At 39.7% G+C, this 72089-nt stretch overlaps 2 protein-coding genes across 6 annotated transcripts; both read right to left on the minus strand.

Moving 5' to 3' along the window:
* Positions 1–27104: 27104 nt before the first annotated feature.
* Positions 27105–29650, minus strand: LOC112803574 (protein FAR1-RELATED SEQUENCE 5-like). Its single transcript, XM_025847058.1, has 3 exons — positions 29619–29650; positions 28551–29556; positions 27105–28499 (listed from the first exon to the last, which is right to left on the minus strand). The coding sequence occupies exons 1-3, from the start codon at positions 29648–29650 to the stop codon at positions 27105–27107; spliced, it is 2433 nt and encodes an 810-aa protein (XP_025702843.1).
* Positions 29651–32229: 2579 nt separating this feature from the next.
* Positions 32230–36033, minus strand: LOC112801626 (uncharacterized). 5 transcript variants are annotated; one of them, XM_025844474.3, is made up of 6 exons: positions 35961–36033; positions 35811–35885; positions 33610–33756; positions 33358–33446; positions 32738–32887; positions 32230–32600 (listed from the first exon to the last, which is right to left on the minus strand). In XM_025844474.3, the coding sequence occupies exons 3-6, from the start codon at positions 33719–33721 to the stop codon at positions 32445–32447; spliced, it is 507 nt and encodes a 168-aa protein (XP_025700259.1). In that variant the 5' UTR covers positions 33722–33756; positions 35811–35885; positions 35961–36033; the 3' UTR covers positions 32230–32444. The 5 variants fall into 5 exon arrangements, with proteins under 5 accessions (XP_025700259.1, XP_025700262.1, XP_025700261.1 ...); XM_025844477.2 differs by having other exon boundaries at positions 33610–33740; positions 35961–36017; XM_025844476.3 differs by lacking the exon at positions 35961–36033 and adding an exon at positions 34980–35153 and having other exon boundaries at positions 35811–35958.
* Positions 36034–72089: the final 36056 nt, after the last annotated feature.

The raw sequence follows: 72089 nt of genomic DNA on the forward strand, positions 1-72089 counted from the left end.
AGAGGTGGAAGCTTTTGTCTTCCCTTTGAGGTTTCTCTGGCCTTAGGTGCCATTAATGGTAATGGAAAAGCAAAAAAGCTATGCTTTTACCACACCAAACTTAAAATATTGCTCGCCCTCGAGCAAGAGAAGAAAGAAGAGAGGAAGAAGAAGAAGAAGAAAATGGAGGTGAGTGAGGGGAGATGAATTCGGCTATATGGGTGGGATTGGGTGGGAAAGAGAAGTTGAATTATAAAGGTAGGTGGGGTGTATGGGGAAGAGTGGATAGATGTAGGTGGTGAATGAAAAATAGAAGGGATGACCATGAATGGAAAGAGAGAGGGCGAGGTAGGTGGGGATCCTGTGAGGTCCACAGATCTTGAGGTGAAAAGAAATACCATTCCTTCACCATATAGGCATGTAAAATGCCTTCGTGCATCATTCTGGCGTTTAAACGCCCATTGGTGCACGTTCTGGGCGTTCAACGCCCATGTGATGCATGTTTCTGGCGTTGAACGCCAGTTTCATGCTTATTACTGGCGTTCAGCGCCAGTTTTTCCTCTCTGGGCACATTCCTGGCATTCAGCGCCAGGATGTTGCTTGTTTCTGGCGTTCAGCGCAAGAATGGTGCTCTGTTCTGGCGTTGAACGCCGGCCAGATGCACCTTACTAGCGTTAAACGCCAGCCCGTGCGTCCTCCAGGGTGAAAAATTTTTTTCTTCTGTTTTTGACTTTGTTTTTAATTTTTTTGATTTTTTCGTGACTCCTCATGATCATGTACCTAATTAAACACAAAAATAACAAAGAAACAAAATAAAATAAAATTAGATAAATAAAATTGGGTTGCCTCCCAACAAGCGCTTCTTTAATGTCAATAGCTTGACAGTGGCTCTCATGGAGCCACAAGGTGATCAGGTCAATGTTAGTGTGGTCCCAACACCAAACTTAGAGTTTGGATATGGGGTTTGAACACCAAACTTAGAGTTTGGTTGTGGCCTCACAACACCAAACTTAGAGTTTGACTGTGTGGGTTCTTCTTGACTCTGAACTGAGAGAAGCTCTTCTTGCTTACTCTCCTCTGTCACAAAGGGATGGCCATGTGCCTTAAACACAAGGTAGTCCCCATTTAATTGAAGGACTAACTCACCTCTGTTGACATCTATCACAGCTCCTGTTGTGGCTAGGAAAGGTCTTCCTAGGATGATGCATTCATCATCTTCCTTCCTAGTGTCTAGGATTATGAAATCAGCAGGGATGTAAAGGCCTTCAACCTTTACTAGCACGTCCTCTACTATTCCATAAGCTTGTCTCATGGACTTGTCTGCCAATTGTAATGAGAACAAGGCAGGTTGTACCTCAATGATCCCCAGCTTCTCCATTACAGAGAGTGGCATAAGATTTATCCCTGACCCTAGATCACATAGAGCTTTGAAAAAGCTCATGGTGCCAATGGTACAAGGTATTAAGAACTTGCCAGGATCTTGTTTCTTTTGAGGTAGTGTTCTCTGAATCCAAGTATCTAGTTCACTAATGAGCAAGGGAGGTTCACTTTCCCAAGTCTCATTACCAAATAGCTTGGCATTCAGCTTCATGATAGCTCCTAAATATTGAGCAACTTGCTCTCCAGTCACATCTTCATCCTCTTCAGAGGAAGAATAGTCTTCAGAGCTCATGAATGGCAGAAGGAGATTTAATGGAATCTCTATGGTCTCTAGATGAGCCTCAGATTCCTCTAGATCCTTAATAGGAAACTCCTTCTTGCTTGAAGGACGTCCCAGGAGGTCTTCCTCACTAGGATTTTCGTCCTCCTCCTCCCTAGTGCATTCGGCCACTTTGATTAAATCAATGGCCTTGCACTCTCCTTTTGGATTCTCTTCTGTATTGCTTGGGAGAATACTGGGAGGAGTTTCAATAACTTTCTTACTCAGCTGGCCCACTTGTGCTTCCAAATTTCTAATGGAAGATCTGGTTTCATTCATGAAACTGAAAGTGGCCTTTGACAGATCAGAGACTATATTGGCTAAATTAGAGGTGTTTTGTTCAGAATTCTCTGTCTGTTGCTGAGAAGATGATGGATATGGCTTGCTATTGCCCAGCCTATTGCGTCCACCATTGTTAAAGCCTTGTTGAGGCTTTTGTTGATCCTTCCAGGAGAAATTTGGGTGATTTTTCCATGATGGGTTATAGGTGTTTCCATAAGGTTCACCCATATAATTAACTTCTGCCATGGTAGGGTTCTCAGGATCATAAGCTTCTTCAGAAGCTGCCTCTCTAGTACTGTTGGATGCATGTTGCAATCCATTCAGATTTTGAGAGATTATGTTGACCTGTTGAGTCAACATCTTGTTCTGAGCCAATATGGCATTCAGAGCATCAATTTCAAGAACTCCTTTCTTCTGAGGTATCCCACTATTCACGGAATTCCTCTCAGAGGTATACATGAACTGGTTGTTTGCAACCATGTCAATGAGTTCTTGAGCCTCTTCAGGCGTTTTCTTCAGGTGAATAGATCCACCTGCAGAATGGTCCAATGACATTTTCGAAAATTCAGAGAGACCATAATAGAATATATCTAATAGGGTCCATTCTGAAAACATGTCAGATGGACATCTTTTGGTCAGCTGCTTGTATCTTTCCCAAGCTTCATAGAGGGATTAACCATCTTTTTGTTTGAAGGTTTGAACATCCACTCTCAGCTTGCTCAGCTTTTGAGGAGGGAAGAACTTATCTAAGAAAGCAGTGACCAGCTTATCCCAGGAGTCCAGGCTATGCTTAGGTTGTGAATCCAACCATATTCTAGCTCTGTCTCTTACAGCAAAAGGGAAAAGCATGAGTCTGTAGACTTCAGGATCAACTCCATTCGTCTTTACAGTCTCACAGATCTGCAAGAACGCAGTTAAAAACTGATAAGGATCTTCAGATGGAAGTCCATAAAACTTGCAGTTTTGTTGCATTAATGCAACTAGTTGAGGCTTAAGCTCAAAGTTATTGGCTCCAATGGCAGGAATGGAGATGCTTCTTCCATCAAACTTAGACGTTGGCTTTGTGAAGTCACCAAGCATTCTCCTTGCATTATTATTATTATTATTATTTTCGGCTGCCATCTCCTTCTCCTGTTCGAAAATTTCTGAAAGGTTATTTCTGGATTGTTGTAATTTAGCTTCTCTTAATTTTCTCTTCAGAGTCCTTTCAGGTTCTGGATCAACTTCAACAAGAGTGCCCTTTTCCCTGTTCCTGCTCATATGAAAGAGAAGAAACAAGAAAAGAAAGAGGAATCCTCTATGTCACAGTATAGAGATTCCTTTATGTTAGTAGAAAGAGAAAGGGGAGAAGAATGAAAAAGAATGAATAGTCTGTATAAAGAGTAAGGATAGGGGGTGAAGAGAAGTGTTAGTAATTAATTAATTAAATAGAAGAAGAGAAGTGAGGGAGAAAAAATTCGAAAATAATTTTTGAAAAAGAGTTAGTGATTTTCGAAAATTAGAGATAAAATATAATTAAAATTAAAATTTAAAACAAAAAGAATTTTTGAAAAAGAGAGGGAGAATTTTCGAAAATTAGAGAGGGATAGGTAGTTAGTTGGTTTTGAAAAAGATAAGAAACAAACAAAGAGTTAGTTAGTTGATTGAAAAAGATTTGAAATCAAAATTTAAAAAGATAAGAAGATAAGAAGTTAGATAAGATATTTTGAAATCAAATTTTGAAAAAGATAAAATTTTTGAAAAAGATAAGATAAAAGACAAAAAGATATATTTGAAAAAGAGATTTGAAAAAGATTTAATTTTAAAAATTACTTAACTAACAAGAAACTACAAGATAAGATTCTAGAATTTAAAGATTGAACCTTTCTTAACAAGAAAGTAACAAACTTCAAATTTTTGAACCAATCACATTAATTGTTAGCTTAATTTTCGAAAATTTGATAAAAAGATAAGAAAAAGATTTTGAAAAAATTTTGAAAAATAATTTTTGAAATTTTCGAAAATTATATAAAAAATGAAAAAGATATGATTTTTGAAAAAGATTTTGAAAAGATAAGATTTTTAAAATTGAAATTTTGACTTGACTTGTAAGAAACAACTAATTTTGAAAATTTTTGACCAAGTCAACCCAAAATTTCGAAAATTTGGAGGAAAATAAGGAAAAGATATTTTTTGATTTTTTGAATATTTTAATTATGAGAAAGAAAAACAACAAAAATACTCAATGCATGAAATTTTTAGATCAAAACAATGAATGCATGCAAGAATGCTATGAATGTCAAGATGAACACCAAGAACACTTTGAAGATCATGATGAACATCAAGAACATTTTTTTAAAAAATTTTTGATGCAAAGAAAACATGCAAGACACCGAACTTAGAAATTTTTTATGCATGGAAAATATGAATGCAAAAATGCACATGAAAAACAACAAACAACACAAAACAAGAAAACATCAAGATCAAACAAGAAGACTTGTCAAGAACAACTTGAAGATCATGAAGAACACTATGAATGCATGAAATTTTCGAAAAGATGCAAGAAAAATTTTAAAAGCATGCAATTGACACCTAACTTAAAAATTAACACAAGACTCAGACAAGAAACATAAAATATTTTTTATTTTTATGATTTCAAATTTTTTTGTATTTTTATTAATTTTTTTTCGAAAATAAAGTTTAGAAAAACGAAAAATAAAAAGAAAAATTTTTGAAAAAGATTTTTGAAAAGAAAATTACCTAATCTGAGCAACAAGATGAACCGTCAGTTGTCCATACTCGAACAATCTCCGGCAACGGCGCCAAAAACTTGGTGGACGAAATTGTGATCGCTATTCTTTGTGCCTGTATAGATTTATTCAATAATTGTCTTTATTTGAATTCACAACTCCGTTCAACTAACCAGCAAGTGTACTGGGTCGTCCAAGTAATAAACCTTACGTGAGTAAGGGTCGATCCCACAGAGATTGTTGGTATGAAGCAAGCTATGGTCACCTTGTAAATCTCAGTTAGGCAGATTAAATTTGTTTATGGGTTTTCGAAAATAAAAATAAGAAAATAGATAGTAAAAAGGATAGAAGACTTATGCAGATTCATTGGTGGGAATTTCAGATAAGCGAATGGAGATGCTGCATGGCTCAAGGACGCCTGCTCTCCTACTGATTCTACTCAATCCTTCTTACTCCTTTCCATGGCAAGCTTTGTATAGGGGTTCACCATCAGCTGTGGCTACTTTCAATCCTCTCGGAAAAATGATCCTATGCGGTTGTCAGTCGCACGGCTAATCGTCTGGAGGCATCACCCATGGTTGATGGCTACATCCCATCCTCGCAGTGAAAACTAATGCTCACGCACTCTGTCACAGTACGGCTAATCACCGGTTGGTTCCCGCTCCTACTGGAATAGAATCCCTTGATTCTTTTGCGTCTGTCACTAACGCCCAGCAGGTTGCAAGTTTGAAGCACGTCACAGTCATTCATTACCGGAATCCTACTCGGAATACCACAGACAAGGTTAGACTTTCCGGATTCCCAGGATCCTACTCGGAATAACACAGACAAGGTGAGACTTTCCGGATCCTCATAAATGCCGCCATCTATCTAGCTTATACCACGAAGATTCTGTTGGGAATCTAAGAGATACACATTCAAGCTCTGTTGCATGTAGAACGGAAGTGGTTGTCAATCACGCGCGTTCATAAGTGAGAATGATAATGAAGGTTACTTATCATCACATTCATCATGTTCTTGGGTACGAATGAATATCTTGGAATAAGAATAAGAGAGATTTGAATAAAAGAAAATAGAACTTCATTAATACTTGAGGTACAGCAGAGCTCCACACCCTTAATCTATGGTGTGCAGAAACTCCACCGTTGAAAATACATAAGCAAAGGGTTCAGGCATGGCCGAATGGCCAGCCCCCTAAAACGTGATCAATGATCTCCTAAGATGAAGAATAAAACAAAACTGAGACCAAAGATGAAACGTGGTCAAAAGACATCTAATACATTAGATAAATGTTCTATTTATACTAGACTAGCTCCTAGGGTTTACATGAGTAAGTAATTGATGCATAAATTCACTTCCGGGGCCCACTTGGTGTATGCTTGGGCTGAGCTTGATTATTCCACGAGCTGAGGCTTCTCTTGGAGTTGAACTCCGAGTTATGACGTGTTTTGGGCGTTCAACTCCGGATCATGACGTTTTTCTGGCGTTTAACTCCAGACAGCAGCATGAACTTGGCGTTCAACGCCAAGTTACGTCGTCATTCTTCGAATAAAGTATGGACTATTATATATTGCTGGAAAGCTCTGGATGTCTACTTTCCAACGCCGTTGAGAGCGCACCAATTGGAGTTCTGTAGCTCCAGAAAATCCATTTCGAGTGCAGGGAGGTCAGATTCCAACAGCATCAGCAGTCCTTTTGTCAGCCTTCTTCAGAGTTTTGCTCAAGTCCCTCAATTTCAGCCAGAATTTACCTGAAATCACAGAAAAACACACAAACTCCTAGTAAAGTCCAGAAATGTGAATTTAACATAAAAACTAATGAAAACATCCCTAAAAGTAGCTTAAACTTGCTAAAAACTATATAAAAACAATGCCAAAAAGCGTATAAATTATCCGCTCATCATCCACCAATTCCAAGGACATCTGTGTTGGTTTTACCTCCTCTATGCCAAGCTTTTTCACTAAAGAATATGGGATTAGATTTATGCTTGCTCCTAAATCGCACATCCCCTTGTTAATGAATAGGTTTCCAATAGTGCATGGCAAGAAGAAACCTCCAGGGTCTTCAAGCTTGGGAGGGAGTCCCTTTTTAATGAGTGCACTGCATTCTTCACTGAGCATTACAGTCTCCTTTTCATTCCACTGTCTTTTCTTGTTAATGAGCTTCTTTAAGAACTTGGCATATAAAGGCATTTGCTCTAATGCTTCAGCTAAAGGTATGTTGATTTCCAACTTCTTGAAAGTCTCAAGAAATTTGTGGAAATGCTGATCCTTTGTCTCTTTGTGAAATCTCTGTGGATATGGCAGTGGTGGTGTTGAGCTCTTCTCCACTTGATGCTGTTTTGGAATTGCTTCTTCCAAGATTTGCTTTCCTTTCTTCAAATTTTGTGGTTGGTTATTCTCTTCTGTGAGTTCTCCTGGGACTTTCTTGGTCATCATGTCCTTGTTGATGGCTTCATCATTCTTTGTTGGCTCAGTGTCATTATGCTTGGTTGCCCCTTGGTTACCATCTGTTAATACTTTTCCACTTCTTAGTTGCACGACCTTGCATTCCTCCTTTGGGTTGGGAATAGTGTCACTAGGTAGTGAACTTGATGGCTTCTCAACAGAAATCTGTTTGGAGATTTGCCCAATTTGTCTTTCCAAGTTCTTCATTGAGGCTTCTTGGTTCTTTGTTGTTAATTCTTGGTTCTTCATCAGTTTCTCCATGAGCAGCTCTAGATTGGTAATCCTCTGAGATTCTTGTGAAATTGGTTGGTTTTGGGGTGTTGATGGATGATGATAGGTATTCTGATTTGTTGGGTGGTTGTTAGGTGGATAATGGTTAGAGTTGGGGTAGTTATTTTGTGGTTTTCTGTATGTATTTTGGTTAGTGTTTGGCTGGGGGTTGTGGTTTGTGTTTTTCCAATTGTTCTGGCCTGTGTTTCTTTGCCATGGTTGTTGGTTTTGATGGTTATCTCCCCATCTGAGGTTGGGATGATTCTTCCAAGATGGATTGTAAGTATCACCATAGACTTCATTTGTTCCAGAATTTTGGTTGTGCATATACTGGACTTGCTCTTGCTGTTGCTCCTCTTGAGTTTCTTCACCTTGCACCCAAGTAGTTGGTGGTTGGCTTGTTGCACTCACTGATGCAACTTGCAAGCCATCAATTCTTTTGGCCATTTGTTCAAACTGTTGTTGAATTTGCTGCTGCATTATCTTGTTCTGAGCCAGAATGGAATCCACTCCTTCCAACTCCATTACTTCTCTTCTTTGTGATGGTTGGCGTTGTCTTTGATGAGCAAAGAAATATTGGTTGTTGGCCACCATATCAATGAGGTTTTGAGCTTCCTCTGTGGTCTTCATGAGTTGCAAAGAGCCTCCAGCTGAGTGATCAAGTGCTTCTTGAGCTTTAAGAGTGAGTCCCTCATAGAAGTTCTGCAACTTGTCCCACTCAGTGAACATCTCTGGTGGACATTTCCTCAATAGAGCCTTATATCTTTCCCATGCTTCATATAAGTTCTCAGCCTCCAATTGAGTGAACGTTTGAACCTCAGTCTTCAACCTTAGGATTCTTTGAGGGGGATAAAATTTGGCAAGAAACTTGCTCACCAAGTCATCCCAAGTGTTGATGCTTTCTTTTGGAAAGGTCTCGAGCCATTGAGTGGCTTTATCTCTGAGAGAGAATGGAAATAGCAGCAACTTGTAGCTATCAGGGGGTACACCATTGGTTTTCACCGTGTCACAGATTCTCAAGAAGGTAGACAGATGTTGATTTGGATCCTCCAAAGGCCCTCCTCCAAAAGAGCAATTGTTTTGAACCAGAGTGATGAGTTGTGGCTTTAGTTCAAAATTGTTTGCATTGACATTAGGAGGAAGAATGCTACTTCCACAGTGTCTGGCATTTGCAAATGTGTATGAAGCCAAGACTCTTCGTTGTTGTTGATTATTGTTGGCTCCTTCTCCTGGTTGATTGGGATCTCCTTCCATTTCTTGGAATTCCTCCTCAGATTCTTCTTCTCCAATAACGTTCTTCCCTCTTTCAGCTCTTCTTATTCCCCGAAGAGTTCTTTGATCAATTTCAGAGAGAATAGGGGAAGATCTTCCTGTACCTGACATACAAACACACAACAATAAACACACAAACCCAGAAAGCCAATGAAACTTCAATCTATAGCTAGAATGAAGTTTTAGTTAGTTTAAGCAAAAATTCAAACAGTTAGTGTGTTAGTAGGAATTAGAATAACAGAAAAGAAAAAGTGCTTAATCTAGACCTCCACTTCACTTACTCATTGTCAATCTATTTCAATCCCCGGCAACGGCGCCAAAAACTTGATGGTGTTTTTGTGGAAAAACGAATTTCCAACACACAAATCCAACCGGCAAGTATACCGGGTCGCATCAAGTAGTAATAACTCACTTAGAGTGAGGTCGATCCCACAGGGATTGAAGGATTGAGCAATTTTAGTTTAGTGGTTGATTTAGTCAAGCGAATCAAATGTTGGTTGAGTGGGTTGTATTTAACAGAAGCTAAATTGCTTGAAATGTAAAGGGAGAAGGGAAATTGCAGTAAATTAAAGAACAGGAAAGTAAAATAGACTGAATCTTAAAGAATAAGAAATTAAATGACTGAAACTTAAAGTGCAAGAAATGTAAATTGCAGTAACTTAAATGGCCAGGAATGTAAATTGCTTGAATATAAAAGGGAATTGAGGACTGGGATTACAGAATCTAAACAAAGAGAAAGTAAATTGCAACAATCAATAAGAGTAGAAGATGAATTGGTATAAACTGAAATTCAACAGAAAATGAAATTAAAGTGCAGCAGGTTCACAGAAGAACCAAAAGTAAATTGTGGTCTCAGGTCTCAAGAGACTAGGTAGCAGAGCCTAGATCTCTATTTGCCTTCCCAGATCCAAGTTCACAAAGCAATTGACAAGAAATTGAAGAGGAAGCAGTAAAGAAACTGAAATTCAACTTAATTATGCAGAAAAGGAATTAAAGAGATTTTGAATGGAGATTGAGACAGAATTTCCTCAATTCTTCACACCCAAAACTCAAAACAAGGAAATTAAAAAGACTCAAGCAAGAACGAGGAAGAAGAGAGATCAATTCTCCTCCCTAATTCTTTGAAATCTCAGTGAAGACACCAAGAGAAGTTCCCAAGTGCAAAAATAAAATTCATAGCTCAAAGAAAGTGCAAAATTCAAAAGCTAAGCCAAAGGTAAGTCAAAAAAGTTTTAATTACATCAAGCTAGCTTCTATTTATACACTTTCTATTCTTGGATTTTGGGATTTGGATGGGCTTTTGATTTGGTGAAGAAATGAATTAAAATGGGGTTTTAATTTGAATTTTCGGCCCATGAGAAGTTGCTCCCAGGAGGCTGCCCTGCCCTTATGGAGGGCAGGGCAGGATTTGGAGTTTGGTGCGTTGTTGGTGCGGCATGGTGCGTCCTTGGTGCGCAGAATGCTGCCCTGCCCGCGCCAAGGGCAGGGCAAGAAAAGTTGGTGCGCCAGAATTTGCCTTGGTGCGCTGTTGGTGCTGCCAGAATTAAGAATTGGTGCGCCAGAATCAAGAATTGGTGCGCCAGAAAATTCCTTGGTGCATAGGATGCTGCCCTGCCCTCGCGGAGGGCAGGGCAGGAAAATTTGGTGCTGCCAGGATCGAGCTTGGTGCGTGCTGGTGCTGCCAGGAATGTGCCACGGTGCGCCAGACTTGAGCTTTGGTGCGCCAGATCCATGCATCAACAAAATGCTGCCCTGCCCTCGCGGAGGGCAGGGCAGTATTTCCACTTTGGTGTCCCGTGTTCGAAACACGGCTAGAACACACGCTCAATTAATTTCCTTGGTTTCTTGGCACGGCACTCAACCTTAGTTCCTTGCTTCTTCCTTGGTCCGTGTTCGATTCTTGTGGCATGCATGGGTGACATTTTTCCTTTGATTTTCTTCCTTGGTGAGCCCGATACTGCCCTTGTGGAGGGCAGGGCAAGGTTCTCTTCTTCTTGGTTCCAAGGCACACTTTTGTGCTCTGCCCTTGTAGTGGGCAGGGCAGAGTTGCCTTCCTTGTTTGGTTTCCTTATGTTGCCCTCCTAGAGGGCAGTGTGCCCTTGTGGAGGGCAATGTTTGCCTCCCCTTTGCATGCGGCACACTTCCTCTTGCTTTGACCTCACTTTCCTTTCCTTGGGCTACACTTCTTAGGCCACGCTTTTCCTTTTCTTTTCTTTTCTTCACCTATAATAAACCAAAACAACCACTCCAAGTATCACTGAATTCAAGAGGCTTATAAATCAATTAAAATGCAATTAAAATTAGCTTAAACCTCATGGATTATCATTCATTTCATGGTGGTTGCTTGATTTAGAGAAGTTATGCATTTTCACTCCAAATCACTTACTTAGGATGCAAGAAAGTGCATAAATGCTAACAAAACAAGTGAAATTAGCTTGAAAAATGGGTATATGATGACTTGTCATCAGTGTCTCATATGCATTCTCATTAGTGTCAGTAGTATACAAACTGCTAAATTTGGTGTCTTGCATGCATTGTTATTTGATTTTAGTTGTATTTTGATTATTCCTTATTATTAAAAATCCAAAAATATTTTTAATTTGTGTCTTTTCAAGTCAATAATACAGAGAATTGAAGATTCAGAACATACTGCAGAGGAATTGCACAGAAAAAGCTGGGCGTTCAAAACGCCCAGTGAAGAAGGACAGACTGGCGTTTAAACGCCAGCCAGGGTACCTGGTTGGGCGTTTAACGCCCAAAAGGGTAGCATTTTGGGCGTTAAACGCCAGAATGTGCACCATTCTGGGCGTTTAACGCCAGGATGGCACAAGAGGGAAGATTTTGTTTTCAATGCAAATTTTTTTTCAAGTTTTCAAAATTTTTCAAAATCAAATCTTTTTCAAATCATATCTTTTCAATCAAATCTTTTTCAAATTCAATTTCTTTCCATTTTCAAAGATACTTGCTATCAAATAGTGATTTGATTCAACATTTCAAGTATGTTGCCTTTTCTGTTGAGAAAGGTTTAATGTTTTGAATCTTATCTTTTCTTGATAGCCAAGTCATTAATTTTTAAAATCAAATCTTTTTAAAATGTTTTTCAAATCATATCTTCTCAATCACATCTTCTTAAAACCAATCATATCTTCTTAACCACATCTTTTTCAAAATAACTTTCAATCAAATCTTTTTAATTTCTAATTCAAAAATCTTTTTCAAAAATCACTTGATTTCTTTTCCACCCTTGGTTTTCGAAAATCAGTTAAGTTTTTTTCAAAATGTTTTCAAAATCTTTCACTTAATTTTCGAAAATTACCTCTCTTCTTCTCACATCCTTCTATTTATGGACTAACACTATTCTTTAATGCAAAATTTGAACTCCATCTTCTTTGATAAGTTCGAGTTTTCTACTTCTGTCTTCCATTTTTCTTTTCCTCTGACACCTCAAGGAATCTCTATACTGTGACATAGAGGATTCCACATTTCCTTGTTCTTTTCTCTTTCTTATGAGCAGGAGCAAAGACAAAAGCATTCTTGTTGAGGCTGATCCTGAACCTGAAAAGACCTTGAAGCGAAAGCTAAGAGAAGCTAAGGCACAATTCTCTGTAGAGGACCTAACCGAATTCTTCAAAGAAGAAGAACTCATGGCAGCCGAAAACAACAACAATGCCAACAATGCAAGGAAGGTGCTGGGTGACTTTACTGCACCTACTCCCGACTTCTATGGGAGAAGCATCTCTATCCCTGCCATTGGAGCAAACAACTTTGAGCTTAAGCTTCAATTAGTTTCTCTAATGCAACAGAATTGCAAGTTCCATGGACTTCCATTGGAAGATCCTCATCAGTTTTTAGCTGAGTTCTTGCAAATCTGTGACACTGTCAAGACTAATGGGGTTGACCCTGAGGTCTACAGACTTATGCTATTCCCTTTTGCTGTAAGAGACAGAGCTAGAACATGGTTGGACTCTCAACCTAAAGAAAGCCTGGACTCTTGGGAAAAGCTAGTCAATGCCTTCTTGGCAAAGTTCTTTCCACCTCAAAAATTGAGTAAGCTTAGAGTGGAAGTCCAAACCTTCAGACAGAAGGAAGGAGAATCCCTCTATGAAGCTTGGGAAAGATACAAACAATTAATCAGAAAGTGTCCCTCTGACATGCTTTCTGAATGGAGCATCATAGGTATTTTCTATGATGGTCTCTCTGAACTATCCAAGATGTCTTTGGATAGCTCTGCTGGAGGATCTCTTCATCTGAAGAAGACGCCTACAGAAGCTCAAGAGCTGATTGAAATGGTTGCAAATAACCAATTCATGTACACTTCTGAAAGGAATCCTGTGAACAATGGGACTAATCAGAAGAAAGGAGTTCTTGATATTGATACTCTGAATGCCATATTGGCTCAGAACAAAATATTGACTCAACAAGTCAATATGATTTCTCAAAGTCTGTCTGGAATGCAAAATGCACCAAGCAGTACTAAGGAAGCTTCATCTGAGGAAGAAGCTTATGATCCTGAGAACCCTTCAATGGAAGAGGTGAATTACATGGGAGAATCCTATGGAAACACCTATAATCCTTCATGGAGAAATCATCCAAATCTTTCATGGAAGGATCAACAGAGACCTCAACAAGGTTTCAACAATAATAATGGTGGAAGAAACAGGTTTAGCAATGGCAAGCCTTTTCCATCATCTTCTCAGCAACAGACAGAGAGTTCTAAGCAGAATAACTCTGACTTAGTAACCATGGTCTCTGATCTAATCAAAACCACTCAAAGTTTCACGACTGAAACAAGGTCCTTCATTAGAAATTTGGAGGCACAAGTGGGTCAGCTGAGCAAGAAAATTACTGAACTCCCTCCTAGTACTCTTCCAAGCAATACAGAAGAAAATCCAAAAGGAGAGTGCAAAGCCATCAACATGGCCGAATTAGGAGAGGAGGAAGAGGCAGTGAACGCCACTGAGGAAGACCTCAATGGACGTCCACTGACTTCCAATGAGTTCCCCAATGAGGAACCATGGGAATCTGAGGCTCAAAAAGAGACCATAGAGATTCCATTGGACTTACTTCTGCCATTCATGAGCTCTGATGAGTATTCTTCCTCTGAAGAGGATGAGTATGTCACTGAAGAGCAAGTTGCTAAAATCCTTGGAGCAATCATGAAGCTAAATGACAAGTTATTTGGAAATGAGACTTGGGAGGATGAACCCCCTTTGCTCACCAAAGAACTGGATGACTTGTCTAGGCAGAAATTACCTCAAAAGAGACAAGATCCTGGGAAGTTTTCATTACCTTGTACCATAGGCACCATGACCTTCAAGAAGGCCTTGTGTGACTTAGGGTCAAGTGTAAACCTCATGCCTCTCTCTGTAATGGAGAAGTTAGGGATCTTTGAGGTGCAAGCTGCAAAAATCTCACTAGAGATGGCAGACAATTCAAGAAAACAAGCCTATGGACTTGTAGAGGATGTTCTGGTAAAAGTTGAAGACCATTACATCCCTACTGATTTCATAGTCCTAAAGACTGGGAAGTGCATGGATGAATCCATCATCCTTGGCAGACCCTTCCTAGCCACAGCAAAGGCTATGATTGATGTTGATAGTGGAGAATTGATCATTCAAGTGAATGAAGAATCCTTTTGTGTTTAAGGCTCAAGGATATCCCTCTGTCACCATGGAGAGGAAGCGTGAAGAGCTTCTCTCAAAAAAGAGCCAAACAGAGCCCCCACAGTCAAACTCTAAGTTTGGTGTTGGGAGGCCACAACCAAACTCTAAGTTTGGTGTTGAACCCCCACATTCAAACTCTAAGTTTGGTGTTGGGAGGTTCCAACATAGCTCTGAGCATTTCTGAGGCTCCAAGAGAGCCCTCTGTCAAGCTAATGACATTAAAAAAGCGCTTGTTGGGAGGCAACCCAATGTTATATTTTATCTATTTTCTTTTGTTATTTTATGTCTTTTGTAGGTTGATGATCATGAGAAGTCACAAAATCAATGAAAAAAGTAAAAATAGAATGAAAAACAGAAAGAAAAACAGCACACCCTGGAGGAAGAACCCACTGGCGTTTAAACGCCAGTGAGGCTAGCAGATGGGCGTTTAACGCCCAGTCTGGCACCATTCTGGGCGTTTAACGCCAGAAAGGGGCACCAGACTGGCGTTAAACGCCAGAAAAAGGCAAGCTCTTGGCGTTAAACGCCAGAAATGGGCACCAGCCCGGCGTTTAACGCCAGAATTGGCTCAAAACGCATTTTTGCATGCCATTTGGTGCAGGGATTACTTTTCCTTGACACCTCAGGATCTGTGGACCCCACAGGATCCCCACCTACCCCACCACTCTCTCTCTCTTCTTCACCCATTCACCAATCACCTCAACACCTCTTCCCCAAAAGCCCTTCACCTATCAAATCCCATCTTTCTCTTCACCACTCACATCCATCCTTCATAAAACCCCACCTACCTCACCATTCAAATTCAAAACACTTTCCCTCCCAAACCCACCCATACATGACCGAACCATGACTCCCCCCACTCCTATATAAACCCTTCTTCACTCCTTCATTTTCACACAACCTAAACACCACTTCTCCCCCTTTTGGCCGAACACAAGCCATTCCCTTTTCCCTTCATTTCTTCTTCTTTTACTCTCTTCTTTCTTCTTTTGCTCGAGGACGAGCAAATCTTTTAAGTTTGGTGTGGAAAAAGCATTGCTTTTTGTTTTTCCATAACCATTTATGGCATCCAAGGCCGGAGAAACATCTAGAAAGAGGAAAGGGAAGGCAAAAGCTTCTACCTCCGAGTCATGGGAGATGGAGAGATTCATCTCAAGGGTGCATCAAGACCACTTCTATGAAGTTGTGGCCTTGAAGAAGGTGATCCCTGAGGTCCCTTTTTCACTCAAAAAGAGTGAATATCCGGAGATCCGACATGAGATCCGAAGAAAAGGTTGGGAAGTTCTTACCAACCCCATTCAACAAGTCGGAATCTTGATGGTTCAAGAGTTCTATGCCAATGCATGGATCACCAAGAACCATGACCAAAGTATGAACCCGGATCCAAAGAATTGGATTACTATGGTTCGGGGGAAATACTTGGTTTTTAGTCCGAAAAATGTAAGGTTGGCATTCAACTTGCCCATGATGCAAGGAGATGAACACCCTTACACTAGAAGGGTCAACTTTGATCAAAGGTTGGACCAAGTCCTCACAGTCATATGTGAAGAGGGCGCCCAATGGAAGAGAGATTCAAGAGGGAAGCCGGTTCAATTGAGAAGGCATGACCTCAAGCCCGTGGCTAGAGGATGGTTGGAGTTTATTCAACGCTCAATCATTCCCACTAGCAACCGGTCCGAAGTTACCATAGACCGGGCTATCATGATTCATAGCATCATGATTGGAGAAGAAATAGAAGTTCATGAGGTTATAGCTCAAGAACTCTATAAGGTGGCGGACAAGTCCTCTACCTTGGCAAGGTTAGCCTTTCCTCATCTCATTTGTCACCTCTGTTATTCAGTTGGAGTTGACATAGAGGGAGATATCCCTATTGATGAGGACAAGCCCATCACTAAGAAGAGGATGGAGCACACAAGAGACCCCACTCATCATGAGATTCCTGAGATTCCTCAAGGGATGCACTTTCCTCCACAAAACTATTGGGAGCAACTAAACACCTCCCTAGGAGAATTGAGTTCCAACATGGGACAACTAAGGGTGGAGCACCAAGAACACTCCATCATCCTCCATGAAATTAGAGAAGACCAAAGAATCATGAGAGAGGAGCAACAAAGACAAGGAAGAGACATTGAGGAGCTCAAGCACTCCATAGGATCTTCAAGAGGAAGAACAAGCCGCCATCACTAAGGTGGACCCGTTCTTTAATTTCCTTGTCCTTTATTTTCCTGTTTTTCGAAAATTATGCTCATGTTTATCTATGTTTGTGTCTTGTGATCATTAGTGTCTTAGTGTCTATGCCTTAAAGTTATGAATGTCCTATGAATCCATCACCTCTCTTAAATGAAAAATGTTCTTAATTGAAAAAGAAAAGAATTGCATGAATTTTGAATTTTATAACAGTTTAATTATTTTGATGTGGTGGCAATATTTTTGTCTTCTGAATGTATGCTTAAACAGTGCATATGTCTTTTGAATTTGTGGTTCATGAATGTTGGCTCTTGAAAGAATGATGAAAAAGGAGACATGTTACTGAGGATCTGAAAAATCATTAAAATGATTCTTGAAGCAAGAAAAAGCAGTGAAAAAAAAAAGAAAAAGAAAAAAAATTCGAAAAAAATAGAGAAAAGAAAGAAATAAAGTTGTGATCCAAGGTAAAAAGAGTGTGCTTAAGAACCCTGGACACCTCTAGTTGGAGACTCTAGCAAAGCTGAGTCACAATCTGAAAAGGTTCACCCAATTATGTGTCTGTGGCATGTATGTATCCGGTGGTAATACTGGAAGACAGAGTGCTTTGGGCCACGGCCAAGACTCAATAAGTAGCTATGTTCAAGAATCATCATACTTAACTAGGAGAATCAATAACACTATCTGGACTCTGAGTTCCTAAAGAAGCCAACCATTCTGAATTTCAAAGGATAGAGTGAGATGCCAAAACTGTTCAGAGGCAAAAAGCTAAAAGCCCCGCTCATCTAATTAATACTGATCTTCATAGATGTTTTTGGAATTCATTGCATATTCTATTTTTTTATCTTTTTTGATTTTCAGTTGCTTGAGGACAAGCAACAATTTAAGTTTGGTGTTGTGATGAGCGGATAATTTGTACGCTTTTTGGCATTGTTTTTAGTATGTTTTTAGTATGATCTAGTTAGTTTTTAGTATATTTTTATTATTTTTTAGTTAAAATTCACTTTTCTAGACTTTACTATGAGTTTGTGTGTTTTTCTGTGATTTCAGGTATTTTCTGGCTGAAATTGAGGGACCTGAGCAAAAATCTGATTCAGAGACTGAAAAGGACTGCAGATGCTGTTGGATTCTGACCTCCCTGCACTCGAAGTGGATTTTCTGGAGCTACAGAAGCCCAATTGGCGCGCTCTCAACGGCGTTGGAAAGTAGACATCCTGGGCTTTCCAGCAATATATGATAGTCCATACTTTGCCCAAGATTTGATGGCCCAAACCGGCGTTCAAAGTTACCCTCAGAAATCCCAGCGTTAAACGCCGGAACTGGCACCAAAATGGGAGTTAAACGCCCAAACTGGCATAAAAGCTGGCGTTTAACTCCAAGAAGAGTCTCTACACGAAAATGCTTCAATGCTCAGCCCAAGCACACACCAAGTGGGCCCGGAAGTGGATTTTTATGTCATTTACTCATCTCTGTAAACCTTAGGCTACTAGTTTTCTATAAGTAGGACCTTTTACTATTGTATTTTCATCTTGGTTCTTCTGGTTCCCTCTCTGGGGCCGAGGCCAATGATCACTCTTGTTCTTATGTATTTTAAACGGTGGAGTTTCTACACACCATAGATTAAGGTGTGGAGCTCTGCTGTACCTCGAGTATTAATGCAATTACTATTGTTCTTCTATTCAATTCCGCTTGTTCTTGTTCTAAGATATCACTTGTTCTTCAACTTGATGAATGTGATGATCCGTGACACTCATCATCATTCTCACCTATGAACGTGTGACTGACAACCACCTCCGTTCTACCTTCAATTGGGTGAATATCTCTTGGATTCCTGATACACGATGCATGGTTGATCGCCTGACAACCAAGTGCTCGCCTGACAACCGAGCCAGCCATTCCGTGAGATCAGAGTCTTCGTGGTATAGGCTAGAACTGATGGCGGCATTCAAGAGAATCCGGAAGGTCTAACCTTGTCTGTGGTATTCTGAGTAGGATTCAATGATTGAATGACTGTGACGTGCTTCAAACTCCTGAAGGCGGGGCGTTAGTGACAGACGCAAAAGAATCACTGGATTCTATTCCGGCCTGATCGAGAACCGACAGATGGATAGCCGTGCCGTGACAGGGTGCGTTGAACATTTCCACTGAGAGGATGGGAGGTAGCCACTGACAACGGTGAAACCCTTGCATAAGCTTGCCATGGAAAGGAGTAAGAAGGATTGGATGAAGACAGTAGGAAAGCAGAGAGACGGAAGGGACAGCATCTTCATACGCTTATCTGAAATTCCTACCAATGAATTACATAAGTATCTCTATCTTTATCTTTATGTTTTATTCGTATATCACCATATCCATTTGAGTTTGCCTGACTAAGATTTACAAGGTGACCATAGCTTGCTTCATACCAACAATCTCTGTGGGATCGACCCTTACTTGCGTAAGGTTTATTACTTGGACGACCCAGTACACTTGCTGGTTAGTTGTGCGAAGTTGTGTTTATGCCATGGTATTGAACACCAAGTTTTTGGATTCATTACCGGGGATTATTTGATTTGTGAAAAGTATTGATCACAATTTCGCGCTATCAGTGGCCGAGTGATATCCACCTTCAGCGCATTAAAAATGTGGGGGTGGGTTGTCTACTTCCATGATGGAGCGGCCGCTTGTGTGGTTCGGTTGCATATGCGGCAGGTAGGCTGTAACTGCGTAAATCCGTCGCGAGAACGTATGGACCAAGTGTAATCGTTGTTTGTATTTCGAGTGTGTTTAAATTATGCTTTTCAAATGGATTGATGTGTATCCTGGTTTAATATACTTAGCAGAATGAATATGTGAAATGAAAATTATCTAATTATATTGAAAACACAGTACCAGTGCAATCAAATCGACGCTACAACAAAGGCTAAACAAATCCTTTGAATTAGTTATGTTTTCCAGTCATGAACACCCAAAAAAAATTACAAATAAAAATTCTCAACAAGCGATCGTGATCGGTAAAAAAACCAACAAAATGATCACGGATATCAGCACGGTGATCAAAACATCTCGCCTCCTTGTCGTCGCAACACTCCAAGTATGTTGTCTTCCATGGCTGTAGAGGCTGAAACGGCGGCCTCCAGATCTGCCCTTGTTTCATGCAAACTCTGCTGCAAAGAACGCAGCTCGTCTAGGAGTTCCTGTCTTGTCTTCTTCAACTCCGTGTTCTCGCTTCTAATGCCCTCGTTTGTTTCCAACAACCTGCGAACGACATCGAAATAACAAGCCGGGGGCTCTAGATCGTACCACTGAAAGAACGAGCATTTCCTGCTGGTTCCGTACCCAGATCATCCATAAAACCTACTGCCTGGATAGTCACATTTCCAAGTGGTTCTGATTGGCGACCTCACGCCACAGTGACATCGAGGTGTTGGTGCATCGACGGAGGACGAGCTTATGGAAGAGGATCCCTGCATTATGTGTTCAATAGTTCACGGGGAGAGTAAAAGACTGGCTTTTGAAATAGCAGTGCGCAACGAGGGTTCATATTCACCTCTCTGCTAATGGCATCATGTTCTCGCATCCCAACGGCCTTCTTGTTGACTGACACCTGTGACGCCAACTTGGCAAGGAACGGTCGATTATAGCCCCCAACCCCGGGCCGAATGCATCTTACCCCATGTAGTTGTTAGCTGACGATCTAAACCATCAACATTAAATATGTGCCCCGTTGTCTCTGCTTGTTATAATCTTTCTCTATGAAAAATTTCAAAAAAAATAATTCATGTGTAATTATGTATATATCTTGTAAGAACCTGTTGCATCCGGGTCGGTAGGGAAATTGGGTTGGTATGCAGGATGGGTTCTTTCTGTTGTTTTTAACTGTGTCGGACTGCTTGCCCAAATAAACGTTTAAAAAATATAAAAAATGCTTTCCATGGCCATTGTTGCGGGACTCTTCCCAATGCAATCGCCGTAGGTTGCTTGAAACTGCAATAAAACAAATTTATTGTCAAGTAATCTCTTGTTATTCCTTGTTAAACGATATAAATTAATATGTTGTTTTATATATTTTTGTATTTAAGGGGCATTTACGTTTTTTGATATGACATGAGTGACATACCCATCATGATGCACAACTGCGCGTCTGAGCGCTACACTCTAGCAAAACTGAGGAAGTGTATAGCAAAACTGACCTCATGCAATGGCAGGTCACCTTTTGCTATCTTAGGAAGCACTTTGCAAAGGCTTGAATATTGGACGGCACCCGTGGTTGCCTAACCGGTGCAATTCTAAACGCATGTGATGCATCCTGCCTAGATGGAGCTGACTGTCTTTATACTCCAAGAAAGGTGTTTGCAGACCCAACTTTTTGACCGAGCAACAGCTAACCTAGTCAAATTTCTTCACAAATCAAACCATCGCAAAACACAACCATCTCCATGCACAACCAACGCGGACCAACTCATCGGACGCCGACGACCGATACTGCAACCAACAATGGCAGATAATGGGACACCCGCTGCATCCAACAACGTCAACGACGACACGGCCCAGGTACAGTTGTGGTGCATTGGCCGTTTTTTGTTTATTTATTTATTTATTTTTGGTAGTTATGATTATGCTGCTCCCGATTCTTCTGAATTAATAGTATACCCCAACGTACTAACAAGCGCCCAATGCTAGGAGGACCAGATAACACCGGGCCCAAACAACACCACTTCAAACGATGCGTTGCTGAAAATAATGAGAGAGGTGCTTGAGAACACAAAGGTTGGTAACACCCGTCTCACTTTCTGCTCTAACTGAATCGGTAAATCCAACCATCTGACAGATCTGTTACGATTTTCAATGGAAGAGCACGCAACGCTGAATGAACAGGGTCGAAGCAGAAATGGTGACGATTCGGTTGTTGGTGGGCGGTCTCAGAAAGCCTGTCACCAAGGCACTAAAGGGACCTGCGGATAAAGTCAATGCAACGTCCGATGGAAACCGGATTGAGAAACAGAGACAACCTGTCGCCGACAGGGTACACATGCACAACCCGATGTCACGCGCCTCCATTCCCAACCGTAGACAGTTGATGCTTCCAGGAACGATGAGGAAGAGACTTCATCATTCGTCGATAATAAGCAGCGGCAGAGATGTCGAAATGTCTGTTTACGATTAAAGACGACGATCCGAAATGGGCCATGTACCCAAAGATGTGCAGGTCAAATACACACGACGTCGAAAATGTGCCGAAGGGTGGCATGGCTACAAACTTCTTCAATCGATTCAAGGAAAAGGTATACGGGGGTAACCGAGGGATTATATCACCCCAACGGAGCAACAATGCAGACAACCCGACAAGACGCAATGGACTGCAGCCAACGCAAAACAGAAAAGGCATTTTTCCCTTTAACACGATGACGTCATCCGACAAGAGCTCATCGAAGCCTGAAAGTAGCCACGGACGGACAGCCGACACCTATAACCAGATTCCACGACGGCTCCCGTCAAACCTGACCAAGAAGGGAACAAACACCACCAACGCATGGCCCATCTCTCAGCATGCGATGGACATCTGTAAGTACGTCTACGACCTTGATTCCAACCCAACGTGAGTATTTTATCTGAACATCAACGGCTGAATATGCCGTGTGGCGTCAATAGTGCCGGAAGGCAGTTAAATTGCCCTAGCGGGTGTAACATCTTCCATTTGTTGACCGCAGGGAGATCGTTGTACGCATCGGGTTGCAACATGCAACTCGTTCTGACATGGGATGCCTGTTAGACGGACGGCAACCAACCCCGAAGGCACGTAGCAATCCATCGTACCCTCTTCGAATAAATAGATTTATTTCTGCTGACCCGGGTTTATTATTTCCATACGAAGTCTGATATTTTTTGCCGGATATGGCTTGCAGATAATGGAGATGATCACGATCATGGTTGCATCGGAGGGAGAAACTGATGGAGATCACCCTCGATCGGTGTGGTGCTTGCATCCGAATATTGCGGTACGACCAAAACAAACTTCCGTAATTTATTTTAATGCATAACTATGATTTAACGTTCTCTGTTTTAACACGAACCTTGTATCGTTGACATGCACGGTGACTTATTTCAACCTCTGGATACTCCCTGAGTAACCAGGACGATGTAATGGAGGGCGTCTACCCTGAAATTTTGGCACAGCGATACGGGAAAGACCACATGCACTCGACGGAAGACCTGCGCATTGTAAGCTACCGACTGATAAGATTCTTGTACGCAAGTTCTGATCATGGTCGGACTGAATTATGACCGTCTTCTGGTTTTTGGCTTTTTCTATCGATCGCATGTCTATATGCCAGCACTAGAAGAAGACTATGATAAGCACTGGTTCTTGGCCGTGGTTGACTTGTCAGAGAAGCAGGTCTATCAATTTGACACGAATGCGACTAAAGAATCAAAGGCAAGAAGGAGACGTGTCATACAATGCATAGTAGGCGACGCACAAAAGTAAATTCATCGTCCTATCCGAATACGCTAATCTATTTTATGTTGGGGAATCTGTGTTAGCTGATTGCGCTGAATGGAATTGTTGCAACTGAAGGGTATAAAAAGTTACGCTCTAAGGGCACTCCCGAGTTTGCCAGTATGGAAATCATGGCTGCACCGGGAGTGCCAAAAAATAGCAGCAGTACAGACTCTGGCATTTGGGTCATGCAGTGGATGGCAATGAGACGGAGGTTCACGTATGCGGTGTTGCCAATTGTAAGTTAATGCATGCATACAGGTAAAATGCAATTGCACTGTGTGTCTCTAATAAACGCTGTATTGACCATTGCAGCTGGACAAAGAGAAGATCAGGATAAAAATGGCAATTGCACTGCTAACGGGAAGATGCAACGAGGAAAGTGGTGCATTGCTTGCTAAGTCGGCCGCCAAGACGGGGAACCGTGACTAAGGTACATCTGAAGGGGCGGAATACAACGTTTTTTTTTGTTTAGTCATGCACTGCAAATTTTTTTTTGTTGGATGCATTGATAACGGTTATGGTATGTGACATTGTTGGGCATTCTGCAATGGACGGACAGTCTTCGTGGACTAATTATATCATGGGCCATATTTCTTATTACTTTTATTGTATATTTATGTTGGGCCCCTTTATGTTATTTAATGTTGTTTTCCAGCATGCATCTTCGTTGAGGATGATCGGCGGTGTCATCGCCACCATGCATCAAGTTTTCAGAGCTTCTGTCGGAGGTGTAGTTGACATGGGCGGAGCGAGGAGTCTTGCCTTCGATGAAGAGGAGAGGAGCTTCGATTAGGGTTGGATCGCTAGACGAGTACGGGTTCTGGGTTTTGAGTTGAGTCAGTTTCTCTGGACCAACACCAATACAAAAGAAAATGTTATCTTCCAGCATGAGTAAACAATTAAAAAAAAGAGTTTTTTTTCAAGGAAAAAAATTTAAAAACGGTAAATATACAAAAAAAAAGAGAATAATTGTGAACAACTTACCTGCTTCGATCGAATACATCAATCCATCCATCCATCGCCAAGTCAAGGCTGACAATACGAAGTCATTACTCACTAATCCACGCAATGGAATGCATGATAACACTAGATTAGGGCTAAATTTAAATCATGTGCTAATTCGGTGGTTATCGCTTTTTTTTTTTGAAATCCGGTAATTGCCCTTGGTAACTGCACATATATTAATGCCCCATTAATGTCCACTCTAATCAGGTTTAAGGGTTATTTATTAAAAAAAAACCTAAAAAGGCAGGAGTTGTTTTGCCTATTTAACGCGCGTACGTTTGTAAGTCACCAAAAAAAATCGCATACTTTTTGAAGAAGGGAAGCCATTGTTGGAGACTCAAAAGCTTCCGGCAGTAAAGAACTGAAAACCATCAAAGAAATCGCAGGCGAGGTATCACAATGCCGCCGCTCACTGATTTCCGCTTCTTCAGATTCATAATCCCCAACATGGAGAATCAAATTGTAAGTTTTCAGTTTTTCTATTCTACTCACATAACCCCAAGGCCCGCATGCAAGTCCACATCAATATCGATTTCTTACTCGTGCAGAGAATGCCGGTGGCCTTCTCCAACGTTGTACGAGATAACATGAGCAACCCCATCGAGGTAATCACCACAAATGGTCAGTTGTGGAACATCTCGTGGGTTGTCGAGGGGGAGCATCCGCATCGAATCGTATTCACCGGAGGCTGGCGAGCCTTTTACGAACACTACCACCTTCAAATCGGTGACTCAAGGCTACTATCGTATCACCAACCAAAGTTTTTCTATGTGGCCATCCACGACACAAGATTCTGCGAGATCAACTACGAAAGATAACAAGATTATTCTAGTGGGTTTTCTGTATGCACTCGGCCAAGTCGTTTGTTTTATGTTGTTTAACGTTGTACCAAAAACTTGCGAAACGGAAGTCTTCCAGCAATACCCGCATATGGCAACTATACAGTTCAGTTCTTCGCGATAATCCCGGTGAACGACCCTGATACAGTGGTATAGACGCCAATTTCAATTCCTTTACCACCTGCAATCATCAATCCATCCATGTGTGACACATTGTAACCCTTTTTTTTCCACCATCTACTACAGATTCTCCCGTTGCGGTTCTCGCGGGATTATGGCCGGTCCCTACCGCGACCCTTGACCCTAACCACGCCTACAGGACATCGTCATCGCGTGGGCTGGAATATGGAACCTAATGGCAGGATTGTACTTCATGGAGGATGGGACGCTGTCCGGGAACACTATTGCCTAAGGGATCAGTGGCTTGTGCTGTTCTGTTATCACGAAATTCAAAACACAATGTATGTCATGTTCTTTAACGGTCATACAATGGAAATCAACTACTTGGCCCATGCCGGGCCAGGGACGGACTGCACTTGTATAACCTATCCGTCGGCACCCAAGTCAAGGCACATAGCCGATGGATTCAGATCGACCAATCCGTTCTTTGTTAGTCCAATCGTGCACCGCCTGGCAACCCATTTTCTCGTAAGTGTGCCCACAATTGTTTTTAAAGGCAACTATTTCCTATCCTATTGTTCTAGTCAACTACTTTATTGCTCTCACCCTAAAAAATATGTCTTCGCTTCCAACCGAGTGTCCCCCTCTGCCTGGAGTATGCGAGGATAGCCCAATTTCGATTACCAACGAGAGGGGCGCGTGGACCGTTCAGTATACGCACTATGTTGGGAGGACGAACGGATGTTTTGGAATGGGCTGGTCTGCCTTAGCAACTGCATGCCAACTAAGACACGGCCATGTGTGTGTCTTCGAATGGTTGGCGCTGCAAGACTACCGGCTGCATATATATTGAGAACTCCTGTATCCTAAACCCCAGCTACCGCCCCCCAACCCCATCCAAGTAACTCGGTCCATAGTGTTTTCTTGCCTCAGTTTGTCAAATACAGTGGTGCAAGCTGCATGTCCATACATCTGTATCTTTAATCTATATGTTTTTTCCAGGCATACAATTCTACCTTGCCGTCATTAGCTTATGCTTTAGATGATAAACAAGATAATCGTTTCTGTTGTTAATTTGCACGTAGCATTGCAAATGGACTGATCTCCCAATATTAGAAATGTATGTTAATTAGTGCCTGTGAAGTTTGAATGTAATTTTAAGCTATGAAGCTTGAATGTAATCCGATTCACTTCACCTAGCTTTGAATTTTGAATTTTGAAACTTCACACTAATTTGTTAATACCCTAAAAATGTTAATTAGTAGTGGTTGTTTATTGATTCGAAGTTGTTGCCGTGCTTCATTTAGTGCATTTTATTCATCACTTCAGGTGTTTTAAGCGTGTGTTTTAAATTACATCCAGAAGCAATGATCCCTTACAAAGAATTTCAAAACCGCGATTGAACCACATGCATTTTCCAACGAGTTCTTTTATGAGACGTGCATCTGAATATCCACTCAACGTTACGACCAATTACATACAAAATATCCACTTACCATACATACAAAATATCCACTAAACATAGAATCACTGTAAAGATGCCCCTAACTACCATGTTCGGTTCAACAAAAGGGTGGACAACGACTAATTATTAATACATCAGGTTTGACAGTGGAGTTGCAGCTATTCGCATGACACCACTTCACACCTACACATCTTGAATCTCTATTAAAATCGGTGATATCTATAGCACATCCACATACCAAGGAAAGCTAACATAGCAAAAACTTGTTTTAACGTCGACGACCTATAGATGGTTCTGTACCCACATAAAATGCAGACAATATTCGGTGTGCGGCTACAGCCTACCGGAGAACGTGAAAGGGTTCAACCAACCTACCGTTGCAACACACGGTGGTGACGACTGTAGGCCCCCTTTACTCAATCGGCGAGAGACATGACTGGCCTGGACGTGTTGGTCCCAGCGAAGTCGCTGTTAGCAAACCCAGTCTGCGTGTCACTATCGGAGCATTAGAACGAAGGAATCTCTACGGTCGCATACAGATCGCCGGATAGGTTATCATAGAGCTGACATCAATGTAAAAAACAAATGATTAGATCCATTTAACAGAGTAGAAAACTTAACTATATCATATATAGAGCGACCAACCCCCCATGTCAGTGTCCATCGAATCTATTCATCCGCAACAACGCTGGATGATTCCATTGTGCGACGATCCGGACACGTCGTCCTGTTGTGTCCCACCTCCCGGCACAAACGACATCGCTGGGTTTTCTTTCCACCATGAGCACCATTACCGTTTGTATTGCGCCTGGGTGGATTCTGCGTCGGGGGTCTGCCACCCTCAGTAGGTGGCCCCTCGGGTGGAAAACTGGTGTCCCCTGCATCTTCGTTCTCGAAGTGCTTCAGCATCAGCACGGCAATGTCTCTTGCAAACTGGAACTTTTGGGTGCTGTGACATGCAATCTTGCACACTTTCCGGTACCAATCCATCAGACACCGGTGTTGCGTCAGTTGTATAGAATCCCAAATCACGCCCATCGACTGCACCGCCACAAGTTTTGCTTCCTTGGTCCATCTCGGTAATATCAGAGACCTCGGGATCTCATGAACATTGTTAAGAACAAGCACCATAATTATATGTTCGCAGGGGACCCCAAAACATTCCATTCTCATGCACATGCATCGGACCTCCCTCGTATCATACGTTGCAACAACACGCCAATCCTTCTCTGGAGTTCTGTATCGAGAGACGGAGTGGATAAAATAGGAACCGTTGTCTTCAGAGTCAACCACCTTCATTGCACAGGCCCTGTCAAGAATGGGAACAAACAAATAGAATATTGCACGAGTGTAGTTGTCGGCTGCACTCTGCTCCAGTTGTTTTAGGTTGGTGGTCATAACAGGGTCACCCTTTGCACACTCGAAATCAGCTTCCACCTCCTTTGCGTGCACGAACATCAAGCATCGATGGAAATGATGTAAAAACTCAGTGTAGCTGTATCCAGACTTAACATACCGTGATATCACAGCGTGCAAGCCCTCGCACCTTGATGTTGTTCGATATCCGGCAAAGAACTTTCCCCGTATGTGTGCTGTGGCCCAACTGTGCCTTCTCTCGTACATGTCCTGTACCCATCTTTTATCGGCGACGCCAAATTTCTCAACCATCTCAAACCACTTTCTCTGAAATGTTCTAACCTCGTAGTCTCCGAGCATGCAATCCCTAAACATCCTGGTGAATTTGGGCTTTCCGATGTTGCTCGTGGTGTTTCGGAGTAGATGCCAAGCATAGAGTCGATGGTGAGCCTCTGAAAAAATTTGCTCGATCGCAGAATTCATTTGCCTGTCACCGTCGGTTGTTATGGACACGGGAGACTTTCCTTTCATTGAAGTTTGCAACTGCTGAAGCAGCCAGACATAGGTCTCTTCTTTCTCGTCTGCCACCAATGCAGCGGCAAAGACAACCGTTTGGTTGTGGTGATTCACACCGGAGAATACTACAAGAGGTGAAAGGTAAACGTTTTTCTTGTACGTTGCATCAAATGCAACCACGTCTCCAAACACCTGGTAATCAATTTAGCTGGTGCCGTCACACCAAAAAAGGTGTTACAACACGCCCTCACCGTCAACAACTTCCTTGTAGTACAGTGCTGGATCATTTGCCTTGCACTCTCGGAGATACCTTAGGCACGATTCCACATCTAGGCCACCCTCCCTTCGTTGCTTCGCATTTACATTGTGCATGTCCCTTGTTGTGTACGGGACATTATGATACCTGCCGGCCAGGCTCGCCATAAAACCATAGATTCGGGAGACGCCAATGCCCCCTTTGCGCATGTCGCTCATCTGCTCGATGTCCGCTTCGCTCATCCTCCGATGGCTCAGGAGCATGGAAGAAAATTGCAACTCAAGAGCGTGGTGGTTATGCGCGTCTGAAAAGTAGGCAACATGGCAACGTCCTGATTCATCGTCCATGCGGAGTAGCATCCTTGCAGGGCATCCACACCGTGTCTCGGCCCTCGGCCTCTTTTGCCGGTTAGGCATCGTGTAGAACTTCGGGGATCGGTACCCTTGTCGGTGGCACACGAACTCCTGCCGTATCCTTACTTCACCGCGTTTTTCGCTTCTGGAACGTCTCGCGCCGAAGCCATGGTGCTTTGCATATTGCTGGTAGAACTCAAATGCAATGTCAACATCAGCAAAATTAAATCGGAGAACATCCTCCTTGCTCAAGTTCAAAAAATTAATCCAACCTATCGACTCCACGGAATCAACGGCGTAAAACTCGTCTTCTGCATAATTATCAAACATTCCTCCGGCACCATCCAAACTGTCTTCCAATTCAACCGCATCCCCATTGTCGACATCGGCTTCTGCGTGATGGTCGTGTTCTGTATCATCTTCCTGAAAGTTGTGCTCATCCGACTCCATCCCTGCAGAGCGTTCGCCCTCAACCGATCCAACTCTGTGGTTTACTCCGTCGGACATTTCTGCTTCATCGGCGACGCACACGCCCCTAGTGGTATCTTCATCCTCGGCAACCCTGTGCCAAAGAGCAACAATGCGGTAATTTAGCGAAACACGCAAAATTGGAGAATTTCCTCCAAAAACAATTGCAGTCCTATAACGAAGAAAAATGGGGATATTTGTAAATCAAGTGAAGGGTGATAATACAACAGGTACCTTCTTTCCATTGATGGAGCCGACGAAGCCATCAGCTGCCGAATACTGAGTGGGGGTGGGAGAAAAAGTTAGCTCAGCCTGGAGGTTTTCAGTCGTTGTCGGTGGTGGAGATAAGAAGAGACGGTGCGATTGGGACAGAAGGGAAGAAGAGGAAGAGGGTGTGATTGCGATGGAGCGGAAAGGGGAGGAAGAGAGTGCGACTGCGACGGATGGAAAAGAGGAGGGGAAGGGGAGGAAGAGAACCTGAGATGGAGAAGGAACTTAGCGGCAGTAATAGTTGTTAGACAAATGTTGATTGTCCAACTAATTCTAACCATTAAGTTAAATGTATTCATTTTAAAAATTATAAAAGTGTGCCTCTAACTTATATGAAATTGCGAAAAAGACCCACCAAAACAATGCATTTTTATTCTTACCTCCTTCGGCTGACCGGTGTGCCAAATAAGTAAATGGTATTTCGGTGCGCTATGTATAGCCGCGTACCGAATCCGTACCCAAGAAACACGGTTTCTTCTTTCTTCTTTTACGTTACATTCATAACAGTGATAACAAGTACACTGCATTAGAGAAAGTGAAACAGAGACAATATAATAGTAGGGTAAGCAAGCAAACAGAGAATCAATCAGAGCCTTCAATCTCAATGACCCTTATGTTGGAGGCTTGTTGTTGTTGTTGATACTTGGGAACAGTGATAAGCAGAACACCGTTGTGCATATTGGCCTTGCCTTGAGTTGCTCAAGGTTAGCGTCATCAGGTACCTTGAAATTTTAATAATAAAGTTGCTACAAATAAAATAATTTATATTTTAATTTGTTTGAGTAAATTTATCAAAAAAATCGAAATATTTTGAGTAATTTATAATTTCTTTTACTCTAGTGCCCTTTTTAACATTTTCTTTTGACATTTTTATCTTCGTTCTATTATAATAAATCTAGTTTAATTATATATATATATATATATATATATATATATATTAAAATGTGACTTTAATTTTGGATGTGTTCATAATTCAGATAGTGTACAATTATATTATTTTAGATGTGTTGTGAAAGTTTAATATAATATTTTAAATATGTTTACAATACATCTAAAATAACAAATAACAAGATTAATTTATTAACTAAATAATATCACCTCTTCTCCTTTGTATCCAACTATATTTTAGTTTCATATGTGTTTAAACATTATTTTTTCTTTCTTTCTAGGGTGATATTTTTGTGGTAGTTTTTTTATTATTTTACATATGTTCATAACACATCCAAAATAATAAAATAACACATAAAATATTTTTGATACACATAAAAAATTTATTAAATGTGTACTTATATTTTTCTTAACAAAAATAATTTTTTAACACATCCAAAATTTGTTCAAATCCATATTTATATTTTTTAATATAAATAATTTTATAACACATCTAAAATTATAAAATTGAACACTAGATAATTTCTTAACACATCTCAAACTCACCCAAAAATAATTATGTTCATTACTCTTGTTAATTAGAATTGGAAAAAGCTATATATTCCAGTCTTGAAACAAAAAAAAAACATTTGATAGTATTACTTTAATTTTAGTTTGGTTAGAGTTTGATTTTGGTTTGTTATTTTTGTTTTGTTAGGTTTAAATTTAAATTTAAATCTTTTAACTTTAAAGAGATATAATTTTAAAATTTAAATATATGAGAAAAGATTTAAGACATAATATCTAAAAATAATTATTACAATAAATAATGGCTGATTAAAGGATGAATTATGATGGATACCTAGTTGCACCAAAACTCATTTAGCTTATCTATAAAATTTGCACTCTATTTTTACTTCCAAACAAACACACCATAAGATTTTATTTAAAGTAAACTATTAAAATAGTATTCGAAAATTCACATCACTAACAAAAATAATTTTCAAAAATTCTAATAATAAATAAGCCTCCAAAAAATTTAAAAATGCGATAAAAAGAACTAAATCCTTTTAACAAAATGTTATTAAAACAAGATCCTTTTATCCTTAAATTTTAAAAATTTTATGTTAAGTAAATTTTTTTAAAACAAAATTTATTGTGAATGATCACATTGTTTTGAAAAAAAATTAGAGATCAAAATTTTTTTCGAATTTTTTATGCATTTTTTAAATATTTATTCAAATATTGTCACAAAATTTTAAATTAAATGAATAAATTATTTATTAAATATAAAAATTGTCACTTATAAAAATATAATATTTATTGATATTTTTGTGGTATTTTGAAATCTTTCATAAACTTTTTGTAAGTGTCTGAATTTTTCCAGTACTAAATTGGCAGTTAGCTCTGATATTTATAATGTTCAGTTTGGCTTAAAAAATTTGATGATCTCTAAGTCTCCCCTTTTTGTAATCCATAAGGTGCATAATGTAAGTTTTGGCAACGTCGGCTTGGTGGCCATTCGTGCTTAGTGTCTCTTTTTTTTTTTTTTTGGGTCGGTAGCTTAGTCTCTGCTTTAAGCCCTCGATTTAAAACATTGATGAGCGACATGAGCAAAGATTGAGGTCCTAGCTGAGTGTATCTTGAGGTGGTTAGTTTAAGTGTTTAACACTGAGCTATCTTGTCCAAGCGGTGGACGTGCATGACATAATGTAAAAACAATGTGATTCAGAAATGAAAATGACTTCAAGTTCCATAACAATTGGACCGCTGATTTTCTAGTTCCTTCTACTTTTCAGTAATGACTAATCACCTGATGAGATTACAACCTACTACTCTGAAAAAGTGATAATATCTACATAGAAAAGCATTGACTCCAGTGGATTGTAAATTTGACAAGAGCTCAAGCTTTCAGAGGCAGACCTATCCCGGCAAGAATCCATAACTGGAAATGGCAATCTCAAAGGCTTCCAACCTTTGTCCACGGTAAAGTCCATTGCGATCATAGGACGATATTTCATTTATGTTGAGGTCTGTACAGGCTTTGACAAGTGCCTCCCCAACACGTTTAGCAGCTTCCTGTAAGTATGTTACACCATAACAAAAGGGGGAAAAGAAACCATCCAAAGAAAGCACGGTGAGCCAAAACTCTAAGATTATTTTAGAAAGGTGGAAGCTTACCAACACATGTCGATAAGAAGTGGTGGACTACTTACAGAAGTGCTGCATGGGGGATTTCGAATCGATTTCTGCAGTGTACTTGCATAGAACAAACACTTCTTATTCTTGTCATCTACAAGCATTGCATACAATTGCTTATCTGAGCAAAATACTGAAAGCCTTGGATTTCTAGCAGTTCCATTGAACTGAGAAGGGAGAAAAATAGGATCGTATTAATAGTAAAGAAGGCAAGGGATAGCAGTCAGCTGTTAGCATTAAAGTGCCATGTGACTGAAGAAACAATGATGCAGCATTTTGTTACCTGTAACCATGCAAGTAAAACATATAAAGTATTTAAATCTATGGACAAAATGATAGTACTAATGGAAAAGGAATGGAATTTATAGTGGAAATTTACTAAAAATCTTCGACTATAAGTGGGGGAAGGAAAAAAGGAATAACAAGATTTGCCAAGAGTCTTAGTAGAATAAGGTAAAGGAAATATCAAATATACAGATCCGATGAAAATATAAAATGAGTTTACAGAAAACCTTAAAATCATGCCAAAAGGCACAAGGAGTAAACAGATAATAAGGTATAGTAAAGGGTGGAGATATTACAAACACAAAGTGCAATCAAGAAAGCTACTTTTTCTCAACATGAATATAAGTTAGACCTTTTTCTGAATCCTTCTGTTCCGAAGTTTTGGACTTTCTGTTCTAGCATTTGCTCTAGCTTCAACCACTAATGGCTTCTTAGTTAACCCTGAAAGAAAAGTCAAAGCTCACATCAGTTAATATCCAAAGTTACATGAAATATAGTATAAATGTTAAGATACCAGAGACGATTATATTGCACTGAGCAAGACACTAAAATAAGACACAACATATTTAAGAAGGAAACAAAAACTCAGTTCAGAAGAACTTACGTGAGGAATTACTTCTACTTTGTGTCTGGAAGCAAATAAACTGTGTCGTTGGATGGATTCCAAAGACAGAAGAATTCTTGAACTGTAGCACTGGCACATTCAATTGAGCCATGTTGTACAAGTCTTAGGCACTGTGAAAACCAAAACCTGTGTTACAGATACATAAGCAAGGGTGAATTTCTTAGAGGCATTTTAACAAACACTAAGTGTGCAGGTTTCATTAAATAAGAAAGTTTTTATTATTAGTATGTTTGACATTCACGATAACAGTAGACACCCCTATATTTGAATTCAAATCATCAAAGTGGCAATTAAATACAAGAAATGCTATTTCAATTCAGTCTTTAAAGTAGCAAGAGAACAAATTGTACTGTAGGCTTTGGTAGTGTAACATCCAAAACAAGGTGTTACAAGAAATTGTGCCAGAGACGTATCTCCTTATGGTTTGTACATTCAAGAAGCTCCAACAATAATTCTAATCCTACAAGATTTATCAGCAAGTTGAGTGAAAATGTTTCAAAGCACTACTAGGGGGAAAATAATTAAAAAATATCTAGATGGAAGCTAATACCATTGTTGTCTATGAAGATAGTTCCAAAATCATCAATAGAACATAAAATGAGCAAGAGCAAGAGCTATAGAACACCCTTTTCCGTTGAAATTATACATTATAAATGGAGAGAACAGAGAAATAGTTCTATCTATAAACCTTAACAAGCAACTAAAGTATCATAAAGAATTAAAGGACATTATAAATAAGTTAACAAGCAAATCAACATATTGGAGCTTTGAAATTTGTCCTAAAGTTTGTGAAAACCACCAGCTTTAAATAATGTCAGTGTCATTTGGTACAAATGATATATAAGAGAAAAGGTCACCAACACACGATGCAAAATTTTATAGTGTAACATTATTTTGATTTCGAATACAAATTTAAACTTAAGATGAATGAGCAATCAAAGCTGTACTTTGACATGAAATTCATAGTCTTTATTCGAAAAAATATGTTTCGACTGTATTAACTACCAATGCCAACCTCCCAAGAGTAAAAGCTGACATTTCCTAAAACTGTGAATCTGAAGACTTAAGCATACAACTAATTGCTGAATAGCCCCTCTTTGAAAAAGGTGAACCTTCATGAGCAATATGTATCATTTGAAACAAACAGACCCAGGAAAAAGGCTGTTTCTTTCTTACTCTCCAAAAAATTAGCATTGCCTAAATTATGTTAGCAATAAGAAAATTAATAATAATTATTATTTTAAAAATACAGATAAAGGAAGAAAGAAGAACATGTTGATCCTGGCAAGGAAGAGTATTGCATTGGTTAGGATTTAGGAAGAAAGGTCGGGATTCATTGAAGCTCCTACCGAGAGAAGTTGCGAGACGGCGCTGCGCTGTGATGTAGGCATGGGAGACTGGCTTCTCAGCTCTGTGGCTAAGATAAGTTGCGAAAGTTTTATTTGCTTAAACTTGATTATTACTCATAATTTCTTTCCTTTTTTGGTCCTTGACAGCACATAATTCCAAATTGAGAGCAATAACTACCAAAGATAAAGTTGCATAGTATGGAGATAAGTGTTCTCATATAATTTCCAAGAATAAAAACTCCAACTTCACTAATAATAAGAAGAGAAAGGACAATAGCGTTGGAAACACAACTGAGCATAATAATTAAGTAAGACACTTCCCAAACTTAAATCCCAACATTGTTTATCAATCACTAAGGAAAGCTTGAGAACTTAAAGTAGGATGCTGTAAAATACTAACTCTCATATAATTGGGGAAATATCTAAAGCTTTAATCATTGGTCAAAACAGTCACTAATTCATCACAGCATATGATTAGGCAAGCTAAGAACTTCTTTCTAGAAGAATCAACAAGCCTCTAGATTTAGTGTGTGTGTGTGTGTGAAGTTTCATTTTGAAGGAGGGGAAAGAGGAAAAGGAAACAATTTGAGGAGTGACCCATTCTTTTTGCTGATTTTTCTTTTTAACTATGCTTTTCTGAGTCAGATAAGGCATGGCACGGAATTGAATCGATCTACACACAAGCATGGCCCCATTATACCCGGAAAACTAATATCTCTTCAGCAGCATCAAGAAAGCATGCTCTTGTTATTGATCATCTTCTCTAACCATGAATAGAGATATTTTATAGTTTCTACAAACACAAATCAAATAGAAGAATAGCACTGATACCTTGTTTGGAGCTACATCCCTAACCCGATGAAATATTGGGTCTTGTATACAGGCACTCAAAGCAGACTCTGCCACCTGCAAAATTAAGTCCAAAATTAACTGTCTAAATAAGTGAAGAGTTCGATCAGTGTCCATTGTGAACTGTCTTACAAAATCCAGGCTCCTAAGCCAGAAAATAGATCCTTTCCATTTTTTTAAACACTTGATAGAATAAAGTGTTATCTAGAACTTTTAATTCTATAAGTGGGACCAAATATATAAATAGGAGAAAGAGTAATGAATGGTGAGATTAAACACTAGACAAATATATCTGATGCTGGTAGGTTCATTATTAGACTAATTTTTTTTTTGAAATGGACAAATATATTGTATTATTAATTGGTGTGAATAAGTTGAGTATTTTTTTTAATGTGGATATAAGAAATCAAAGGTCTAATTTGATAATAAAATTTGACAAATACATAAAATAAATCTGACCTTTAGATTTGTAATTTAAAAAAATAAAAAAATCATAAACACAAATCTAAAAAAATCTGATCCTTGGTTTTTAAATTTGATCCTTAGATTTCTAGTTTTTAAATTTGACCTTCCGATTTCTTTTATTTCTCTTAACAATTTTGTGATACACTTTTTATTTCCATAATACAACAAAATCCAGCTTCTTCTTCAATATTAAAATAAAAAGCGTCATTATTACATGGTGAATATGGTCAATATTCTTTTTAACATTTTTTTGAGGATATTACTTATAAGGCATCCCTTTGATGCTGCACATGATCTGACCATGGTGTTCTTAAATGATATTTAAAGGGATCGAGATGCATTCTTATATGGTTTAACCTATATATCATAGCTTTATTTTTCTATATTTGAGAGAATATTTTATCTCAATTTAATTTTTATACTTTTATACATGTAAAACTTTTTTTCTTTTTTTCTAACAAAAGGGTGCTCTCTTCATTCATGTGATGATAATGTGTCTTTGTGAAAAAAATTGGCTCACATATGTTTTTTTTTAGATGCATCTAATATTTTTACTTCTATGTTAAAACATGCTATATATTCAAGTTAAGATATTATAAGTTTATTGATGCATATATTTTAGGCACAATTTTAAAAGAGTATTAGCACACAGAAATTTCAAAAGCAATGATGCACTCAATCATGTGCAGGATCTAACATTGTGACAATAAAATGTGATATATATATATATATATATATATATATATATATATATATATATATATATATATATATATATATATATTTTAAAAAGTTTACTAAAAGATGCTACACAAATATTTTACTACACTTAACTCTTTTTTTGTAGGTACTTCATGCCCGAGCCAAAGTTCAGGAGAATGAGATCTTCTCCCTTTGGGAACAAGTTCTTGTTGCCTGTAAGAAGATATGAAATATACACAGGTATAAAAGATGTATCTAAATTTTTTTTTTTAACTCCATAAAATTAAATAAATTTATTTGGATGCAAGGGGTTGCAGATGTTGAATGAGAAATGTAATCTAAAGAGTCAAATCTCTAAACTAAGAATGGTTAGTTAAGTCTTTGTTATTTATGGTTTGATTTTAGTAGTTTGTTGAATTATAATTTCGAAAATTCACATCTTTTTGGTTTATTAGGCAGTCGATGACAAGCAAACTGAAGCCATCACAACTGCATCTAATGAGTTGGCCAAAATAAAATGCAATCTTGAGTAAAAGTTACTTTCTCATGATTTGAGAGTAAGAATAGTTTCATAACGATCTTAAGCATTCTATTTCCTATATTTGTAATTAAGGTTAAACATCAACATAATAAAAGGAGATTTAATCCCTCAATCGGTATAACGTGTGAAAAACTTTGTATATTTGTTGTGTATCTGATTTTGATTTTTGTATTATTTTTAGATACATTGGAGCTGAGCAACTTCCTGCAAAGTATAGAAAGTTAAGCAAAGATGAAAAATTCGAAAATATGAATGTTGTCACTGAAAAAACAGTAAGTCCAGTACCTAAATGGTGGGTCTCATGCGTTATTATTATCCTATCTTTCTAAAATAATGTACCATTGAAATGTGTAATTTCTCTTGATCTAGGATTCCTCTTTTCTCAATATTTTTATGTGAAACTAATACTTCTGGATTGAATTCCTCTTTAAATTAAAAAAAATGTGGTATTTAAATTGGTGTTTTATTTTAATATACAAATGAATACTTCGTTGATTCAAATAAATACCAATTAAATTATTATTACTCTTTTAAATCTTTATTGGGAGTCTGAATTTGCATTCTTAGTTCTTATATTTAAGCAACAAAGGGTTCAAACAGCAGGTCTATACTTTAGGAACAAAAAAGTGCAAAGTAATACCTCATTATTCTACACAAATAACGACGTGATGAAATAACAATCAAGAGAGAACTGGACATTACAAGATAGTACCAAATATGCCATAAAGGCGTCATCGTTAGTCCAAAAACCGTCAGATCCTGACATTAATGACTCAACTTAAAGGCACTAAATGCTGGAAAACGATAGGCCCACAAGGCAGACATAAAAGGAAAAGGCATTTAACACGTAAACTCAGAACCAAATCACACTGTCAAACACCTAGCTAATTTAAGCATCGGAGTTTCTTGCAGGTTGCCCACCCGACCTGATTCCCAGTTCATTAAAGCCAGGATTCTCGATTTTCTTACTTCTAGTTTTTAATGTTTGCATCAGGTACGAACATTTGGTGCCATCTGTGGGGATCCTGCTTCTCCTAGAATCATGGCCAAACAACGAGTTCATTCAACAATCTTGGAAACTCCGTTGAAAGAGCAACATTTTGAAGACGAACATGAAACCGATGTTACTCCTACTCATGAGGAGGCTCCCCCCGACTACAAAAACCTAGAAGTTCCTAACCACGAAGCTCACAAGGCAGAAGCCCAACACTTCGTAGGACTAGGTGACGATTATCACCATGCCATGTAGAAAATGCGGCATCGGGTACAAGAACTCGAATGCCACTGTTTGGAATTAAAACGGCGATTGGCTGAGTGCTCACAATCCAAGCAATCCCGTTTCTGAAGTCGCCCGGTCAGGGGAAGAAGAGAGCATGACCATGGAGTTCCTGAGCAACAGTAGGACCCCAATCGAAGAGACTCGCGGTCACCACGACATCAAAAGATTGAAAGGAGGTCACCTTGACATCATGAGTCAGAAAGGTGGGAAAGGCGTGAATCCCGATTTTCCCAGTCTAAAAGGCGATGGACTCCACTAAGGAGCCCAACCCATGAAAGGAACAGGAAAACCCAAGAACATGTGATAATGAGACAAATTCCGTTTTCTTCACATGTCCTCTAAGTACGCCTGCCGAAGCACTTTGACAAGCGCACCGACTTAAACTACGACAGGAAGACAGATCTCAAGAACAAGACGTTGTTAGAAGTCAACACACGAACCCTAGGTCGTATGCTTATTCTTGATTGCTAGTTTGTTGGAAGGAGACTTTTGAAGGCATCTGACTTCCAAGGATATAAAATCCATGGAAGAAATGTACCAGATCACCTTGGAATATATGCGAGATGAGGATGTATCCAAGGTAGTCTCAACAAAAAGAAAAAATCTAGCACCATCGCCTAACAAGGTTGGAAGTACAGGTCAAACTTCATCTCCGAAACCACCAAACTCCACGGGTCGGGAAGTTCTCCACATACACATCTCTGGTTACCTCGCTTCCGAAGCCAAGACAGATTCGACCAAGGGCCTCGTTAAACAAATCTTAATACTGTGCTACCACAAGTCCTATGGTCACAAGATCAAGGATTATATTGACTTAAAAGATGCCTTGGAATAAGTAATCTAGGATAGAACAAGCAATCCAGGATGGTAAGTTCCCTAAATTTGTCCAGCATGTAAGGCCGGCCCGACGGCATAATGATGATGAAGAACGAGAAACCAGGAATCCTAAGAACACAAGACCTTGGAAAAACCCAGAAAACACTACTCAAGTCGTGGTCAATGTGGTTGTAGGAAGGAATGGACTGCCCAGATCAAACAATGCAGTAAAAAAAGTTGTCAAAGCCACAAATTCGTAACTTCTTAAAGTGACCAGCGTTCCAGTAGTGCAGATCATGTTGGAAGATTTCCAGGTCGCCACATTTGAAGATGATGAGCTCCTGGTAATCACTGCTAAACTAGGTAACAGCATCGTCAAAAGAATTTTGTGTGGATCGGATCGAAATTTCGGTCATATCTGATCCGATCCAATCTACATAGGAGGAGAACCGGATGCTGAACCTTTAGCATAGATGCTCGGTGGCCACAACTCCTTGCTCAGCGGCCCCCTAGCAAATTGGATCACACGCCCAGCTTCCACATTGCATGCCCGGTGGTCATGAAGCCCTGGAGGATTATTTGAGCTAATGCCTAAATTTTGAAGATACAAGTCTCGCGTTCAACACTCTTCAACTCCCAGAATATAACATTTAAGGCCTAAATCAATTATAAAAGTAATGAAAAGCATTAATCCCATCCGAAGATTCAAGTTTCAAGAGATTGGTTAGCATTAAGTCCTTCTAGAAAGATGAAGATTTGGTTGTTAGGATTTGTTTCAAGATTAGATTTAAATTATGATTATGGTTTGAATTTGAAGTAGGTAGTTATCTATCTTATCTTTCCCAAAGATAAGATTAGATTGAGTCTTTGAATTTGAATTCTAGATAGAACTTAGGATATAAATAAGTGAACAAGGTTCACAAGAGAGGAGGATTTTCGGACCCCAATGATCCACGGATCACACACTTTTCTTATCATTAGGATTAGTTTTTTCTTTATCATGAGTCACTAAACCTCCTCCGTTGAAGGTTATGAGCTCTGTTTGGTTTTAGGGTTAATAATGTAAGTGTTTTCTTTATTTTAATTCATGCTTCTTTACTTTTTCAAAATTTTCATCACTAAAGGTTAAAACTATTAGAAAATATTCTAATTCTTCTTGGATTCTAATTTTATATTTGGGAAAATTAATTTTGAAATTAGTTTAAAACTCATCTCATAATCTTCACTTATCTTGATCTAGTTCGAATAAGTGACATATAATTTGCCTAGTGATAGTTCTTGAAGATTGTGTGGCTTCAAATCAAAATCATTCTTCACCTATTCTCTCGATTAGTTGACCAAAGGATTGGCGATTAATTGGGTTTAAAGAAATTAAATCACCAAGGAATTAAATTTTGATTATAAATTATTTGCTTTGAAAAGATTTTTGCATGAATTAAATAAGAAAGCATAAGCATTGTTCTTCCAAGAATCAAACATCTTCGAAGCCTTCAACATTCTCATCTATTGTTCTTCTTCTATTTTTTCTTTTCTTCAAGATCCACAATCCAAAATCTAAGGTTTGATTAATCTAATTAGATATTCAATTAGACGTTGCTTACCTCAATATAATAATCCTTGGGAGAACAATATCCACTCACCGTGGTATTACTTAAATGATCTGGTGCACTTATCGGTATTCATGAGCTTTAATTTTTGCTCATCACCAAGGTTATGATTGAGCTGTTGAGGCTAATCTTCTGCCTTGAGTTATAACAAAACATTCGCATTGTATCTTTAATGATTGGTGCACGGAATTGTGATTCACACTTTTCACAACTCTGGTACAACTAACCAGCAAGTGCACTGGATCGTCCAAGTAATAAAACCTTACGCGAGTAAGGGTCGATCCCACGGAGATTGCTGGCTTTAAGCAAGCTATGGTCATCCTGTAAATCTTAGTCAGACAGATTCAATTGGTTAGGAGTTTTGATAATTGAAAGATAAATAAAACATAAATTAAAATAAAGATACTTATGTAATTCATAGGTGGAAATTTCATATAAGCGTTTGGAGATGCTTTGTTGCTTCTGAACTTCTGCTTTCTTATTGTCTTCATCCAATCATGCGTGCTCCCTTCCAAGGCAAGTTGTATGATCCTCTCAGTGAAAATGGTCCAGGCTACGATTTCTGTACGGCTAATCAACTGTCAGATTTCTCGTCTCGGATGAAAAATACCAGGCACAGCTACCGCATGGCTAATCATCTGTCAGTTCTCACTTGTGTCAGAATAGGATCTCTCTATCCTTTTGCACACTGTCACTGTCCCCAACATTCGCGAGTTTGAAGCTCGTCACAGTCATCCCATCCCAGATCCTACTCGGAATACTACAGACATGATTTAGACTTTCCGGATCTCAGGAATGCTGCCAATTGGTTCTAGCCTATACCACGAAGGTTCTAACCTCATGGACTCGGTCCGTGGATCAGAGACCCAAAAGACTATACTCTGGCTGTTGTCCAATGACTACGTTGAACATTATGTAGACCACTTGTGGTTGTCAGGCACGCGGATCTTGGCTAAGCAAGTAACGAAGATAGTGGGTGATTGTCATGGATCACCGCTTCATTCTGACTTAACTGAATTAAGTATGAGAGTATATCTTGGAGAAGAAGTAAGCGTGAATTGAAAGAGAAACAATAGTAGTTGCATTAATTCATGAAGAACAGTAGAGCTCCGCACCTTAATCTATGAGGTGTAGAAACTCTACCTTTGGAAAATACATAAGAACAAATAGCTTAGGCATGGCCGAATGGCCAGCCAAGCATAAAATTGATCCAAAGATTGCCAATACAATAGTAAAGAGTGCTATTTATATTAAACTAGTTACTAGGGATTACAGAAAATAAGTAACTAAGTGCAGATAGTGCCAAAATCCATTTCCGGGGCCCACTTGGTGTGTGCTTGGGCTGAGCATTGAGTTTTACATGTGCATAGGCCTTTTCTAGAGTAAAACACCAGTTTGGATGCCAGTTTGGGCGTTTAACTCCAGTTCTGGTGCCAGTTCTGGCGTTTTATGCCAGAAAAGGGTCTCTGGTGGGCGTTTGAATGTCAGTTTGGGCCATTAAATCTCGGACAAAGTATGGACTATTATACATTTCTAGAAAGCCCAAGATATCTACTTTTCAACGCAATTGAGAGTGCACCAATTGGGCTTCTATAGCTCTAGAAAATACACTTTGAGTGCAGGAGGGTCAGAATCCAACAACATCTGCAGTCCTTTCTCAGCCTCTGAATCAGACTTTTGCTCAGGTCCCTCCATTTCAGCAAGAAAATACCTGAAATTACAGAAAAACACACAAACTCATAGTAAAATCAAGAAATGTGATTTTTGCATAAAAACTAATAAAAATATAATAAAAAGTAACTAAAACATACTAAAAACTATGTAAAAAAATGCCAAAAAGCGTATAAATTATCCGCTCATCAATGATCCGCACTTGTTCCTTGTTTGTTTTATTAAAAAGTACTAAATCATTTGCAAATAAAAGGTAAGAAATCTTAGGACCATTTCTAAATAGAGAGGTTGGTTCTCATCTTTTACTATTAACGAGTTTGTTAATGATATGAGATTATTTTTCAATACAAAATACAAAAAATAAGGAGATAAGGGATCTCCCTATTTGATGCCTCTTGATGGTGAAAAAATTTCTGACAGTGCCCATTTTATAAAAGCATGTTTGGAAATTTTTATTGGTATAGAATTGAATTGAATTCTATCAAGAATTGAATTTCAATCTGGTGGACGAAATTGTGATTCATTCTTTTCACTTCAACAATCCCAGGTAATGGCTCCAAAAAACTTAGTGTCAATGCCATGGTTCATAACTTCGCACAACTAACCAGCAAGTGCACTGGGTCGTCCAAGTAATACCTTACATGAGTAAGGGTCGATCCCACAGAGATTGTTGGTATGAAGCAAGCTATGGTCATCTTGTAAATCCCAGTCAGGAGGATAAAATTATGGAATTTAGAAAATCAAATATGATTAATAAAAATAAACAGAAAATAAAATGGATAGAGATACTTATTGGTGCACGAAATTGCAATCACACTTTTGCAACTCCGCACAACTAACCAGCAAGTGCACTGGGTCGTCCAAGTAATACCTTGCGTGAGCAAGGGTCGATCCCACGGAGATTGTCGGCTTGAAGCAAGCTATGGTTATCTTGTAAATCTTAGTCAGGATATCAGAAATTATCAGGATTGATTGTGAAAAGCAAAAGAACATGAAATGGTTACTTGTTTTGCAGTAATGGAGAATAGGTTGAGGTTTTGGAGATGCTCTGTCTTCTGAATCTCTGCTTTCCTACTGTCTTCTTCATCAAACACGCAAGGTTCCTTCCATGGCAAGCTGTATGTAGGGTTTCACCGTTGTCAATGGCTACCTCCCATCCTCTCAGTGAAAATGTTCCTATGCTCTGTCACAGCATGGCTAATCATCTGTCGGTTCTCGATCAGGCCGGAATAGAATCCAGTGATTCTTTTGCGTCTGTCACTAACGCCCCGCCTTCAGGAGTTTGAAGCTCGTCACAGTCATTCAATCATTGAATCCTACTCAGAATACCACAGACAAGGTTTAGACCTTCCGGATTCTCTTGAATGCCGCCATCAGTTCTAGCTTATACCACGAAGATTCCGGTTAAAGAATCCAAGAGATAACTACTTAATCTAAGGTAGAACGGAGGTGGTTGTCAGGCACGCGTTCATAGTTGAGAATGATGATGATTGTCACGGATCATCACATTCATCCGGGTTAAGAACAAGTATTATCTTAGAATGGAAGCAAGCATGATTGAATGCGAAACAGTAGTAATTGCATTAATCCATCAAGACACAGCAGAGCTCCTCACCCCCAACCATGGGGTTTAGAGACTCATGCCATGGAAGATACACAAAGAAACGTGTAGAGTGTCATGAGGTACAGATACAATGTCAAATGATCCTATTAATAGTAAACTAGTAGCCTAGGGTGTACAAAGATGAGTAAATGACTTAAAAATCCACTTCCGGGCCCACTTGGTGTGTGCTTAGGTTGAGCAATGAAGCATTTTCGTGTAGAGACCTTTTCTGGAGTTAAACGCCAGCTTTCATGCCAGTTTGGGCGTTTAACTCCAAGTTTCATGCCAGTTCCAGCGTTAAACGCTGGAAATATTGAGGCCAAATTGCCACGCCGGTTTGGGCCATCAAATCTTGGGCAAAGTATGGACTATCATATATTGCTGGAAAGCCTAGGATGTCTACTTTCCAACGCCGTTGAGAGCGCGCCAATTGGGCTTCTGTAGCTCCAGAAAATCCACTTCGAGTGCAGGGAGGTCAGAATCCAACAGCATCTGCAGTCCTTTTCAGTCTCTGAATCAGATTTTTGCTCAGAACACTCAATTTCAGCCAGAAAATACCTGAAATCACAGAAAAACACACAAACTCATAGTAAAGTCCAGAAAAGTGAATTTTAGCTAAAAACTAATAAAAATATACTAAAAACTAACTAAATCATACTAAAAACATACTAAAAACAATGCCAAAAAGCGTACAAATTATCCGCTCATCACAACACCAAACTTAAATTGTTGCTTGTCCCCAAGCAACTGAAAATCAAAATAGGATAAAAAGAAGAGAATATACTATAGACTCCAAAATATCAAGGAAACTTAGCCCCAATTAGATGAGCGGGACTAGTAGCTTTTTGCCTCCGAACAGTTTTGGCATCTCACTCTATCCCTTGAAGTTCAAAATGATTGGCATCTATAAGAACTCAGAACTCAGATAGTGTTATTGATTCTCTTAGTTGAGTATAATGATTCTTGAACATAGCTAGTGTATGAGTCTTGGCTGTGGCCCAAAGCACTCTGTCTTCCAGTATTACCACCGGATACATACATGCCACAGACACATAATTGGGTGAACCTTTTCAGATTGTGACTCAGCTTTGCTAAAGTCCCCAATTAGAGGTGTCCAGGGTTCTTGAGCACACTCTTGTTGCCTTGGATCACAACTTTATTTCTTTCTTATTCTTTTTCTTTTCTCTTTTTTTTTCGAAAAATATTTTTTTTTTGATTTCACTGCTTTTTCTTGCTTCAAGAATCACTTTGATGAATTTTTTTAGATACTCAATAACAGTTCTCTTTTTCCTTCATTCTTTCAAGAGCCAACAATTTTAACATTCTCAAAACAACAAATTCAAGAGACATATGCACTGTTCAAGCATTCATTCAGAAAGCAAAAAGTATTGTCACCACATCAAACTAATTCAACTAGTTTCAATGATAAATTTCGAAATCCTGTACTTCTTGTTCTTTTGTGATTAAAGCATTTTTCATTTAAGAGAGGTGATGGATTCATAGGACATTCATATCTTTAAGGCATAAAATTTCAATTTTATTAATTATGAATTAAGAACAAGACTCAAAGACAGATATAAGATGAGACTAAAAAAATAAAAATAGAAAACAAAGAAAAAGAAAAAAAACGCAAAAACATAGGCTCCTAATGATAGAGGTTTTCACAGAGTTAGGACTCAACAACCTTAATTTTGAGAAGTGGATGCTCCCTCAACTTGAGAGGAGAGCTTTTGGCGTTTCAACTCTTGGAGTTCACGCCCCTGCTTCTCTTGTTCCTTCAGCAATTTGCAGAGCATGCAGTTCTGATTCTGCTGTTCTTCCTTCAGTTGCTCCATAGTCTCTTGCAACTTGGTGATAGATGCTTCTAGGCTGGTCCAGTAGTCAATTCTTGGGAATTCAGGGAGGAATTCCTGCGCCCTCCTCTTGCTAGAGTTGTCTTGTATTTGTCCTTCCATTGACTTCTTGGTGATTGGGTGTTCAATGGGTATGAACTCATCTACTCCCATCTTCACCCCAGCCTGTTTACAGAGCAAGGAAATCAAGTTTGGGTAAGCCAATTTGGCTTCAGTGGAATTCTTATTTGCAATTGTGTATATCTCACAAGCAATCACATGATGAACCTCCACTTCTTTTCCAAGCATAATGCAATGAATCATCACTGCTCTCTTGATGGTGACCTCAGAACGGTTGCTAGTGGGCAATATGGAACGCCCAATAAAGTCTAGCCAACCTCTTGCAATTGGTTTGAGGTCTCCCCTTTTGAGTTGGTTTGGGACACCCTTTGAATTGGTTATCCACTTAGTTCCAGGGAGGCATATGTCCTCTAGAACTTGATCCAACCCTTTATCTGCTCTCACCATCCTCCTATTAAAGGATTCAGGATCATCTTGCAGTTGAGGTAGTTTGAAGATTTCTCTTATTTTGTCCAGATGGAAGTACATAACTTTCCCTCTGACCATGGTTCTGTAGGTATGGTAAGCAGTTCCAGTCATTCTCTGCTTATCTGTTAGCCACAGATTTGAGTAGAATTCCTGAACCATGTTCCTTCCAACCTTTATTTCAAGATTGGTTAGAACTTCCCATCCTCTGTTTCGAATTTGCTCTTGGATCCCCGGATATTCATCTTCTTTCAGATCAAATTTAACTTCCGGGATCACTGACCTCAAACCCATTATTTTGTGATAATGGTCTTCATGTTCTTTGGTTAAGAACTTCTCTTGATTCCAAAGATTCTTTGGATTATTCTCTTTCTTTCCTCTTAAATTGGTTTGTTTTCCCTTAGGAGCCATGATCTTGATGAATCTTGGCTTAGTGATCACGGAAAAGCACACCAAACTTAGAGGTTTACTTGTCCTCAAGCAAAAGAAAGGAAAGAAGAGAGAGAGAGGAAGAGGAAATTCGAATGGTGTGGTGGAAAGAGGGAGCCAAACGTGCATTTATAAGGTGGGGAGGGGAGATTTGAGAAGATATGGAAAGAAATTGAAAAAAAAGGTGAATTTTTTTGAACAAAATTTGGGAATGATTTGAGAGATTTGAAGAGTGATTTTAGATTTTTGAAAATTTGAAAGTGAATGATGAGAGATTGAAATGTATTTTTGTAGAAAAATATGGGTAAGAAAAGGAAAGTTTGAAAAAATTTGATTTGAAAACAAAATTGTGGTCCCCCCACCTTTCTGGCGTTAAACGCCCAGAATGGCACCCATTCTGGCATTTAACGCCCATTTGATGCCCCTTTTGGGCGTTTAACGCCCAGCCAGGTGCCCTGGCTGGCGTTAAACGCCAGAATTCCTTTATCACTGGGCGTTTTTCTGAACGCCCAGGATGCTGCACACCTGGCGTTAAACGCCCAGAATGGTGCCCATTCTGGCGTTTAACGCCCAAAATGGCACCATTCCTGGCGTTAAACGCCCAGAATGATACCATTCTGGCGTTTAACGCCCAAAATGCCCCTTACTGGCGTTTTTTCGCCAGTAAGCTCTTTTTCTCTGCTTTTTGAGCTGAATCCTTCTGTAACTCTGTGAATTCCTTCATTTTTGACACTTGCCTTTATAAAAACAAAACATATAACCTCCTAATGACTGGGTTGCCTCCCAGCAAGCGCTTCTTTACTGTCTTTAGCTGGACTTTTACTGAGAGTTACTCAAGTCTCAGTTTTGAGCATTCTTGCTCAAAATTCCCTTCAAGATAATGCTTGATTCTCTGTCCATTAACAATGAACTTTTTGTCAGAATCAATATCCTGAAGCTCAACATATCCATATGGTGACACTCCTGTAATCACATACGGACCCCTCCACCGGGATTTGAGTTTTCCTGGAAACAGTCTGAGCCTAGAGTTGAAGAGCAGAACTTTTTGTCCTGGCTCAAAGACTCTGGTTGACAACTTCTTGTCATGCCATTTCTTTGCCTTTTCCTTATAAATTTTTGCATTTTTAAAGGCATTGAATCTGAACTCCTCTAGCTCATTTAGCTGGAGTAATCTTTTTTCACCAGCTAACTGAGCATCCATGTTTAAGAATCTGGTTGCCCAGTAGGCTTTATGTTCCAGTTCCACGGGTAGATGACAGGCCTTCCCATACACCAGTTGGTATGGAGAGGTTCCTATAGGAGTCTTGAATGCTGTTCTGTATGCCCACAGAGCATCATCCAAGCTCTTTGCCCAATCCTTTCTTCCGGCTATCACAGTCCGTTCCAGGATTCTTTTTAGCTCTCTGTTAGAGACCTCAGCCTGCCCATTTGTCTGTGGATGATACGGAGTTGCCACTTTGTGGCTAATTCCATATCTAACCATAGCAGAGTATAGCTGTCTATTGCAGAAATGGGTGCCCCCGTCACTGATTAGTACTCTGGGAACACCAAACCTGCTGAAGATGTGTTTCTGGAGGAATTTTAGCACGGTCTTGGTATCATTAGTGGGTGTAGCAATTGCTTCTACCCACTTAGATACATAGTCCACTGCCACCAGAATATAAGTGTTTGAGTATGATGGTGGGAATGGCCCCATGAAGTCAATGCCCCATACATCAAACAACTCTATCTCTAATATCCCTTGTTGAGGCATGGCATATCCGTGAGGCAAGTTACCAGCTCTTTGGCAACTGTCACAGTTACGCACAAACTCTCGGGAATCTTTATAGAGAGTAGGCCAGTAGAAGCCACATTGGAGGACTTTAGTGGCTGTTCGCTCACTTCCAAAATGTCCTCCATATTGTGATCCATGGCAATGCCATAGGATCCTTTGTGCTTCTTCTCTGGGTACACATCTGCGGATCACTCCGTCAGCACATCTCTTAAAGAGATATGGTTCATCCCAGAGGTAGTACTTGGCATCTGAAAGTAATTTCTTTCTTTGCACGCTGCTGTACTCCTTGGGTATGAACCTCACAGCTTTATAATTTGCAATATCTACAAACCATGGAGCTTCCTGAATGGCAAAGAGTTGCTCATCTGGGAAAGTCTCAGAGATCTCAGTAGAAGGGAGGGACGCCCCAGCTACTGGTTCTATTCGGGACAGATGATCAGCTACTTGGTTCTCTGTCCCTTTTCTGTCTCTTATCTCTATATCAAACTCTTGCAGAAGCAACACCCATCTTATAAGTCTGGGTTTTGAATCCTGCTTTGTGAGTAAGTATTTAAGAGCAGCATGGTCAGTGTACACAACCACTTTGGATCCCACTAGATAGGATCTAAACTTGTCAATGGCATAGACCACTGCAAGTAACTCTTTTTCTGTGGTTGTGTAATTCTTCTGTGCGTCATTTAGAACATGGCTGGCATAATAAATGACGTGCAGAAGCTTGTTATGCCTCTGTCCCAACACTGCACCAATGGCATGGTCACTGGCATCACACATTAGTTCAAATGGCAATGTCCAATTTGGTGCAGAGATGACTGGTGCTGTGACCAGCTTAGCTTTCAGGGTCTCAAATGCCTGCAGACACTGTGTGTCAAACACAAATGGTGTGTCAGCAGCTAGCAGGTTACTCAAAGGTTTTGCAATTTTCGAAAAATCCTTTATGAACCTTCTGTAGAATCTTGCATGCCCCAGAAAGCTTCTGATTGCCTTAACATTGGCAGGTGGTGGTAATTTTTCAATTACCTCTACCTTTGCCTTATCCACCTCTATTCCCCTGCTTGAAATTTTGTGCCCAAGGACAATTCCTTCAGTCACCATAAAGTGACATTTCTCCCAATTTAAAACCAGGTTAGTCTCTTGGCATCTTTTCAGGACAAGTGCTAGGTGGTTAAGACAGGAGCTGAATGAGTCTCCATACACTGAGAAGTCATCCATGAAGACTTCCAGGAATTTCTCCACCATATCAGAGAAGATGGACAACATGCATCTCTGAAAGGTTGCAGGAGCATTACACAGACCAAAAGGCATCCTTCTGTAGGCAAACACGCCAGAAGGGCAAGTAAATGCTGTTTTCTCTTGGTCCTGAGGATCTACTGCAATTTGGTTGTAACTTGAATAGCCATCCAAAAAGTAGTAATAATCATGACCAGCTAGTCTTTCTAGCATTTGGTCTATGAATGGTAAAGGAAAATGATCCTTTCTGGTGGCTGTATTGAGCCTTCTATAGTCAATACACATACGCCACCCTGTGACTGTTCTTGTAGGAACCAGTTCATTTTTTTCATTATGAACCACTGTCATGCCTCCCTTTTTGGGGACAACTTGGACAGGGCTCACCCAGGGGCTATCAGAAATAGGATAAATAATCCCAGCCTCTAGTAATTTAGTGACCTCTTTCTGCACCACCTCCTTCATGGCTGGATTTAGCCTCCTTTGTGGTTGGACCACTGGTTTGGCATTATCCTCCAACAGGATCTTGTGCATGCATCTAGCTGGGCTAATGCCCTTGAGATCACTTATGGACCACCCAAGAGCTGTCTTGTGTGTCCTTAGCACTTGAATCAGTGCTTCCTCTTCCTGTGGATTTAAAGCAGAGCTTATAATCACTGGAAAAGTGTCACCCTCTCCCAGAAATGCATACTTCAGGGATGGTGGTAGTGGTTTGAGTTCAGGTTTGGGAGGCTTATCCCTCTCCTGAGGAATTTTCGAAAATTCCTTTGTTTCCACTGATTCTTCTTGATCAGGTTGAGCATCCTTGAAGATGTCTTCAAGCTCTGATTCTAGGCTTTCAGCCATATTGATCTCTTCTACCAGAGAGTCAATAATGTCAGCGCCCATGCAGTCATTTGGTGTGTCTGGATGCTGCATGGCTTTTACAGCATTTAACTTGAACTCATCCTCATTGACTCTCAAGGTTACTTCCCCTTTTTGTACATCAATGAGAGTTCATCCAGTTGCTAGGAAAGGTCTTCCTAGAATGAGAGTTGCACTCTTGTGCTCCTCTATTTCCAGCACCACAAAGTCAGTTGGAAAGGCGAATGGCCCAACCTTGACAATCATATCCTCTATTATGCCTGATGGATATTTAATGGAGCCATCAGCAAGTTGGAGGCATATCCGGGTTGGTTTGACTTCTCCAGTCAACCCAAGCTTTCTGATAGTGGATGCAGGTATTAGATTGATGCTTGCTCCAAGATCACATAGGGCTGTCTTGGTGCAAGCACCCTCTAATGTGCATGGTATCATAAAGCTTCCTGTATCTTGAAGCTTTTCTGGTAAGCTCTTTAATATGACTGCACTGCATTCTTCAGTGAGAAACACTTTTTCAGTTTCTCTCCAATCCTTCTTATGACTTAAGATTTCTTTCATGAACTTAGCATAAGAAGGTATTTGCTCAAGTGCCTCTGTAAACGGAATCTTTATTTCAAGAGTCCTGAGATAGTCTGCAAAGCGGGCAAATTGCTTATCCTGTTCCGCTTGGCGGTGTTTTTGAGGATAAGGCATCTTGGCTTTATATTCTTCAACCTTAGATGTTGCAGGTTTATTCCTTACAGAAGTGGTTGAAGAAGCCTTGTTAGAGGGATTACTGTCAGCACTCTCAGGTGTCTGATCCTCCCTTGGCGTATGAACGCCAGGATTGGGTGGAAAATGGGCGTTTAACGCCAACTTTTCCCCCTTTTCTGGCATTTGAACGCCAGAACTGGGCAAGGAATGGGCGTTTAACGCCAGCTTCCCTTCCCTTTCTGGCGTTTGAACGCCAATAACGTTCCTCTCTAGGCTCTTACTGTCCTCAGAGGGATTTTGAACAGTGGTTTGGTTATCCTCTGTCAATTGTTCCTTGTTTGGCTTTTTGCTCTTTTGAGCAGTGTTATTCAGTGTCTTCCCACTCCTCAGTTGAACTGCTTGACATTCCTCTGTTATCTGTTTGGATATTTGCTGTTTTGCTTGATTCAACTGCAGTTCTATGCTCTTGTTAGCAACTTTAGTTTCATGGAACATCTCTTTAAAGTCTGCTAACTATTCTGTCATCAGGAGCAATTATTGGTTAAGCTCAATTATCTGTTCTTGAGGATTAGGGTCAGTGACTACTGCCATGACTTCCTCTTTTGGAGAGAACGTATTGCTAGAGTACAAATATTGGTTTCTAGCAACAGTGTCTATAAGCTCTTGAGCTTCTTCAATTGTCTTCCTCATGTGTATAGATCCACCAGCTGAGTGGTCTAAAGACATCTGAGCTTTTTCTGTAAGCCCGTAGTAGAAGATGTCTAACTGTACCCACTCTGAAAATATTTCAGAGGGGCATTTTCTTAGCATACCTCTATACCTCTCCCAGGCATTATAAAGGGATTCATTATCCTCTTGTTTAAAGCCTTGGATGTCCAGCCTTAGCTGTGTCATCCTCTTTGGAGGGTAAAAGTGATTCAGGAATTTGTCTGATAACTGTTTCCATGTCTTTATGCTTGCTGTAGGTTGGTTATTCAACCACCTTTTAGCTTGATCTTTTACAGCAAATGGAAACAGTAATAGTCTGTAGACATCCTGATCCACCTCTTTATCATGTACTGTGTCAGCAATTTGTAAGAACTGTGCCAGAAACTCAGTAGGCTCTTCCTGTGGAAGACCGAAATACTGGCAATTTTGCTGCACTATGATAATGAGTTGAGGATTTAGCTCAAAGCTGCTTGCTTTGATGGGAGGTGCACAGATGCTACTCCCATATGCAGCTGTAATGGGGTTAGCATATGACCCCAGAGTCCTTCTGGACTGATCAATCCCACTTAGGTCCATAATGGATAAAGGGAAATGATATGGATTGCAAATAGATAAAATATTTTGTTTTTTTTTTTTTGAATTAAACGAAAAAAAATAAAATAAAATAAAAGGAAATTAAGATAAAAATTCGAAAATCAAAAAGAAAATAAGATCAAAGCAAATTGAGAACTGAATCAATTAGTTGATCAAATTTCGAATAAAATGGGTTCCTAACACTCACATACACTTGCATTCCATGATCTTCTGTTGCGTCGCTGAGACTAGGAATTCTTGCAGAGTTTTGTGTGATGATCTAGTGTTTTTTTATTGAAGTCCCCTTTTTCTTCTAAACTTTTCCTATTTATAGGTCCTAAGGATAGACATACTCCTGAATAATCTTGACCACAACCTTAGTTCCTCCTTTTTCTTAGGCCATGACGTTACTTTGACCCTGAAGAATCTTCATGGTGGACATTCCCACGTCCTATTCTGCCTTGCACTTCAATCCCCACGTTTTCATTGTGTCTTGTATTTAATCATGTGATTTTTATGGTTTTGACTCATTTCTCATCATTAAGACATCGACCTTGACTATCATTCTTATTGTAGTCGAAAGTGTTGTTTCCCTATATTCAAAGAACTGATCCGTCGATCTTTCCCAAATTCCAACGAATTGCAGTCGAATTACTTTATAAGTCGAAAATCGTACAAAAAATTGCCCTTTAAAACTTTTCTTTTCAAAATGCGAAATGATAAGTTTTATTCAGCTACGTGCCATCACGTGCCACTTTAAAATTTTAAAATTTTTGAAAAAGACGGTTATGAGAACATGAAACGGTTTGCGTGTTCTTGAAAATTCGAAATTGCAATCACACTTTTGCAACTCCGCACAACTAACCAGCAAGTGCACTGGGTCGTCCAAGTAATACCTTGCGTGAGCAAGGGTCGATCCCACGGAGATTGTCGGCTTGAAGCAAGCTATGGTTATCTTGTAAATCTTAGTCAGGATATCAGAAATTATCAGGATTGATTGTGAAAAGAAAAAGAACATGAAATGGTTACTTGTTTTGCAGTAATGGAGAATAGGTTGAGGTTTTGGAGATGCTCTGTCTTCTGAATCTCTGCTTTCCTACTGTCTTCTTCATCAAACACGCAAGGCTCCTTCCATGGCAAGCTGTATGTAGGGTTTCACCGTTGTCAATGGCTACCTCCCATCCTCTCAGTGAAAATGTTCCTATGCTCTGTCACAGCATGGCTAATCATCTGTCGGTTCTCGATCAGGCCGGAATAGAATCCAGTGATTCTTTTGCGTCTGTCACTAACGCCCCGCCTTCAGGAGTTTGAAGCTCGTCACAGTCATTCAATCATTGAATCCTACTCAGAATACCACAGACAAGGTTTAGACCTTCCGGATTCTCTTGAATGCCGCCATCAGTTCTAGCTTATACCACGAAGATTCCGGTTAAAGAATCCAAGAGATAACTACTTAATCTAAGGTAGAATGGAGGTGGTTGTCAGGCACGCGTTCATAGTTGAGAATGATGATGATTGTCACGGATCATCACATTCATCCGGGTTAAGAACAAGTATTATCTTAGAATGGAAGCAAGCATGATTGAATGAGAAACAGTAGTAATTGCATTAATCCATCAAGACACAGCAGAGCTCCTCACCCCCAACCATGGGGTTTAGAGACTCATGCCGTGGAAGATACACAAAGAAACGTGTAGAGTGTCATGAGGTACAGATACAATGTCAAATGATCCTATTAATAGTAAACTAGTAGCCTAGGGTGTACAAAGATGAGTAAATGACTTAAAAATCCACTTCCGGGCCCACTTGGCGTGTGCTTGGGTTGAGCAATGAAGCATTTTCGTGTAGAGACCTTTTCTGGAGTTAAACGCCAGCTTTCATGCCAGTTTGGGCGTTTAACTCCAAGTTTCATGCCAGTTCCAGCGTTAAACGCTGGAAATATTGAGGCCGAATTGCCACGCCGGTTTGGGCCATCAAATCTTGGGCAAAGTATGGACTATCATATATTGCTGGAAAGCCCAGGATGTCTACTTTCCAAGGCCGTTGAGAGCGCGCCAATTGGGCTTCTGTAGCTCCAGAAAATCCACTTCGAGTGCAGGGAGGTCAGAATCCAACAGCATCTGCAGTCCTTTTCAGTCTCTGAATCAGATTTTTGCTCAGAACCCTCAATTTCAGCCAGAAAATACCTGAAATCACAGAAAAACACACAAACTCATAGTAAAGTCCAGAAAAGTGAATTTTAGCCAAAAACTAATAAAAATATACTAAAAACTAACTAAATCATACTAAAAACATACTAAAAACAATGCCAAAAAGCGTACAAATTATCCGCTCATCACTTATGTAAATCAATAGTGGAAATTTCAGATAGGCGTATGGAGATGTTGTGCTCCTCTTGAATCTCTACTTTCTTATTACATTCATCCAATCCTTCTTACTCCTTTCCATGGCAAGTTGTATGTAGGGCATCACCGTTGTCAATGGCTACATCCCATCCTCTCAGTGAAAACGTTCCTATGCTCTGTCACAGCACGGCTAATCATCTGTCGGTTCTCAATCAGGTTGGAATAGAATCCATTGATTCTTTTGCGTTTGTCATCACGCCCAGCCTTCAGGAGTTTGAAGCTCGTCACAGTCATTCAATCCCAGAATCCTACTCGGAATACCACAGACACGGTTTAGACTTTCTGGATCCTCATGAATGCCGCCATCTATCTAGCTTATACCACGAAGATTCTGTTGAGGAATCTAAGAGATATGCGCCCGGCCAAGAGTAGAACGGAAGTGGTTGTCAGTCACGCGCGTTCATAGGTGAGAATGATGATGAGTGTCACGGATCATCACATTCATCAAAGTTAAGTGCAACGTATATCTTGGAATAAGAATAAAAGAGAATTGAATAGAAAGTCATAGTAATTGTATTGAAACTTGAGGTACAGCAGAGCTCCACACCCTTAATCTATGGTGTGCAGAAACTCCACCGTTGAAAATACATAAGTGAAAGGGTTAGGTATGGCCGAATGGCCAGTCCCCATGATCTGAGAACTAATCATCCCAAGATGTCTAATACACTAGTAAAAAGTCCTATTTATAATAAACTAGCTACTAGGGTTTACATGAGTAAGTAATTGATGCATAAATCCACTTTTGGGGCCCACTTGGTGTATGTTTGGGCTGAGCTTGATCTATCCACGAGCTGAGGCTTTTCTTGGAGTTGAACTCCAAGTTATAACGTGTTTTGGGCGTTCAACTCCGGATCATGACGTATTTCTGGCGTTTAACTCCAGACAGCAGCATGTACTTGGCGTTCAACGCCAAGTTACGTCGTCAATTCCCGAATAAAGTATGGACTATTATATATTGATGGAAATCTCTGGATGTCTACTTTCCAACGCCGTTGAGAGCGCGCCATTTGGAATTCTGTAGCTCCGGAAAATCCATTTCGAGTGCAGGGAGGTCAGATTCCAACAGCATCAGCAGTCCTTTTGTCAGCCTTTTTCAGAGTTTTGCTCAAGTCCCTCAATTTCAGCCAGAATTTACCTGAAATCACAGAAAAACACACAAACTCATAGTAAAGTCCAGAAATGTGAATTTAACATAAAAACTAATGAAAACATCCCTAAAAGTAGCTTGAACTTACTAAAAACTACCTAAAAATAATGCCAAAAAGTGTATAAATTATCCGCTCATTACAACACCAAACTTAAATTGTTGCTTGTCCCCAAGCAACTGAAAATCAAATAGAATAAAAAGAAGAGAATATACTATAAATTCCAGAATATCAATGAATATTAATTATAATTAGATGAGCGGGACTTGTAGCTTTTTGCTTCTGAACAGTTTTGGCATCTCACTTTTTCCTTTGAAGTTCAGAGTGATTGGCGTCTCTGGGAACTTAGAATTTTGGATAGTGTTATTGACTTTCCTAGTTAAGCATGTTGATTCTTGAACACAGCTACTTATGAGTCTTGGCCGTGGCCCTAAGCACTTTGTTTTCCAGTATTACCACCGGATACATAAATGCCACAGACACATAACTGGGTGAACCTTTTCAGATTGTGACTCAGCTTTGCTAGAGTCCCCAGTTAGTGGTGTCCAGAGCTCTTAAGCACACTCTTTTGCTTTGGATCCTTTTTACCCTTGCCTTTTGGTTTTAAGGGCTATTGGCTTTTTCTGCTTGCTTTTTCTCTTTTTTTTTTCAAAATATTTTTTTTCGTCAATTATTTTATTTATTTATTTATTTATTTTTTGCCATTCACTGCTTTTTCTTGCTTCAAGAATCAAATTCATGATTTTTCAGATTGTCAATAACATTTCTCCTTGTTCATCATTCTTTCGAGAGCTAACAATTTTAACATTCATAAACAACAAGATAAAAAATATGCACTGTTCAAGCATTCATTCAGAAAACAAAAAGTATTGTCACCACATCAATATAATTAAATTAAATTCAAGGATAAATTCGAAATTCATGTACTTCTTGTTCTTTTGAATTAAAACATTTTTCATTTAAGAGAGGTGAAGGATTAATGGATTTTATTCATAGCTTTAAGACATAGTTACTACATCCTAATGATCATAAAGTAGAGACACAAAACATAGATAGACATGAAGGATAAAAACCGAAAAAACAGGGAAAATAAGAACAAGGAATGAGTCCACCTGAGTGAGGGTGGCGCCTTCTTGAAGATCCAATGGTGTTTTTTGAGCTTTTTTATGTCTCTTCCTTGCTTCTGTTGCATGATCCCTAGTGATTTTGGTGTTCCTATCCTTAGTTGCTTCCAATAATTATGTGGAGGAACATGTATCCCCTGAGGTATCTCAGGGATCTCTTAATTTGCAGTCAAATGTTCTACCACTGAGCTATAAACCCTTTAGATGAGTCTTTCCATCTCCCATGACTCAGAGGTGGAAGCTTTTGTCTTTTTCCTTGTTCCTGCTCATATAGGGAAGAAGAGAACAAGAAAAGAAAGAGGAATCCTCTATGTCATAGTATAGAGATTCTTTTATGTTAGTAGAAGAAGAAAGGGAAGAAGAGTGAAGAAGAATGGGTAAGGATAGAGGTGGTGATTTGAGATGAAGAGAAGTGAAGAGAAGTGTTAGTAAATAAATAAATAAATAGAAGAAGAGGAGAGATAGAAAATTTTCGAAAATAATTTTGAAAAAGTGGTTAGTGATTTTTGAAAATTAAAGGAAGAAATAAAATCAAAATTAAAATTTGAAACAATTAGTTAATTAAAAAGAATTTTGAAAAAGAGGTGAGATATTTTCGAAAATTGAAGAGGGAAAAGTAGTTAGGTGGTTTTGAAAAAGATAAGAAACAAACAAAAGGTTAGTTGGTTGATTGAAAAAGATTTGAAGTTTTTAATTTTAAAAAGATAAGAAGATAGGAAGATAGAAAAGATATTTTAAAATCAAATTTTGAAAAAGATAAAATTTTGAAAAAGATATGATAAAAAAGATAAGATAAAAAGATATGATTAAAAAGATAAAAAAGATATTTTGAAAAAGATTTGATTTTAAAATTAAAATTAATTACTTGACTAACAAGAAACTAAAAGATAAAATTCTAGAATTTAAAGATTGAACCTTTCTTAACAAGAAAGTAACAAACTTCAAATTTTTGAATCAATCACATTACTTGTTAGCTAATTTTCGAAAATATGATGTAAAAGATAAGAAAAAGATTTTGAAAAATATTTTAAAAAAATTTCGAAAATTAATAAGAAAAAAGGAAAAGATTTAATTTTTGAAAAAGTTTTGAAAGGATAAGATTTTTTTAAAATTGAAAATTTGACTTGACTTGTAAGAAACAACTAATTTTTAAAATTTTTGACTAAGTCAACTCAAATTTTCGAAAATTAGGAGATAAAAAAGGAAAAGATATTTTTTTGATTTTTGAAATTTTTTATGATGAGAGAGAAAAACACAAAAATGACCCAAAACATGAAAATTTTGGATCAAAACATAAGATGCATGCAAGAACACTATGAATGTCAAGATGAACACCAATAACACTTTGAAGATCATGATGAACATCAAGAACATAATTTTGAAAAATTTTTGATGCAAAGAAAACATGCAAGACACCAAACTTAGAAATCTTTAATGTTTAGACTCTATGAATGCAAGAATGCATATGAAAAACACCATACAACACAAAACAAGAAAATATGAAGATCAAACAAGAAAGTTCATCAAGAACAACTTGAAGATCATGATGAATGCAATGCATGAATGCATGAATTTTTCGAAAATTTTATGCAAGAAAAAGATAAACATGCAATTGACACCAAACTTATGACTTGACACAAGACTCAAACAAGAAACACAAAATATTTTTTATTTTTATGATTTTCTAATTTTTTTGTATTTTATTTGATTTTTTTCGAAAAAACATATAAGAAAAAGAAAATAAGAAATTCAAAATTTTTAATAAGGATTCCAGGAATCTTCGCAATGTTAGTCTAAAGCTCCGGTCCAGGAATTAGACATGGCTTAATAGCCAGCCAAGCTTTCAATGAAAGGTCCAGTCCAAAACACTAGACATGGCCAATGGCCAGCCAAGCTTTAGCATCTGGGTCAGACATACAATAGCTAAGTCATCAAATTAACTTGCCTCTATGCTGATGGTTTGGAAGCCTCAGTCCAAAAGAATTTAGACATGGCTTTACAGCCAGCCAGGCTTCAATCATTTTTCATGAAACTCTAGAATTCATTCTTAAAAATTTAGAATAATTTTCGAAAATATATGAGAAAAATTTTTGAAAAAATTTTTTGAAAAGAAAATAAAAAAAGAAAAGTACCTAATCTGAGCAACAAGACGAACCGTTAGTTGTCCATACTCTAACAATCCCCGGCAACGGCGCCAAAAACTTGGTGGACGAAATTGTGATTCATTCTTTTCACTTCAACAATCCCAGGTAATGGCTCCAAAAAACTTGGTGTCAATGCCATGGTTCACAACTTCGCACAACTAACCAGCAAGTGCACTGGGTCGTCCAAGTAATACCTTACGTGAGTAAGGGTCGATCCCACGGAGATTGTTGGTATGAAGCAAGCTATGGTCATCTTGTAAATCCCAGTCAGGAGGATAAAATTATGGAATTTAGAAAATCAAATATGATTAATAAAAATAAACAAAAAATAAAATGGATAGAGATACTTATGTAAATCAATAGTGGAAATTTCAAATAGGCGTATGGAGATTTGTGCTCCTCTTGAATCTCTACTTTCTTATTACATTCATCCAATCCTTCTTACTCCTTTCCATGGCAAGCTGTATGTAAGGCATCACCGTTGTCAATGGCTACATCCCATCCTCTCAGTGAAAACGTTCCTATGCTCTGTCACAGCACGGCTAATCATCTGTCGGTTCTCAATCAGGTTGGAATAGAATCCATTGATTCTTTTGCGTTTGTCATCACGCCCAGCCTTCAGGAGTTTGAAGCTCGTCACAGTCATTCAATCCCAGAATCCTACTCGGAATACCACAGACAAGGTTTAGACTTTCCGGATCCTCATGAATGCCGCCATCTATCTAGCTTATACCACGAAGATTCTGTTGAGGAATCTAAGAGATATGCGCCCGGCCAAGAGTAGAACGGAAGTGGTTGTCAGTCACGCGCGTTCATAGGTGAGAATGATGATGAGTGTCACGGATCATCACATTCATCAAAGTTAAGTGCAACGTATATCTTGGAATAAGAATAAAAGAGAATTGAATAGAAAGTAATAGTAATTGTATTGAAACTTGAGGTACAGCAGAGCTCCACACCCTTAATCTATGGTGTGCAGAAACTCCACCGTTGAAAATACATAAGTGAAAGGGTTAGGCATGGCCGAATGGCCAGCCCCCATGATCTGAGAACTAATCGTCCCAAGATGTCTAATACACTAGTAAAAGGTCCTATTTATAATAAACTAGCTACTAGGGTTTACATGAGTAAGTAATTGATGCATAAATCCACTTCCGGGGCCCACTTGGTGTATGTTTGGGCTGATCTTGATCTATCCACGAGCTAAAGCTTTTCTTGGAGTTGAACTCCAAGTTATAACGTGTTTTGGGCGTTCAACTCCGGATCATGACGTATTTCTGGCGTTTAACTCCAGACAGCAGCATGTACTTGGCGTTCAACGCCAAGTTACGTCGTCAATTCCCGAATAAAGTATGGACTATTATATATTGATGGAAAGCTCTGGATGTCTACTTTCCAACGCCGTTGAGAGTGCGCCATTTGAAGTTCTGTAGCTCCAGAAAATCCATTTCGAGTGCAGGGAGGTCAGATTCCAACAGCATCAGCAGTCCTTTTGTCAGCCTTTTTCAGAGTTTTGCTCAAGTCCCTCAATTTTAGCCATAATTTACCTGAAATCACAGAAAAACACACAAACTCATAGTAAAGTCCAGAAATGTGAATTTAACATAAAAACCAATGAAAACATCCCTAAAAGTAGCTTGAACTTACTAAAAACTACCTAAAAACAATGCCAAAAAGTGTATAAATTATCCGCTCATCACAATCATAATTAAATTGAATTCTAGTGTTTGAAATGAATTAATAAAACTATAGAATTGAATTAAATTTCAATTTTTGGAATGTTTATTAAATAAATTAAAATTTTATAACAGATAACTTTATCCTTTATTAATATAACATCATATTTAAATAATAAATATATTTATTTATTAAATTATATAAAATAATTAAAATACATAAAAAATATTATTATTAATTAAAAAATTAAATGGTTCTTCATGGTTGATTCTAATGACAAACCAACAACAAAAAATAAACATGAACTATCAAGAACTAACTTGTTGAATGGTCTAATAACATAGCACATAAAAAAAACTAGTTATTAATAGTAAATTATAGCAACTAGTTCATGTTTTAAAATGGAACAAAATAGTGCCACTTTTTGCTAGTGTCGTGATTGACATAACTTCACTTAAAATATTCAGACATATTGACAAATGCTTGGAGTCATTAATCTAAGTTAAACACTTAAAATCTATATGTGTGTATATTTTTTTTAGATCTAAATAGTAGACCTTTCAAAAAAAGGTATATATTATATTAAGTAAGTTGAAGAAAAGGGAAAAAAAGGGAATGAAGGTGGTGAGAGAAGAGAGAGTGTATGTTGAAAGGTGGGACGCATTAAGAGTGAAATTCCAATGGAATGGAATTCCATTATACAATAAGGATATTTTAGACATTTTAAGTGAAATTCCAATGGAATGGAATTCCAAATCAGACCTATTTGGGTTGAAATTGATTTTGAGAGAAAACAAAAGAATTGAATTGAATTCCATCTAAACTAATTTAATTATTTTTGTTTCAAACACTGGAGAGGAATTGAATTCCAAAGAATTTCCAAACACCCTGTAAGAGATTCATAATGGGAGATGTCATGCAACATGTAACACCCTAATTACCCTAAGCCTTACCTCATGCCGTAAAGCAAAGGATAACTAAATGCCACGACAATTCTAAGACTTATACGATATATATATATATATATATATATATATATATATATATATATATATATATATATATATATAAAGGAATAATAATAATAATAATACAAGAAACCCGATGAAGAAATTATAGCTCAAAATAGAAATAGAAAAGCGCGAAGCATTCACACGATACGTAAAAGCATAAAGGATAAGATACATGTACAAGATAACAAAGTATATGTAGATATATAAACATAGTAGTCATAGAATACTAGCCGCAGCCCGCGGAGTTTAGGCCAACTAGTTACATACAGACATAACAGAGTTTTGAGTTAAAACAGCTTATACAACTTATCTCTCAAAGTCAAGCCTCTAAGGCATCAAAGTATAAACATACAAAAGATAGAGAGAACTATAACAAAATATCCAAATTATAAAAAAGAGCTACCAAGAGATCCTTCGCTCTGTCACCATCTCGCAACTCACTGAGGTGGGTTACGACCTGCATCTGAAAAACAACAACAAAATATGGTATGAGAACCAGAGGTTTTTAGTATGATAACAGTGCCCAGTAATGTAAGATATAAAGTTCAGGAACGCCAAAGATAATCCTAGAACTTCACATCAAGCATAAGATTCAAACTTAAAGTAATGCTAAATTTAAAATAATAACTTAAAACCATAATGAAACAGGGGTAATCTAACTTAGGAAATATCTAACAAAATCAACACCACTGTCCCACAGCTTCGTCAATTCCACAAGAAAATACAAGTAATTTATACAAGTAAAGCACAAGCAATTATCATGTATAGCAAGTAAATCAAGAAGCATATAAGCACGTTATACAACTATGCATAGTATGCAGGTAAACAAAGCAACCAAACACATAGAAGATGCCATGATGAATGCTTGTCTTATTGGCTGTGATATCACATTGTCGGTTCAACTTCCAACCCGACATATTCCCATGGGAATGTCGCCTTTCGGTCATGAATATAATGGGAACTCTCAGGGATATCGTGTCCGGTATACGATCCAGGAATTTAGTGTCCGAAACATTCTTGTGATTCCGAAAAGATGCGAGCAGGATTCTCAGCCACAGACCTCTCATCTCAACATAAGCGGGATTAACCATCGTCCTTAGGCTGCCACCGCGACCTCAACAAGCGGGATTAACCAACCATCCTTGCCAAGTGCATAGCGTTTCAACACCATCAGTAATAAACAGTGTATTTTCATATTCCTCAATGATCACGTTCAGTATTCAACATTTTCTCATTTATCTTCGAGTCCCAGACTTGTCAGCAACATTATAAATTCTTATTTCCATAGCGCATCATAATCATCATCAATATAGCACTCTTCCAACCCACACAACTATTCCATCCTCAATACTCCAGAAACCTAAGGCTCCGTTTTCTAACTCATGATAGAAAATTACCAAATCTAACCAACTAAGTCATCTCTATTAGTCTTAGGGCCTAATTACTTGGTAGTAATCTCAAACAGCAATTTAAAAAAGTTTAGAAAGCTAGAAAACCCTTGAAAATGAAGAAAAAATATTTTTCAGCAAAATAGGGTCTATGCATACGCACACTCCTGCTGTGCGTATGCACACGTTGAAAAAAAGTGTGTCCGCGTACACGGAACTTGCTTGCGTACGTGAGTGTTCCAACCCAAAAGGAATACTCGCATCGCGTGTACGGGGTCGCGTACGCATGCTGTAATAAACATAGAAAAATTAAATGCTGCAGAATTTCATATTTTTGCACCGAAATTCCGACGTTCATAACTTCCTCTACAAAACTCTGTTTTTCTCAAACTTTATACCATTTTAAAGCTCTTTAAACCATCTTCAATTTAAAACAAAATTCTATCAATTTTGAAATTTGAGGCTCGGGTTATGATCCACCAAATTTCGTCAAAAACCAAGTTTTACAAAAATCAGCAAGGTTCTCTAAATTTCAAAATTCCACAGCCAAAACCAATTCACAAACATTCTAATTCACACCAAAACTCACCATTCACACCCACAATCACACCCGTATATTTCATCACTTACCATTCTATTTTTTCTATCATTTCCACATCTAATTTATCATTCAATGCACCATAATTCAACAAAAATCCACAATTTCTACATCAAGATTCCAACATTAGCAACTTGTCACATTCTTACTATTCATAAGCATCATTCACCATACCTCATCATAAATTCTCAAAGTTATCACAATCCAACCCCAACATCAAAATCAACATCATAATTCATCACAATCATCAATACCATCATGCATGATCAATTTAACAATTATCAATAACCAATCCAATCCTATCCTATGGTCCACTAGCCTAAGTGTCCAAAAATATTGCATATTATATAGAGAAAACCGAAACCATATCTTGGCCGATTTTTAATATGCACAATACACCAAATGTAATTCCAATCAAGATTTTAACCAAGATCAAGCCACCAATTCCAATCCAAATGCTTCTAAATAGCCAAGACAACTCCAACATGCAACAATGCTCAAACTAACATCATATATTTCATAAAAATCAAAATCTAATATTCACAATATACCAAATTACAAGACGTTTTAAGAAATCTTATCTTATCCATAGAAATTGGGGATGAACCCAACAATTCCTCACTAATGGTTAGTACCTAAACAACCAAAACACAAAACTCTACTCAAAACTCAAACCTTAATTTTCAAAATTTATGTGCTACAGAATGGAGAGGAAGTTTCAAAATCTTAACAACAAAAGTTAGATAGAACTAACAAGCTTGGCAAGAGCTTCATGTGGCCGCAAACCGTTCACGAATCGAAACATCGTAGTTCGAGTTATGGTTGAATGAAGTTGAAGATGAGTGTTTTGGAAACCCTCACCTCTCCTCTCACTTCAGCAGCTCTCACTCTTGTACAAGTGTTTAATGAGTTGAAATGGGTGCATTTGAGTGTTTATATATGTTGGGTTAAGGCCCGGTCCAACTATTAGCATTTTTGGCCCATTTGACCCAACTTTAGGCCAAACCTTTAAAATTAGCGTCGGATTTTCAATTTTAAATATTTTTCTACTATTTTTATTATTCTCACGCAGTACCGGACAGACTAAAGCCGGTACTACTGGCTAATTTACCGGTACGTGTTTTTATGCAAATTTTCGCAGAAAATTACATTTTCCAACTCAAAAAAATCTATTGAGTCCAAATATCATATTTAAATTCTCTAATTAACATTCTAAATTTTTGAACCTATTTTAGACAATTAAATTATTTTAATTAAACGGTTAATTAATTACGGTTCTTAGACAACAGTGAATAACTTGAATAATATTATCTTATTTGTTCATGTCCTTCAGAGTATCCACCACAAAGTCCAAATTCAATCTATCGTAAACATTTTTTGTTCAACGACTTCTCTGCAGTCATCTTCACCAAATACCTCCTCATGAAGTTCAGGGCCGATGACGGCACCATCGGAACCATTCACGGAGACCGGGAAGTCGCAGCCGAATGCGACAACAATAGCTTAGCCCTGAGGAAAAAATCCCGGGACGCAGCCGGAATATTCCTTGCCGACCTAGACGCACGAATAGACGGCCAACCTAGACCGGAACCAGAAGGAGACATGGAAAAGCTACAGATAGGGCCAACCAAAGAAGAATACACTTTCATCAACAGAAACCTCCCATACGACCTCAAAGAAGAACTCTCCCAACTTTTGAAACAAAACAGAGACCTGTTCGCATTTACACCAGCCGATATGCCGGGAATAAGCCCCGACCTAATGTCTACCACCTGGCAGTAAACCCCCTAGCCAAACCAGTGGCACAAAGAAGACGGAAAATGTCACCAGACCGAGCCGCCGAGGTCCGAAAACAGGTGAAAGCCCTACTCGAAGCCAACTTCATCCGAGAACTCCCTTATACGACCTGGCTAGCCAACGTCGTACTGGTAAGAAAATCTAACGGGAAATGGCGAATGTGCGTCGACTACACGGATCTCAACAAAGCATGCCCGAAGGATGCCTTCCCCCTACCGAACATCGACGGGCTAGTGGATGCAGCATCCGGCCACCGATACCTCAGCTTCATGGACGCATATTCCGGCTACAACCAGATCCCGATGCACCGACCAGACGAAGAGAAAACAGCATTCGTCACCCCGGACGGAACCTACTGCTATAGAGTAATGCCCTTCGGCCTAAAAAACGCCGGAGCCACCTACCAGCGACTTGTTAACAAGATATTTCGCAACCTATCCGGAAACAAAATAGAAGTCTACATAGACGATATGCTCGCCAAGATGGAATCCGGTGATCAACTAACCGACGACCTCAAGGTAATAATGGACACCCTGCGAAAATACCAAATGCGACTCAACCCAACAAAATGTGCCTTCGGAATGGAAGCAGGAAAATCCCTCGGCTTCATGATCACGCAACGCGGAGTTGAGGCAAACCCAGAAAAATGTCGTGCCGTCCTTGAGATGACGAGTCCCAAAAGAAATCCAAAAACTCACCGGCCGACTAACCGTGCTATCCCGGTTCCTCGGGGCATCGGCCCAAAAGGCAATCCCTTTTTTCAAACTTATGAAAAAAGGAACCCCCTTCAAATGGGAGATAGAATGCGAAGAAGCTTTCCAACACTTCAAAAGGGTTCTAGCGGAACCTCCAATCCTCGCAAAACCCCAAACAGGGGAAACACTATACTTGTACCTCTCCATAACGGAGGAAGCAATCGCAGCAGCACTCGTCTGGGAAAACGAGAAAAAGGAACAAAAACCCATATACTTCATAAGCAAAGTCCTACAGGACACAGAAGCTCGCTATTCACGCTTGGAAAAGCTAGCTTTCGCACTCCTCTCGGCATCCCGACGGCTACGACAATACTTCCAAGCCCACCCCATAACGGTCCGAACCGACCAAGCGGTCAAACAAGTATTACAAAAACCCGACCTAGCAGGAAGAATGCTAGCATGGTCCATCGAGTTATCCCAATTCCAGATCAGGTTCGAACCCCGAAACGCCATCAAAGCGCAGGCCTTGACCGACTTCATCGCTGAAATGACTCCGATCAAACTCACCCCCGAGCCATGGAAACTGCATGTCGACGGCTCATCAAACTCCACTCACGGAGGCGCCGGAATTATACTCGAAAACCAAAACGGGATCATAATTGAACAATCAATAAGATACGACTTTCCAGTATCAAATAACCAAGTAGAATACGAGGCCCTCTTAGCAGGCCTAACCCTAGCCCGGGAAGTCGACGCCAAGGTACTCGAAGTAAATACCGATTCCCAGGTAGTGTGCTCCCAAATCAACGGGAGCTACCAAACCCGGGACCCCCTACTCCAACAATACCTCAATAAAGTGAGTGAATTAAAAGGAGGATTCGAAAGCGTCACCATACAACACGTCCCCAGGGAACGAAACGCCAGGGCGGACCTACTCTCCAAGCTAGCCAGTACAAAGTCGGGACACGGCAACAGATCACTAATCCAGGAGGTCGTTAAGTCGCCTTCCGTATCAACAATAATCAATGCACATCTAACATCCTCAAACCGGGAGTCTTGGACATACCCTATCTTACAATACCTCCTCGACGGAACCCTACCACCAGACCCAAAAGAGGAAAGGCGAATAAAAAGAGAAGCCGCCAACTACACCATCATAGCAGGACAACTATACAAACGCGGATTCTCGCAGCCCCTACTCAAATGTATCGAACCCGGGGACACAGAATACATACTCCGCGAGATCCACAAAGGCTGCTGCGGTCACCACATCGGAGGAAAAACGCTAGCCCAAAAAATCATCAGGGCTGGCTATTTCTGGCCCACGATCATCCGAGATTCCATACAATTAACAAAAAGCTGCGACAAATGCCAAAGGCATGCCAATATCCACCAAGCCGCCCCACACCAACTCAGCATTATATCGGCAGAACGGCCATTCGGCAGTTGGGGAATCGACCTCGTCGGGCCCTTCCCCACAGCACCCGGCCAACTCAGATATCTCGTCGTCGCCATAGACTACTACACCAAATGGATTGAAGCCGAGCCCCTGGCCTCCATAACGGCGACCCAATGTCGAAAATTCATCTGGCGACAGATCATTACCCGATTCGGAATCCCCGAAGTCATCATCTCAGACAACGGAACCCAGTTCACCGACAAAAAGTTCAGAGAACTCCTAGAAGGATTGCGCATATCCCATCGCTTCAGCTCGGTAGAACATCCCCAAACAAACGGACAGGTGGAATCCGCCAACAAAATAATCGTTAAAGGACTCAAGAAACGACTCGACGAAGCCAAAGGACTATGGGCAGATGAGTTGGGATCTGTCCTATGGTCGTGCCGAACAACACCCCAAACGAGCACGGGAGAAACGCCCTTCCGATTAACATACGGCGTAGAAGCAGTCATCCCAGTGGAAATCGGGAACCCCAGCCCCAGGAAAACGGTTGGAGGTAACGACGAAGAAGCAGAACGAGACCTCGTGGACGAAAAAAGAAGCATAGCTCACGTCAAAGAATTAGCACTCAAACAAAGAATCAGCCTAAGATACAATCACGGCGTTATCCGACGAGAATTTGCGGACAACGACCTCGTCCTACGACGAAACGATATCGGTCCCCCGACCCCAGGAGAAGGAAAGCTCGCCCCCAACTGGGAAGGACCATACAGAATCAAGGCCGTAATTGGAAAAGGAGCATATAAACTCGAACGACTCGACGGCAGCGAAATACCAAGAACTTGGAACGCAGCCAACTTACGAAGATACTACACTTAATAAAATCACCCTTTGTTTTTCTTTTATTTTTCATTTTGTCTTTTAGAACCTCGGGTACTCTTTCCCTCACGAAGGGTTTTAACGAGGCCCAAACCATTCAAATAAAATTTTTTACAAGTTATTTCCACTTCATCTCCATTACAAGTCATTACCGTTTCTCAAACACGGAACGACGACACGGCCATCGCTGGAGGACTGATCACCCCCCAGGCCGAACACACGGATATCCAACAAACCGACCAAACGAACGGTTACGATAAAATAAACGCTCAAAAATGCAAAAAGGCCCGAACGGCCAAATAAACGCCACAAACGGATCATACAAAGACCCAAAAATGGCCGAAAATACCATTCAAAACAAAGTTACGGCCCTTGAGCCACTAGAAAAATTCAAACAAAGTTTAAAACTAAATTACAGAAAAACTACTCAATATCAACAATCCGACCATCACGGACGGTCTTAAACGCTTCCATCTCGGACACGTCCACGCCAGGGGCCAACACCAGAACCTGCGCCTTCATCGTCTCCTCGGTAGCAGCGACGGCATCCCTAGCATCAGCCAACAGAGCCGTCTTCTCCTTCTTCAAAGCTTCGACCTCAGCCTTTAGAGTTTCCGACTCGGCGAGAAGCACGGCAGCTTGAGAACTCGCATCTGAGGAACGCGTCCGCTCCTCCGCCAATTGAGAAAAAAAGAAGTCTCAACGCCGGCAAGTCGGAGAATCTTCGCCCCGGCATCCTCTGAAGACTTCACCGCTTTCTCCTTTGCAGTATTGGCGGCCTCAAGCTCCTCCTTCAACTTGGTCACATCAGCCTGGGCCTGCCGAAGCTTCTTTTCCAACAAACCCACTTGGGCCATCACGGGCTCAGCCTTCCGAACAACCACGGCAGAGCGAAGAAGGGCACGATAGACCGACTTAGCCTGGAACGAGACGTCACAGCCATCAAAAAACGACTCCGTTCCGGGCATTAAGTGCTGATCAATAAAACCCGTAGCATCGAAGCGTCGGTCCATCACACTAGGAACCAAGCCCTCCTCCTCAAAGGTCTCACTACCCGGCTCCTCAGTCCTACTCCTCTTCCGAGAAGCCTCGGCAGCCGTCATCACAACAACCTCAGGCGAGCCGGGAGGAACTTCAACGCCAGTAGGCGCCCCCGAAGGAACCACCCCCTGAGAAATAACCTGAGAATCCACGGCCGGAGTCGAAACAGGAGTAGAAGGAGACGACGACCCTTCCTGCCGAACCAACGCTGCCTTCAACCTTGCCAAAGTAGTCAGCCCGCCAGCCATCTCAACTAAAAGAAAAACAAGAGAGGAGTTAAAAAAAAAAAGGGGAACACACCAATATATGTCCGACAAGCCTCGGGATCCCCCATAACGTCTCGAGGATTCAACGGACGTTCGCCAAACAAATGCCACAAAACGCTGGCAATATCCTTATCCTCCCGAGACAAATCATCATAGGAGATCTTAGTCAGAACCGACGGCCCGACACCAAAATTCCAGTACGTCGGAAACCGGCGCTCGCCCTCCAAGGTAAGCCAAAACGGGTGGTGCCCCCGAACGGGACGCACCTTAAAATACTCCCATTTAAACCCATGAAATGAATCCTCAAACAACCCAAAAATCCGGCGATGAGGCTGAGCACGGAAAGACATATATCCCTTCTTATGCTTCCCCTCCTTAGTCGGAAGAGTGCACAAGAAAAGAAAAAGAAAAACAGGAACCGAAGCCGGAAGATCAAGATACTGGCACACCAACTCAAAACACCGAACGGCTGCCCAACTGTTCGGGTGAAGCTGAGACGGTGCCACGGAGCACCGACTAAGTAAACCCTGAACAAACGACGAGAATGGGAACCGCACACCAAGCCGAGTGAACATGGATTCATAAACCCACATCCAGTCCGGCACGGTGGGTGAACGGAGGTTCAAATAGCAAACGTGCTCGTTGGCATCAGGGAGCACGAGCTCGTATCGCCCCTCCTCTTCACCACCACCACAAATTGCCCCCTGATCGCGGAGCCGTTGGAGATCACCCTCCGTCATCCGCGACGGAACACCCCATACATCGCTGGTCACCCAACCATAGCGATTGGGAACACCCCTGGAAGGGGCTACTGGGGCACCCACACTCTCATTTCTCCGACGCTGCATACCTAAAACAGGGAGGAGCACCACCATCAGCCTACCAACTCTACACAGTAACAAAGATAAAAACCTAAACACCACTACCAAACCCAAAAACCGTGACCCACCACTACAATCAAAGGTAAAAAGTGGCGGTGCTCAGCCCCTTCCCCAAACTCAACAAAAACATCAAACACAGCAAACAAAACAAAAAAGGAAGCAGGCAGAACAAACGCATGGCAAAAACAGAACAGGCATGCACAAACAAATATGAAAGAAAAAGGCAAAGACAACCAACCTGGTAAATTAGAAGGAAGCTTGAAAGAAAACAGGAAAATAAGAAGAAGCAGAGCGGCACCAGAAAGCAAAAACCACCAAGGAGTTTTTCAGAAAATGAAGAGTTCCTTTTGAAAAGAAAAAACGGACGAGGGAAATAAAAACCAAAGCAAAACGGTTTCAAAAAGAAAAGCAAAAAGACACAACTAACCCTGGGCGCAATGAAAACTCACGGGGGCAAAAAAGAGAAAACCCCCCCCACAATAAAT

The sequence above is a fragment of the Arachis hypogaea genome, chromosome 5 (genome assembly GCF_003086295.3).
Source record: "Arachis hypogaea cultivar Tifrunner chromosome 5, arahy.Tifrunner.gnm2.J5K5, whole genome shotgun sequence".
NCBI lineage: Eukaryota > Viridiplantae > Streptophyta > Magnoliopsida > Fabales > Fabaceae > Arachis > Arachis hypogaea.

Bases quoted from the DNA above. Each gene is read 5' to 3' on its own strand.
- LOC112803574 (XM_025847058.1), bottom strand. From the start codon at position 29,650: ATGGCTTCGTCGGCTCCATCAATGGAAAGAAG. The intron at 29,557-29,618 runs GTACCTGTTGTA...TCTTCGTTATAG, and splicing joins GCTCCATCAATGGAAAGAAG to GACTGCAATTGTTTTTGGAG. The intron at 28,500-28,550 runs GTGTTGTAACAC...ATTGATTACCAG, and splicing joins AAGTTGTTGACGGTGAGGGC to GTGTTTGGAGACGTGGTTGC.
- LOC112801626 (XM_025844474.3), bottom strand. From the start codon at position 33,721: ATGGCTCAATTGAATGTGCCAGTGCTACAGTTCAAGAATTCTTCTGTC. The intron at 32,888-33,357 runs GTCTAACTTATA...CTCCCTTCTCAG, and splicing joins ACAGAAGGATTCAGAAAAAG to TTCAATGGAACTGCTAGAAA. The intron at 32,601-32,737 runs GTAAGTAGTCCA...ACATACTTACAG, and splicing joins ATCCCCCATGCAGCACTTCT to GAAGCTGCTAAACGTGTTGG.